Below are 63,157 nucleotides of genomic sequence, written 5' to 3' on the forward strand. Positions count from 1 at the left end.
AGGGGACTTGGCCAAGGACAATATATGTCTTACTTGCCTTAAAGGGGACTTGGCAAAGGATAATGTATGTCTTACTTGCCTTAAAGGGGACTTGGCCAAGGACAATTGATGTCTTACTTGCCTTAAAGGGGACTTGGCCAAGGACAATTTATGTCTTACTTGCTTTAAAGGGGACTTGGCCAAGGACAATTTATGTCTTACTTGCCTTAAAGGGGACGTGGCCATGGACAATCTACTGTATATCTTACTTGCCTTAAAGGGGACTTGGCAAAGGACAATTTATATCTTACTTGCCTTAAAGGGGACTTGGCCAAGGACAATCTATGTCTTACTTGCCTTAAATGGGACTTGGCCAAGGACAATCTATGTCTTACTTGCCTCAAAGGGGACTTGGCCAAGGACAATTTATGTCTTACTTGCCTTAAAGGGGACTTGGCAAAGGACAATCTATATCTTACTTGCCTTAAAGGGGACTTGGCCAAGGATAATGTATGTCTTACTTGCCTTAAAGGGGACTTGGCCAAGGACAATCTATATCTTACTTGCCTTAAAGGGGACTTGGCCAAGGACAATCTATATCTTACTTGCCTTAAAGGGGACTTGGCCAAGGACAATCTATGTCTTACTTGCCTTAAATGGGACTTGGCCAAGGACAATCTATGTCTTACTTGCCTTAAATGGGACTTGCCCAAGGACAATTGGGGAGAAAATGGGAGAAAAATCTGAAAAAAGAAAAGAAAACACCTTTATTTCTGCTCTCTCCACTCCAGCACAAAGACATGAGAGTTTTGCATTGCACCTAAGCTGTCATGACAGCTGTTTGAGGGGGAGAAGGTGGGTTGTCATGGTTTGCCCGTGGTTGGTGAGAAGTCCCGCTGCCCAATGGGGATCTGGCTTGCTGCGGACCCACACCAGAGTAGGTCCATCTCATGCGCACTCGCGTACAGCCTGGCCCCACACTGGAGCAGGCCCACCTCAGACGCGCTCGCGTACAGGAATAGATAATAGGAAAGGAAATCAGCGTGATGTGGCGCGGGACAGTCCGGGCAAAAGCGTCAATGGAAAAGAGCCATATGAACCACACAAAACACTTTTATCATAGCAAATGAAAGAATGATTTAAGAATTTTTAAAAGGTTTATTTGTGCAATAATTTAGGCTTCCAGTATTTAAAAAAACATTATGTCCATGACATCTAAACACATGTAAAATATACAGATTTATTTTCTTCTGTAGTCTGTAACAAAAAGGATTGCCTTTAAATTTCTGTGAACATATTGCTCCAATATCTGAAGAAGAAAAACTACACCATTACATTCCCTTTTACAGCAGAGCTATGCAAACAATGTACGGTATACATATTGTAAGATATTGTGGAACGTATCGTAATACATCAAGTAAAGTGATGAATGCTTTCATAATTAAATACTATTCTTCAAAACATTTCAGCTATTATCACAAAGTGAACAGTGATTCATCAGCAACAAGAGACTATTGAGAGAAACGTCACCCAACTACGGCAGTCAGCACTTTCCATAGAGTGATGTAATTCACATCTAGGGTTAATGTAAAAACTGTGCACAAAATACAGTAGCTACCATTAGTAGTATGGCACACATGAGCTAAATACTTAAGACAGCATTTAGGAATATCTGTCCAGATATGATGTGCAGAAGATACCGCGGGCTTCTGGACAGCGAGAGCTCGGAGCCAGAGGGTGAAGTTGAACAGTTCACCTAAACATGAAAATTCTGTTATTATCTACTCCAGCCATTTCCAACCTGTTGGCCACAAAGGTATGGCAAGTGGGCCGCCAGATAATTTGTAAAACATTACCATCTTTGTGTGTGTGTGTGTGGGGGGGGGGGAAGGGATGTAATTATTATTATGTATGAGAATGCATTTCTCTATTGATGAATGATACCGTTATTTAATTTGTAATCAATTATTCCTTAATCAGCATACTGCAGACAGCCCCTTCACCAGAGCATCATATGTATTTAAAAAGAAAAGAAAATAATTCTGTAAATTTAGAGAAAGCTGCTCACACCACTCTGGCTCCAAGCACCCATCCTCCTCTCCTCTCCTCTCCTCTCCTCTCCTCTCCTCTCCTCTCCTCTCCTCTCCTCTCCTCTCCTCTCCTCTCCTCTCCTCTCCTCTCCTCTCCTCTATCCAAGTGTGTTTCGTTTGGATTTGGGTCTGGACACACTCACAGTTACAGTGGACTTTGCAGGCGCTGTGTTTGTTCAGTTGGAGTCCTGCCCCTCCGCTCCTGAAGCCTATTGGCTACAGTCTTCGACCCCGAGGTCTGACTCCTCCTCGTCTGGAAGAACATGCAGGCTGAGTATCACACGTACACAGGGTTGGGGAGTAATGCAATACATCTTCTTAGTTACAATTGGCTAAGTGGTGTCTGTGGTGGCGGTGTCAGTCACGATTGTGATGTCATCAGTGATGTCACTTGAGCAATTGTGTTGTCATCAGTGATGTCATCAGTGATGTCACTCGAGCAACTGTGATGTCATCAGTAATGTCACTCGAGCAACTGTAATTGCCCAACAGTGATGTCACTCAGGCAGTTGTGATGTCATCAGTGATGTCACTCAAGCAACAGTGATGTCATCAGTAATGTCACTCAAGCAACTGTAATTGCCCAACAGTGATGTCACTCAGGCAGTTGTGATGTCATCAGTGATGTCACTCAAGCAACAGTGATGTCATCAGTAATGTCACTCAAGCAACTGTAATTGCCCAACTGTGATGTCACTTAGGCAGTTGTGATGTCATCAGTGATGTCACTCGAGCAACTGTGATAGTAGTATCATAGTTAGTATGAGCCGAGTTGCACGATGGCGCCTAGGTGGGTGGGCAGTGTTTGTCTTGTCTGTCAGTCATGATTTTGGGAGCCCGTGGAGCGTGCAATTTCCATAACTGCAGACATGGCGCATCATCTCCAGAGTTTCCACCGCAGGAATCGAGCGCACGTAGCATGCGTGATTCCTTGTGTATTTCAAATACAGTATTTCAAATACAAAACATGAGTAACCGTATTCCATTACAGTTACATTTTAAATCGGTGGTATCCCGAATACAGTTACTGTCCTATAGATTACTTTAAGGGATTGCTTTATTCATTTGTTTTGTTTTATTTGCCCTAAAATTCATATGCCTGCCACACACCACAAGATAATGGCAATGTTGGGGGAGACACACAGCCAGGAAACTCTCAGGAATGCGTTTTTGACATAGACATACTGTATAACACATTTTACTTAGAAACATGCTGAAGAAGGTCGCAACATCGCAAAATCAGTGCATCAGTATTCCAAAGTATTTAAAATACATTACTTAACTAGAGTAATCTAATGGAATACATTACAAATTACATTTTAGGGCATGTATTCAGTAATCTGTAGTGGAATACATTTGAAAAGTAACCCTCTCAAATCTGCACATATGGGTGAGAACATAATCCAAACCAAATAGAGGAAACAACCCCCAAAACACAAGGGATCATAGGCATAATGAGATGGATGTTGACATCTGATAGCCAGCAGTTCCTTGTTCTCGAAAAGCCTACAGTAGCAGTCTGGAGTGATGCTCTGCAGTTATTTCTGTGTTATGTGTTCTTAAATGTATGGACACTAGAGAAGAAGAGACAGACAAGGCACAAGGCCATTGTGTTTAGAGTTACAGGAACTGGAATCAGATTTCTTTTGTCTCTATCCCAACAAGGGGCAACCTCCGCCGCTGAAAAATGAAGCCAATGCGGAAGTGCCTAAAGCTGTATTCTTTCTAATGGCCAGCAGGGGCGACTCCATTGGCTGCAAAAAGAAGTTTAAATGTATGAAGGTCTATGGTAAAATGTCCCTACTTCTCACTTGATTTATTACCTCAGTAAATGCGTTCCTAATGAGTTTATGGTCTCAATCACTAGTTTCAAGTCTTCTTCAGTACAGCATTATGTTCATTTAGTAAATTACGGCCCAATTTAGTAGCCTGGTATCCAGCCCATATGAATCGCAGTTGTCAGCACTCGCTGCACTCCATATGGTTCTGGAGGCAACCCATCCACTGGCGTTTATTCAGGACAGATACTGTCCAGGATGCCTGATTGGCTGGTCGATGTAGGCGGCGGGACCGCTAAGACCACTACTGCTGCTGTAACCAGTTCACAGACACCGGGCTCAAAACGCCAGTGTGAGTGACCAAACATTTCACTTGGTAACCAGTTCGAGTCACGCTCTTTCCAGTAACCCATCAGCTTTGAAATCCATTGGCGGTTGTTGAGCTGCTTGTGGCTTGCAGCTAAATGGTAGCCGGATGTAGCAGACAAAGAGCATTGAAGGCAAGAGTCAAAGCTTGTGCTTTTTTTAACAGCGCTCCCGCTTTGAAGTTACAGTGGAACCTCTGAGTGGAACAACCTATTAGCCTTCAGTTCTTATCAATTTATGTTCTTTGGTGCAGAATCATCAAAGTTGTCCTACGATTGGTCAAAGAGTTCGATGATTATCAACAGACAGCAAACAATCAGTTGGGTCTGAAAAATACGTCACAGAATCAGTGGCGAATAGGCTTGAGACCAGACCCAAATGAAAGATTCATTGGGGCTGGTTACCAGGCTGCAATTTAGAATAAAATAGATGGTAAAGCAGACTATGCTTTGGGGCGTGATTGACAGGTTGCCTGTCCAGTGATCGCGCAGCTCGCCTATCACAGACCAATAGCAGGTGGCGCTGTGGCTCTGCGAGAAACCCCTGGCCTCACGCGAACTGCTTTTGGCAACAACAAAAAATGGCGACGGTCAAAATGCCAAACACAAACCAATGGGTGACATCATGGTGGCTACATCCATATTTTTTTATACAGTCTATGCTGTTTCCTGCAGGATGACAGGTCAGAAAAATGTCCAATAAAGAAGCAAATTGTGAGTCATGTGATTTGTTTATAAGCCCTGGTTTGCTTGTAATTGGTCAGTGTGTGAATCTAAAAGAACCAAATGCAAAAATGCGACAAAGTGCACTTTTCCACTTTACCGTACCTGCAGTTTGTTCCTGTGTGCTCCTTTTGTCAGTCTGGGCGTCGGTGCAGCTGGGCTCGTCGGGGAAGCTGGGCTCGTCGGGCGGCCAGCGAAGCTCTCCGCTCTCCACCTCGGCTCCGTCCGTCGGCTCCACCACGATGGAGGGAAGCCTCTTGGACAACTTTGGGAACCTTTCGTGGGAATCTGGGAAAATCTGTTGGAAGCTTATGTAAGGTTAATTGAAGGGGTCTCTGTTAGGCTAACCCATCATTCACACCTCATGTAAAAGAAACTGTAGTAAAAATAGGGATTAGGGAGATTGCAAATTGTGTGCATCAGATGACAATTCACTCATTTGTTTGTTCCCTTGTTGCTCTTTGCATTTAGGGCTGCAACTAAATATTATTTTCATTGTGGATTAATCTGTCGGTTATTTTCTCAATTAATCGATAGGTTGTTTGATCTATAAAATGTCAGAAAATGGTGATAATGTCGATCAGTGTTTCCAAAAGCCCAAGATGACGTACTCAAATCGATTATCAAAATAGTTCATTTTATAGTTGACAACTAATTGATTAATCAATTAATCTTTGCAGTGCTAGTAATACATTCACTTTCTCATGCATGTACTTGCAGTAAAATGACCATGACACATTCTTGGAGGAGCAACTCCATTACAAAAAGTAGTCAGTCCAGTTTGTGGACTCATTTCCTCACAAAAAGTCCCTTCCATTAGATATCAGATTGAGAAGTTGATAAGTTCAAAAATGACAAGCAGCATGGAGGGAAAATAATGAAATATACCAACACCAATAGAAAAAGGCTGACTGGGCTACAGAATACAGCATCATGATTTTTTTTAACCATCACTTGACAATGATACATGGCTCAGGTGGATATGTCACTGTTTACTTGTAACTCAAGAGACTGAGTCAAACTAATGACCTGAGTTGTGTCACCCCACTCATCCTGTGACTCACCGCTGCATGCCATCTACTCCAATACAGCCCAAATGCCTGAAACTAGGGCTGCAACTAAAGATCATTTTCATTGTTGATTAAGCTGTAGATTATTTTCTCGATAAATTGATTTGTTGTTTGGTCTATAAAATGTCAGAAAATGGTGAAAAATGTCGATCAGTGTTTCCCAAAGCTCAAATGTCATTTTGACCACAACCCAAAGATATTCAGTTTACTGTCACAGAGGAGTAAAGAAACCAGAAAATATTCACATTTAAGAAGCTGGAATAAGGGAGTTTTTCCCTCAAAAATGTACTCAAACGTTTAATTGGTTATCAAAATTGGCAATTAATTTCATAGTTGACAACTAATTGATTAATCATCGCAGCTCTTCCTGAAACCAATCAAGAACCACACACCTGGAAGGATACGGCAGCCTGGTTCCCCCCGGCTCCTCCCCCAGTGAAGTCCTCCTTCCCCGGTTCCAGAGAGTTCATCACCTCGGTCATCCTGGAGAGAGGAGTGGGCCAATCAGACTAAATATAATAATTATTTATTTAGTTATTTATAACTAATATAAATAAACTATCTATTAATAAACTATACTGTGGATCTCTGATTGCTGTGCTACATCTTATGGGAGCCAACTGTTCATGTGTTTGTTTAATTTAATTAGCCTACCTTTAACAGATTGTTTTATTCATTCATTATTCACTATTCATTCATTATTCACTGTTCATTGTCTTTTAATTAATTATTTTATTGTTCTGTTTATTGGAAAGTGTATTGAGACACCTTAGTGTGTCTTTTTTTATTTTGCACTCAAAATAAAACTTTTTTTTCATTGATCTAACTGTTTCTGGGCAGTTTACCTTGTATGAAATGAAATGTGCATTTCGCCTTGCCTGGGCTTTATGTCACCAGGCACTCGTATTGTCAGAACTTCACAGAAGTGTAATAATTATTTGCTCAAAGTATTATGAATACAAGTTTATTCATATTTGACAGTTGCCACTGAACTAGGCTGTTAAGCTAACATTAGCATGGTAGTTAGCGCCAGCAATCACCGTTTTTATACTTTATATTTCTAATATTTGAGACCAACAGTCAAATACAGCCTATATTTCTGGGCTCACACATAAGATGTTTTTATTACTCATAAATTCTGCATTTTCCAACTCTTTTGTTCACCTATTTAAAACAATGTTGCATGAATGTTAGCATAGATAGCACCAGCTTTGCCAGCAACAACTGTCTAATATTTTAGAAAAGTAAACTTTCTTTTGCAAATGATATATTTGTTTCCCAGTCCAACTGAAGTCTACTATTTTTCCTACAATAAATGCAGTGTAGAGAGTGGATTGTGACATGAACTATCTATGTATTGCCAAAAATGAGCTGTGATAAGTATGACGCAATCATATGTCACTTAATAACATCATTCATAAAGTCAGACTTGATGCATAACAGCCAGCAAAATTGACTACCGGCTGTAAAGTGAGAATAACCAACCAAGTTTGCCTAATCTTTGAGAGCTTTTAAATAAAATTATTAATTTATCAATTATCAATCAGTTACCAATTTAGGGAACTGTGCATCACGTCATGAATCGATAGCCTATCACAAAATCAATTATCGCCCGGCCCTACAGTATGTCAAACAAAAGTCGGAAATTTTCGAATAAAATTCCTACAAAATGTTCATACCTCTTAACAGAATTATACATCAAAATATCATAATATCTTTACTATAAGATATTCCACTAAAAGACAAGAAACAATAATATTGAATTATTGATCAGCCTACATAGGCCTACATTATAATTAGAGCTGTCCCCGAATACCCTTTTTGGGCTTCGAAGCCTCAGTGACATTAAGTATTAAATATATATATATATAAATAACTAATAATAATTTATGTTGATGCATAATGAATAATGTTGGATTACTATTTTAAAAAAAATGTAAGGGGGAAAAACGAAGCATTTGAATACTGATTTGGACAGGTCAGTCCTAATTATGATCATTTTGTGCTATCTGGGAGTTTAAAAAAAATACTAATTGCCCCTTTAAACCCAGTCAACAGGAGCATCCCTATCTCCCTACCATGCAAGGCTTACTTATGCCAAGTATAATACCACCTTCCATACAATCAGACTGGCAGAGGCTGTTGCCATGGGGACGGGCGTTTGAGATTTGATGCCTCTTGATTGTCTGAGTGGTGCACTTCCCCCGAGTGCGTGAGGTTAGAGCTGATTTAGGGGTATTCATGTGTAGCATTACGTTGCAATTACTGATGATATGAGCGGGGGGGGGGGAGGCGTGTTGTGAGACTCCTCTGTAAACCTGGGCTTGTTTCCACCCTTCATCACAGGGACAATAGTGCCTTTATTCCCCCCATCAGAGGCGTGCATTGTTACTCCAGGAGGGAATGTCTGTAGTCACTTTGGTGTTGCAGGCCTATCCCATGTCCGGGGAGAGGGGCTCCATCCATGCTATATGCAGGCCGAGCACTGGGGAAATCTGCACATGATTTTTAAATACATCGACTCTGGGCCGAGTTTCAATGCAACAGACACAGGAATTTAGATTTTGATGCGAGTTGTGACACTTCAGTCGTGCTTATTTTACATTGAAATGATTAACGTTGCAGTAAGTCAGCTGAGACTATATGCACTTTGTTTTCATCTCAGTTGTCAAATTTTGTGAAATTGACACCACAATGCAGTAAATAATACATAATTCTTGCTTTTTGCCTTTTTTTCTTCAGTTACACAGATGTGTAATGTATCCTGAATTGTCTTGCGATCTATCGAGTATCGCAGAATCGCTGTATCGTGATACCATCATTATCGTGGGCAACGTATTGTGTATCTTATCGTGAGTTACTCTGATTCCCACCACTAACTACTATAGGCCTAATAATAATGTTATTCATCATCATCATCATCATCAGTATTGTATGCATCTTTCAAAACTGCAGCTATAAACACTTTATAGACAGTTTTCACAAAATGGTCAGTCCTCCACTTTAATGTTTTTTTTTCTGTCCCTAGGAAACACTGCAACAGGAAGTGAGCTGGGGTTCAATTTAGAATGTTTTTGTTGTCAAGTTAAAACCGTCTATAGGAGTAAATAACACTAAAAAGTCTAAATCAACAGTAAATGCAAAACAATGTGAGCACTGCAGTCTAATATGTTGACTGCAGCATTACTCGGCTGATAATAAAGGCTGCTTGCATTTACACTAATTATTAATATCGGATTTCCAAGCAAAAATAAACATAAACCCCCAGAAAATTATCCTCCTTAACCATCCTTTCTGTGTGATTTCTTATGAATATGAACATCAGACTGAACCTGCTTGATTTGTGACTGCTGGCAGGGGACCTGCACGGGGTCATTGAAGAGGTGCAAGCCTGGAGGGTCTCAAAGCAAACTGAGGACTAGTTTAATTCCACTATTTCATTTTGGAGAGAGCATAGTGAGAGGACATTCTCCACAACTATAGTACACACAATTTTCCACTTATGCACTAAATTATATCCAGCATTATATCTTCTCAGTCCCTCAGATAAATCAAATTGGAGAGCTGGACATTAACATAATTTGGACTGGAGCATGTCATTATTTGAACAATGAAATGTTGTGAAAATTCATGAGGAAATGTAGCCTATAGTATTCGCCCTTTTACAGCACAGCGTAATGTTTACTGGGACATTGATTATTTTTATTTAATTTGTCATATTCCTTCTTCTAATTGATATTACCTGATGTGCTTTATATTAATTTTGATACTGTCATTTTTATGGCACAGAAACCGTTATTATAGGTTATTAAGCTATTTGGATCACATGCTTTACCTGGGTCACACACAACAGGTAGCCTGTTTACTGCAGGTGATAGCTAAAACAGTAGGATAAAACACAGCTCCACACAATTTTCATATCAAGGACCCCTAATTTAGTGCACATTAGGGCCACAGACCTCGATCGATTCAATTACATTTTGTCTCTCAAATACAATATTTTATAGGCTATATTTGAGATGTGATTTTGTCCAGAATTCTATGTATGTAGCCTAGCCCTAGACTAGAGAGATAATAGTGACACTAATTTATGATCAAAACAGTCATTCTTCTACCTTCTCTAATCGTGTTAAACTCTTGTAAATGAAATAATGTTCAAGTTTTACAATTCATCATTTTGCCGGAGACCCCCTGGAATGCCCTCAAAGACCCCTGGTGGTCCCGGGACCCCACGTTGAGAACCACTGCTGCTCACTACAGGCTAAAATGCTCTCAATCAATCCCACACACACTGAACACCAGCAGCACAGAAACAGCCCGTGGCAACACGTTTCATAAAACCTCCTAATCATATGAGAGTTTTAATTTGACCAATTAGTCATTCAGTTAATTTGAGGTGTATGAATAACAGCATTTTTTTTATAGCTTCATTAATCAGAAAAACACCTGTATTCTGTAGCTATAGTAGCTTCAAATGGCGGATAGATGCCTCTACCTGTTTGTAGTTGAAAGCTGGGAGGCAGGTCCAGTGTTTCAGTGCTGGCCGGTGACAGATGCTCGCTCGGCTGCTGGGGAGGCTCCCGTGAAGTTGTTGCCGCTCGCATCCAAGTGTTGGAGTCTGCGCAGTGAATGGGACCGGTGCTGCCTTCAAGCGGTGTCGGAACTATTGCCATTACATGAACCACCAAACCAAACCAAATGAAGAAAAGTGGGAAAGTCGAAATCTAGTAGATCCGAATTGATACGATTTGGTATTTAGGTGGCAGGGAAAATAAGCAGTGCCAGCAACACACACACACACACGCACGCACGCACGCACGCACGCACGCACGCACGCACGCACGCACGCACGCACACACACACACACACACACACACACACACACACACACACACACACACACACACACACACACACACACACACACACACACACACACACACACACAATGTTCTACAGTAGTGTGTTAATTGATGTGGTGACAATGATTTGTAGGTTAGAACTGTTGTTTGGACATGGTAGGCTCTCCCCCGATCACACCCCAGATGCATAAAGCTCTATGAATGAACAGAAAACAGTCCAAACAACAGTTCTTCTAACCTACAAATCATTGTCACCAAATCAATTAACACACTAGAAAACTGTGTGTGTGTGTGTGTGTGTGTGTGTGTGTGTGTGTGTGTGTGTGTGTGTGTGTGTGTGTGTGTGTGTGTGTGTGTGTGTGTGTGTGTGTTGCTGGCACTGCTTATTTTCCCTGCCACCTAATTACCAAATCTAATTGCTCTAGTCTGTATATTTTATTTGTCATGCATTTTAAATTAATTTATAAAGCATTAATTATTGTAGGCTAAATGCCTGATGTGCATCCCCTGTTGAAGCACAAAGTAGCTGTATGGGGTATGATTTGTAAAACAAAACGCAAGCCACCATAAAAACACTTGTTGCAGCGTCCAATAGCCCCTTCTCACGGGGGCCATTTTGTGTCGAAAAGGCAGGGTAAACACAGGTCCAAGCAAAACACTAATGAGGGTTTCAAACTTCCATGATTGGAATTTGGAAACCCTCATTAGTGTTTTGCTTGCACCTGTGTTTATTCTGCCTTTTAGACACAAAATGGCCCCAGTGAAAAGGGTCTATTTGGTTTTATCTCCAACCAAATGCACTTGCAACCATAAAGTTACCTACGATTTGGCAGGAAGCTTACGAGGAGTACCTGAAGGCAGCACAAACACACGTTCCTTTGAGCAGCCGAAGATGCTTGTTTTGCTAGCTAAACAGCTAAAATATCCTGATTTTGTAGTAAAATTTCTGGAGAGTTAGCACGTGCATTAATAATGCATCCTCCATATTTTTGATTAGTCTTCTGTCAAAGCTGGTGTAGACTTTCACCTCGCTACAAAACAGCCAATGAAACAATGAAACAGTCAAGCAAGCAAATCTACCGTGTATGTAGCGTTAAAGCTAGAACAGAAGGTGAGCCAGACGGATTGTTAACTTCGTCTCACTGTCCATTTAAGCTGGTTTATGGTCAAAGATGTGTAATGTATCTGTATGGTAAAAGAGGAGGACTGCTGGCGGTGGTTCAGGTACAGCTGAGCTCTGTCTCCCCTTAGTGGTGAACTGCACGTAGGCTACTACCACTGTAATGTTGCACAGTGCAGTGGTTCTCAACATGGGGGGCATAATTTAGAACAGGAAGAAGGAGAAAAACATATTTCTACTATCCAAAATCATTATTATCATATCTATTTTTCTGATTTTCTCCCTTTGTGAAATACTGAATAAGTCTCATCTGATACTATTACTAAATCAAATGAGACTACGTGGAAATATTTCCATGTTCACCACTCTGCATAATGCAGGCTGTGATAGGGGTCATGAGTTGTCATCTCTCTTTTAATAGGTCACCACGAGCCAAAAACGTTGAGAACCATTGGCCTAGCAGAGGTGAGGTTATCTAATTCTAAAACACAGCACATCAATGTCATCATCAGCTTAAGAAACAGTATTGCATTTAATAACATTTATTTAGTGTGTGTATAACTTTGCAAACACATTCATTGACTTAAGCTTACACCAGAATACAAATAGGAGCAATAACCAAAGAAACTCCAGAGGTCATTAAAAGCTATTTACACACAGCCAGTTCAATGTTCCCACTTTGTACACTGAAAGAGAATATTATACTGTTGATAGGTTTTTATTGTAGCAAATAAATTTCTAAGCAAAGTATTAATAAAAATATAGTTGCAGCAACACACTTTGCTGTATTTGATAAGCATTTCATTAGAGTATTGCATTGCTATTATTTCTCTGCATTTCAGCAACAAGAGAATCTTGATGGTACATATATGTATGCATTTTTGGTCATATACTGCACAGTATAAGTGTCTTCTGCTCTCATCTTTACAGTGAAATTATTGTAAAAAAAATTGGAATGTCAGTAACAGCAATAGAAGATTTTACATCAATATTTGTGATCAAAATGTGTAGCTGTGCGTGTGTAAAATTATCTCATGAAATGAAGAACACATAACTGATCAATGTTCTGCTTTGAAGAAAGTAAGCAAGGTTTTGTTATTATCGAGCGACATGGCTTACTTTAGCTCTGTACCATAAGCAAGGGTATTTCATGGAGCCCTGTCATGAATGCTATATAGCTATAAGGGCACTCGATTACACTGCATATTTACAACTTGATCACATTTTCAGTGTGCATTATCGATCTTTCCTCTCTTTACAGGTCATTCAACCAAAGATTGAAGTTAGCACTATCCAACATCCACACACCAACAAATGTTATCCTGTGGTTGGTAAGTCTGCTAATTCTGCTAGCCACTTTGTCAGGTTGCCAAACTGTTTTCAATTTCACTTTTCTATCCCCACCATTTAATTGGCAGGTGAAATTCTGAACCCACTAGCCACTGAGGCTGGTCGATGAGAAATTCAACTTGTGCAACAAGAGGTTTTCTTACTTCTTAGCGCCATCAAAAAACTTCATTTTGTCAGTGTGCACAGTGTCTCTCAGTCGTTGAACTGATGATGCTGTTTCACCTGAAATGGGTTCAGCGGAGTCTACGCCAAATACGTGTGTCATTTTTTTAGTTATGACAACTGTTTCTCTATTTTCACTCGACGTTTGCCTGACTACATGCCTCTCAACCACCGTTGTCTTGCCACTCTGTGTTTTGTATGTAGCTTCACTGGTCTCCAAATTTAGAGGCAGGCCTCCAGCGCATTGGACTTGGAAATCGGTTAGTAGCTTGGCATGCTGCGTTTCTGGGGTTGCTTGTATATTTGATGTAATGACATGAATTTTTCTAGATTCCAGTTTGAGTGTGTCTACTGATGAAGATGAACCTTCAGAGGACAGAATGGTGACTTTCTCAGGCAAGTTGGGCTCAACTGAGATTCGCTCAGTTCTTGTGGTGGAAGTAATGACATTACCATGCACCTCTCCGAGTCCCATAGCGGCATTAGGATCAGAGTATTTCACAGTGACCTTGGTTGGTGAGGATAGGGACAGGCCAGTGACCTTGGTTGGTGAGGATAGGGACAGGCCAGTTACCTTGGTTGGGGAGGATAGGGACAGGCCAAGTTGTTCACTTGTCACTGTAGAGCTGATATCGGCAAAGGCATCGGATGACTGGAGTGAGCAGGTTGTGCTAACATCCTCCGGGCTCTTTTCACTCTCGTGCTCCTCTTGTTCAGAAATCTTGGCAGGTTCTGATGGAGAAGACAATCCAAATTTGGGGAATCTCAACCAGCCTACCCTCTCAGGACTTTTGACAGGATCTTGCATGATATTTGTGTCCTTTTCCTTTGTCTCCAACTTCTTTAGACTTCCCGTCGTCTCTGCCACATTTGTGTTATATGCTATCTCAGTTTCCTCCGGTGACCGACTAAAACTCAGCATGGGAAATTTGAATTTCGGTTTGCTTTTTATTTTTGTCATGTCATCCTCTTTCTGTACATGCTGAGTTTCGGTAATGAGCTGAACATTTATTTCATCTGGTCTTTGGGCCTCTTTTGTCGGAGTAAGCTGTTCTTCCACATCCTCTATTCTTGGAATATCAAATTCAACATCAATGCTCTTGAGAATCTCCCCAAATGATGTTAATGTCTCTTTGGGTGATGTCCCCAGTCCTTTGGGTGCTGTCCCCAGTCTTTGTGGCTCAACTTCATTTTCCAACTGATTGTGTTTGTGTTCGCATTCAGTGTCAACAGGGACATATTCATCTTCAGGTTTGGGTTTGGAAAAACTGAGCCATGTTGGTAGTTTGAATTTACTTGGAGAGCCAAGGTCAGCCTCAGTCTTTGGTGCATCAGATTCTAATGTTGCTGTTTCTTGTTTAGCATAATCATTGTTGGAGACATCTGCTTTAATATCAACAGATGGAACTTTAATCTTGACTGCAACATCCTCTTTAGGAATGTTAAACTCAGATCCATCCATGTTGAAATCCTTGTTCACTTCAGGTACAGTGGTATCAGGAGAAGCCAGTCCGAATTTTGGCAGTTTGAATGTTGGAGTTTTAAATTTTGATGGAGATCCTTCCACAGCTTTCAGTTGAATTTTGATCTCAGGAGATTTAATTTCTACTTCAGGTTGTTTAACTACCACCATTCCTTCTGGTAGACTATCATTTACTTCTGGAAGACTGACATCAACTTCAGGTTCTTTAACACTTGGCTTTGAAAATGAAAACATTGGTAATGAAAACCTTGGCTTTTTCAACTTTGCATCAACCTCTGTTGTAGGTGCTTCTGGTACTGAAATGCTAGCAGAAGGCTCTCTTACTTCAACTTCAGGGAGTTCGACCATGGCTTTTGCTTCGGGTAGTGTAACATTTGCATCTTTCTTTGATAAGCTTAAATCAATTTCAGGTCCTTTTACTGTTGGCATGGAGATCCCAAAATTTGGCATTTTAAACTTGTCTCCTTTTCCCTCAAGTTCACTTCCTGTAGCTTTCACATCTATAGTTGGGCCTTCACTGCCAATGCCGGATGTTGTAATGTTGGCTCCATCAATATGAATATCTTTATCCAGTTCAGGTACTTCAGCAGTAACATCTTGAGTAGCAGCTCCAAATTTAGGCAGTTTAAATGTTGGCATTTTAAACTTTGATGGTGATCCTTCAACATCTTTTAAGTGGACTTCAGTCTCTGGTGTTTTAAATTCTACTTCAGGTTCTTTAACCTTTACTTTTCCTTCTGGAAGAGAACCATCCACCACTGGCAGGTTGATATCAATTTCAGACTCTTTAACACTTTGCTTTGAAAATGAAAATCTGGGCAATGAAAACCTAGGCTTTTTCAGTTTAGCCTCAAGCTCTACAACAGGTGGCTCGTCTATTGAAATGGCACCCGATTGCTCTTTGACTTCAACATCTGGGAGTTTGACTTCTGCTTTAGCTTCCGGTGATGTGATATCTACGTCTTTCTTTGATAAGCTTAAATCAATTTCAGGTCCTTTGACTTTTGGCAGAGTGATGCCTAGATTTGGCATTTTAACTGTACTTCCTTTTCCCTCAAATTCAACTCCTGAAGTTTTCACGTCTACAGATGGACCTTCAATGTCAAACCTTGGTGTTGTGATATCAATCGTAGCTTCATCTTTAGGAATTTTCATGTCAAGTCCTTGAGTTTTCCTATCTTTGTCGATATCGGGTACTTCTGCAGTCACATTTTGAGAACCAATTCCAAATTTGGGGAATTTGATTGTTGGCATTTTAAATTTTGATGGTGATCCTTCAACATCCTTCAGTTGAACTTCACTCTCTGGGGCTTTGATTTCAAATTTAGCAGAAGGTTCTTGTAGTTCAAAATCAGGAACTTGAACTTCTGCTTTAGCTTCTGGTAGTGTGATGTCTGCATCTTTCTTTGACAAGCTCAAATCAATTTCAGGTCCTTTCCCCTTTGGTATTGAAATGCCAAACCTTGGCATTTTAAACCTACTTCCTTGTCCATCAAGTGTAGCCTCTATCTCAGGAGCTTTACTTTCCACTTCAGGCTGTTTGACCTCCACCTTTCCTGCTGGAAGAGAAACATCCACCACTGGCAGATTGACTTCAGGTTCTTTACCACTTGGCTTTGAAAATGAAAATTTGGGTAATGAAAACTTTGGCTTTTTCAATTTGGCATCAATGTCTACCAGAGATGGCTCCTCTATGTAAATGGCAGCTGAAGGCTCTTTGACTTCTGGAAGATCTGGAAGATGAACTTCAGTTTTGGCCTCTGGTAATGTAACATCAACTTCTGGGACTTCAACATTGACCTCAACATCAGGGGCTTTAACACTTGGCTTTGAAAATGAAAATCTTGGCAATGACCAGCTTGGCGATTTCAATTTGGCGTCAACCTCTTTTGTAGGCGTATCTGGTGGTGAAATGGTTCCAGTGGTCCCTTTGACTTCATCAGGGAGTTTGACTTCAGCTTTAGTTTCTGGTATTGTGACACCTATGTTTTTCTTTGATAAGCTTACATCAATTTCTGGTCCTTTTACTTGGCCCTCCACATCAGGTACTTCAACAGCAGTAGTTAAGGTAGCAGCCCCAAATTTAGGCATTTTGAATGTTGGCATTTTAAATTTTGATGGTGATCCTTCAACATCTTTTAACTGAGCTTCAATCTCAGGGGCTTTTACTTCCACATTAGAAGATGATTTTTTGACTTCAACATTAGGGAGTTGGACTTCTGCTTTAACTTCTGGTAGTGTGATGTCTATGTCTTTCTTTGGTGAGCTTAAATCATATTCAGGCCCCTTTACTTTTGGTAAAGAGATGCCAAACTTTGGCATTTTAAACTTGCTTCCTTGGCCATCATGTTCAGCTTCAAATTCAGGAGCTTTCATTTCCATTTCAGGTTGTTTGACCTCCACTTTTCCCTCTGGAAGAGAAACATCAATGTGTGGAAGGCCAACATTAATTTCAGGCTCTTTAACACTTGGCTTTGAAAATGAAAATAATGAAAACTTTGGCTTTTTTAATTTGGCCTCAAGTTCTGCAGCAGGTGGCTCTTCCATTGAAATGACACCTGAAGGTTCTTTGACTTCAACATTTGGCAGACTGACATCTATTTTAGCCTCTGGTAATGGAGCATCAACTTCAGGGGCTTCAAGGTTGCCATCAATATCAGGGGCTTTAACACTTGTCTTTGAAAATGAAAAACTTGGAAATGACCAGCTTGGCTTTTTCAACTTGGCATCCACCTCTATTGTAGGTGCGTCTGGTATTGAAATGGCACCTGAAGGTTCTTTGATGTCAACATCAGGGAGTTTGACTTCAGCTTTGGCTTCGGGTAATGTGACATCTACATCTTTCTTTGATAAGCTTGAATCAATTTCAACTCCTTTAACTTTTGGCATAGATATGCCAAAAGTTGGCATTTTAAACTTGACTCCTTTTCCCTCCAGTTCAGTTCCTGTAGTTTTCACATCTAGAGATGGTGCTGTAATGTCAACTGCAACTCCCTCTTTAGGTATTTTCAGTTCAGGTACTGCAATGTTAACTTCTTTCTCCAGTTCAGGCACTTCCACACTGACATTTGGAGTAGCAGCTCCAAATTTAGGTAATTTGAATGTTGGCATTTTAAATTTTGATGGTGATCCTTCAACATCTTTTGCTTGAACCTCAATCTCAGGGGCTTTCATTTCCACTTTAGCAGAAGGTTCCTTTAGTTTAACATCAGCGAGTTGGACTCCTGCTTTAGCTTCTGGTAGTTTGACATCAACATCTTTCTTTGATGAACTTAAATCAGTTTCAGGTCCTGTTACTTTTGGCATAGAGATACCAAACATTGGCATTTTAAACTTCCTTGCTTTTCCCTCAAGTTCACTTCCTGTAGCTTTCACATCTAGAGATGGGCCCTCAATGGTAATGGGTGCTGTAGTATAAACTGCAACTCCGCCTTTAGGTTTTTTCAGCTCTGCTCCATCAATTTTAATTTCTTTGTCCATTTCAGGCACTTCCACACTGACATTTGGAGTAGCAGCTCCAAATTTAGGCAATTTGAATGTTGGCATTTTAAATTTTGATGGTGATCCTTCAACATCTTTTACTTGAACTTCAATCTCAGGGGCTTTAATTTCCACTTTAGCAGAAGGTTCTTTGAGTTTAACATCAGCAAGTTGGACTCCTGCTTTAGCTTCTGGTAGTTTGACGTCAACATCTTTCTTTGATAAGCTTAAATCAGTTTCAGGTCCTGTTACTTTTGGCAGTGAAATTCCAAACTTTGGCATTTTAAACTTGCCTCCTTTTCCTTCAAGTTCAGTTCCTGTAGTTTTCACATCTAGAGATGGTGCTTTAATGTCAACTGAAACTCCCTCCTTAGGTATCTTCAGTTCAGGTCCAGTGATGTTAACTTCTTTCTCCAGTTCAGGCACTTCTACAGTGACATTTAGAGTAGCAGCTCCAAATTTAGGCAATTTGAATGTTGGCATTTTAAATTTTGATGGTGATCCTTCAACATCTTTTACTTGAACCTCAATCTCAGGGGATTTCATTTCCACTTTAGAAGAAGATTTTTTGACTTGAACATTAGGGAGTTGGACTTCTGCTTTAACTTCTGGTAGTGTGATGTCTATGTCTTTCTTTGGTGAGCTTAAATCATATTCAGGCCCCTTTACTTTTGGTAAAGAGATGCCAAACTTTGGCATTTTAAACTTGCTTCCTTGGCCATCATGTTCAGCTTCAAATTCAGGAGCTTTCATTTCCATTTCAGGTTGTTTGACCTCCACTTTTCCCTCTGGAAGAGAAACATCAACGTGTGGAAGGTCAACATTAATTTCAGGCTCTTTAACACTTGGCTTTGAAAATGAAAATAATGAAAACTTTGGCTTTTTTAATTTGGCATCAAGTTCTGCAGCAGGTGGCTCTTCCATTGAAATGACACCTGAAGGTTCTTTGACTTCAACATTTGGCAGACAGACATCTATTTTAGCCTCTGGTAATGGAGCATCAACTTCAGGGGCTTCAAGGTTGCCATCAATATCAGCGGCTTTACCACTTGTCTTTGAAAATGAAAAACTTGGAAATGACCAGCTTGGCTTTTTCAACTTGGCATCCACCTCTATTGTAGGTGCGTCTGGTATTGAAATGGCACCTGAAGGTTCTTTGATGTCAACATCAGGGAGTTTGACTTCAGCTTTGGCTTCGGGTAATGTGACATCTACATCTTTCTTTGATAAGCTTGAATCAATTTCAACTCCTTTAACTTTTGGCATAGAGATGGCAAAAGTTGGCATTTTAAACTTGCTTCCTTTTCCCTCCAGTTCACTTCCTGTAGTTTTCACATCTAGAGATGGGCCTTCATTGTCAATGCTGGGTGCTGTAATATCAACTGCAACTCCACCTTTAGGTTTTTTCAACTCTGCTCCATCAATTTTCATTTCTTTGTCCATTTCAGGTACTTCAACACTGACATTTGAAGTAGTAGCTCCAAATTTCGGTAATTTGAATGTTGGCATTTTAAATTTTGATGCTGAGACTTCCATACCTGCTTGAGCTTCAATTTCAGCAGCTTTAATTTCCACTTTAGCAGAAGGTTCTTTTAGTTCAACATCAGGAAGTCGAACTGCAGCTTCAGGTAGTGTGATATCTACTTCTTTCTTTGGCAAGCTTAAGTCCATTTCAGGTCCTTTTACTTTTGGCAATGAGATTCCAAATTTTGGTATTTTAAACTTGCTTCCTTGTCCATCAGTTTCTATTACACCTTCTAGTGGCTTAATTTCCACTTCCGGTTCTTTCACGTCCACCTTTGCCTCTGGTAGAGAAACATTTACATCTGGAAGGTTGACATCAACTTCAGGAGCTTTAACATTTGTTTTTGAAAATGAAAATTTGGGCAATGAAAACCTTGGCTTTTTCAGTTTCGCATCAAACTCAACACCAGGCTGCTCCCCCATCAAAGGCTCTTTGACTTCATCCTCTGTTAGTTTGACCTCTGCTTTAGCTTCTGGTAGTGTGACATGTACATTTGTCTTTGGTAAGCTGAAATCTGTTTCAGGTCCTTTAACCGTTGGCATAGAAATGTCAAGATTTGGCTTTTCAAACTTCCATCCTTTACTCTTAAGGTCTGTTTCTGTTGTTGTCACATCTATAGCTGGACTCTGAATGCTTATTTGAGGTGCTGCAGGCCCCTCCTGAGAAATGTTTGTCTTAGCTCCATCAACTTTGATATCCTTGTTCATATCAGGTACTTCTGCAGTGACATGTGGAGTAGCAGCTCCAAATTTAGGTAGTTTGAATGTTGGCATTCTAAATTTTAATGGTGATGCCTCAATATTCTTTCCCGGAACTTTGATATCAGGACCTTCAATTTCAATTTTAGCGGAAGAGTCTTTGACTTCAACATTAGCGAGCTGGATTTCTGCTTTTGGTTCTGGTAGTGCGACATCTGCATCTTTGCCTAATGAGCTTCCATCAATTTTAGGGCCTTTTGCCTTTAATAATGAGATGCCTAAGGAGGGCATTTTAAACTTGCTTCCCTCTCCATCAAGTTCAATTTCAGTCCCAGGAGCTTTCATTTCCATCTCATTTGTTTTCACCTCCAGCTTTCCTTCTGGAACAGAAACATCTCCTTTTGGAAGACTGACATCAATTTCAGGGGCTTCTGGGAGTTTGACATCAATTTTAGCCTCTGGTAGTATGACATCTACATCCTTCTTTGATAAGCTTAAATCAATTTGAGGCCCTTTAACATTTGGCATAGATAAACCTAGATTTGGCATTTTAAACTTGCTTTCTCTTCCCTCAAGTTCAGTTCCTGTAGTTTTCAGATCTATAGCCCTGCCTTCAATGTCAGTGCTGGGAGCTTTACTATCAACTGTGACTCCCGCTTTTGTGATTTTCCTATCAGCTTCATCAATTTTGATGTCCTTGTCCATGTCAGGTACTTCTGCAGTGATATAGGGAGAGCCAACACCAAATTTAGGCAGTTTGAATGCTGGCATCTTAAATTTGGATGGTGATCCATCATCATCGTTTAAATGAGCTTCAATCTCAGGAGCTTTCATTTCCACTTTAGAAGAATGTTGTTTAACTTCAACATCAGGGGGTTGGACCTCAGCTTCAGCTTCTGGTAGTGTGATATCTACATTTTTCTTGGTCAAGCTTAAATCAAATTCAGGCCCTTTTACTTCTGGTAACGAGATGCCAAACTTTGACTTGCTTCCTTGCCCATCAAATTCAACTTCCACCTCAGTAGCCTTCATTTCCACTTCAGGTTTTTCCACTTCCACCTTCACCTGTGGAAGCGAAACATCCACTTCTGATAGACTGGCCTCAGCTTCAGGCTCTTTAACTCTTGGTTTTCCAAAGGAAAATTTGGGCATTGTAAACCATGGCTTTTTGGTGGGTGTCTCTGGGACTGCAATGGCAGCTGAAGTTTCTTTTACTTCAAAATCAGGGGCTTTGATCTCTGTTGGAACCTCAACATCAATGCTTGGTTCTGTTATGTCCATTGTCTCCCCCTTGTTGGAAATTTGGATGTCAGCTCTATCAATCTTTATGTCCTTCTCTACATCAGGTACATCTGCAGTGATGTTTGGAGTAGTTGCTCCAAATTTGGGCAGTTTGAATGTTGGCAATTTAAATCTTGATGGTGAGCCAGAAGCATCTTTCAGTTCAACATCTTTCCTTTGATCTTCATTCCCTGGGACTTCCATCTCCATGTCCTTTTTCAGTAATATATCCTGATTTTCAGAGCCGGCAGATTTCACCTTTTCAAATGGCAGTGATACATTAACACTTATTGAAGCATCTGTCTTTAAGGATAAAGAGTCTTCATTGAATCCTGGTTCAGTTTTTGACTTTTTAATTTCTTGTTGTAATTTATCATCTTTTTGTTCAGAGAGATTTTGCTTAGGCAAGTTAATACCAATGTCAGGGAATCTTACATCTGGCTTTGCAATCCCAAAGCTAGGTATTATCTTCTTCTTTGTTTTTTTGGTTCCTACTTTTTGTTCTGTGATATTTGCAGAGTCATATGTAGATTGGATGCCCTCTATTTCCTTTGATTTCTCAATTACTTGTGCCTGAAGATCGGTTGCTTCTTGTCTACTTTCCTTTCCAGCTTTTAGAATATCCTCGAATTTGTATTCCTTTTTATCTTTAACTTCTACTTTGGTCTCACTTATAGGTTCTTGGCAACTTAAATCAGTCCCAGGTTTGATCTTTGGCAGTTTGACTGAGGTCCTGGAGATTTCTGGAGAGGCATTTATGTCAAACGTAGGGAAATGTGCCTCTTGTTTTGTTTTGATATCTAGGACTTTAGTAGGGGTCCCTTGTGTTTTCACTGATATTCTCTGTGCATTTGCATCTATAACAGTAATTTCTTCTGGAATAAGTACTCCTGACATGTCAACTTTAGGCAGCTTATATCCAGGCAATTTTGAGACTGCCTCTTTGACACTGTCAACATCAATTGACATTTGTGCAGTTTCAGCTTGAATTTCTTCAACATGTCCGGTTAAAACAGCTTTAGGTTCTTTAATTATTTTGGTTGTGTTCCTCTTCGATATTAAATCCTCCATACCTGGTATCTCAATATCCTCACGTTTGGGAAGTTGTGTTTTGGAAAGACTGGTTTCTGACAGGAAAGGATCTTCCTTTGTTCCTTTAACCTCAGTCGTAAGATGCTTTATTTTTGTTTTGCATTCTTCAACATTTACATCAATTTCTTGTATAGTGTCTTCCATGGCAATGTCAGTGAAGCCTATTTTAGGCAATTTGAATGTCAGGCCTGGTTTTGGCTCTGTTTTTTCTTTGCCTTTCTCTGAAGATTTTCTTATAAGTCCTACGTCAGACATGTCAAGGGAAAGATCAACCTTAGGAACACTTATTTCCATCTGTGTTGGCACAGATTCGGCAGAGATTACTCCGGCACTGTCATTGTTAGTTACTTGGGTGTTAGCATCCATGGATGACACAACACTTGGGATGGCAGCTGATTTTTCATTTTCCATTGTATCTTTTATTTCAATACTTGCCCCCATTGTTTGCAGTCTTTTTGGTGAGGATTTTGGTTTGGATTTATCTTTCCCCATAATTCTCAGTTTTAATTCAGATTTTTCTTTCTTCTTCTTCTTCTTCCCACCAGAGGGACTTCCTTGATCTGCCAGAGCCACTGTTAGATCTGTTGTTTTCAGAGTGCTATCTAGACTGATAAGTTCTACCTTGTGTTGAATGCTTCCAGGTTCAGTCTCTTTCAGATCCTCTGTCACATAGACTTGGGGTGTTTCTCCTGACGGGCTTTCAAGGCACTCAGAAACTCCATTGACAGGTCCAGCTGTTGGTGAGTCTTCAGATGAGCTTATGCGGCCCCTCTTCCTCAGAACAGAAAGCTTTACCTTATGCCTTTTCTTGCCCTTGAGAGCATCTTGAGATTTGATTGGCGACTCTGTGTCACTTGTGGGGGGACTCAGCTCCAGCTTCCTCTGCTCATCAGCCTCTGAGGAACTGTGAGACCTTGTAAAGTGGGACTTCCGTCCTTTGCCGAATGAGGGAAACTTTGGCCATGAAATGCGAGCTTCACCACGCCTTTTGGTTTTTCCTTTCTCCCTCATCTGCGGAGAGGAGACCTCTTCCTCCTGTTCAGCAACAAAAAAGTGGAATGTCAGTTTTAGCCCTAACTACTTATCACAGGGTCAGAGAGAACTTAAAAAATAAGATCACCCAAAAATGAAAATTCAGTCATTATCTTAGTATCTACTCACCCCCATGCTGAATCCGATTGAACGACAGGTGACGTTTTTTTGTCTAGTGTACAAAACATTCATGGCCTTCATTGAAGTGAATGGAATTCATTCACAGCAAAACACTGTTGCAGCATTCTCCTAAATACTGAAGTGAATGATGAACAACTTTCAAACCTAAAAAAAAAAAAATTGCTCCGTCTGGCGTAATCCAAGTCTTAAAAAGCCCTGAGATGCCAAGTTGACTTGAAAAGACGTCATTTACACATTGAAAATTTCAGCGAAAAACAGGGTGTAAATTACGTCTTTTCAAGTGAACTTGGCATCTTGGGGCTTCTGGAGACTTGGATTATACAAGAAGAGCAGTATGGAGAGATTTTATGTTTTGTTTTGTTTTGTTCTGTGTTTTTTTTTTATGTTTGAAAGTTAGTCACCATTCACTTCAATTGTTTTTTTTCCTTTTTTGGGGGGGGATTTTGTCTTTATTTGATAGGACAGTAGGCAGACAGGAAGGGCTGGGAGAGAGAGAGGGGATGACATGCGGCATGGGACCACAAAGGACCCAGATTCTAACCCGGGACGGCCATGTGAAGGAGTAAGCCTTTGTGGTACACGCTCTACCAGGTGAGCCACCGGGACACCACCACTTCAATTGTTTAGGACAGGGGTTCCCAAACTTTTCCATCCAAGTACCACTACATACCAAAACAAATTTCCCAGGGACCACTTCCACTGCGTATACCAACCCCCCCCCCCCCCCATAAAATAAAATTTGCTGATTTAACCATGCAATAGCAGCAGAAAGGCTAAATGACAATATAAGGCTACTAGCTGGTTCAAAACACACACACACACACACACACACAGGCGCGGACTGCATAATCGGGCACGTCGGGCAAATGCCCGTTGGCCTAGCCTGGCCTGGTCTGCAAAAAAAAAAAATAATAATAATAATTTGGTGCCCGCAGTCAGGCCACTCACTGAACAGCAGGCCAGGCGCCGCCTACTGGTTTACTAGTGGTTTTATTACTTTATTCAGGGTTAAAGTGGGTGCATCTCATTGTAAAATTGGACTCGGCCCAAATTGGGCTTCAAACGGCCCAAATCTGGCTTCAAACGACCCAAATTGGGCTTCAAACGGCCCAAATCTGGCTTCAAACGGCCCAAATTGGGCTTCAAATGGCCCAAATCTGGCTTCAAACGGCCCAAATTGGGCTTCAAACGGCCCAAATCTGGCTTCAAACGACCCAAATTGGGCTTCAAACGGCCCAAATCTGGCTTCAAACGGCCCAAATTGGGCTTCAAACGGCCCAAATTTTTCGCGCGTCGGCCCGTATCGGACTGACCTGCTTGGTATATAATGCCTGGCCTGAATTATGATCCCAGTCCGCCCCTGCACACACACACACACACACACACACACACACACACACACACACACACACACACACCTGCCAACATTTAGGAGAATGCTGTAACTGTTTCCCTGGAAAACTCCACGATTGCTTTGTGGACTAAAAAACTGTACCTGTCCTTCCATTGGCATGGGACTGAGTAGATATTGACTGAATTTTCATTTTTGGGTGAACTTATCCTTTAAGAATAGTTACCGGGATGATTTCAGGTAGGAAGGCTGGTTCACTCTCAGTGATGTCTGGCTGGCGCTTCAGACAGAGCTTCACTTTGTAAGCCTGAGCATGTTCCAGAATCTGAATGGCATCGTCGTATGTCACATTGTCAAAATACACAGTGGCACTCAGAATCTGGTCGCCTGTGTAAACAAGAGAAAATGTTCTATACATATGACATTCATCAGAGCAGATGACATACAAGCTTGTCTCATGAGATGTCCCAATGGCCCTAAGGGGGCAATGCATCATTTCTACCATAGTATTGTTTGATCTATCAGTTGCCCCATATTTCCCACTTAGAATGGTTACAGTAGGTTTAGTTTACACTGTCATTGAAAACATTTGTCACTATCACCGTTTTTCTAGCATTAGCTTACCTTCTTTCACACTGAAGTTTTTTGAGGCAGGTGACTCTGGCACCACCTCCTTGATGAAGAATCCGTCTTTTCCCCCTCCACTGAAAACAAGACCCTCTGAACATCCATCTTGTGCTGTTTTCTCTATCAGCCCTGACTCTGACTCTGGGCTGTGAACCTCCTGCCAAGATGTCAAAAGAGAAAGCACAATCAAAGCCTTGAGCCATGCTATTCCCTGCTGCAACACAACGACAGTATTGAGAAGAAAAAGGTGTGAATGGCGCACCTTCAGTTTACTCATCTTTGGAGTAGAGCGCTTGTCAAACAACGACCCAAGCCCGGACTTTTTACCTTTCTTTCTACGCCCACCTTTGGGGAGTGGGTCATGCTCCACTTCACCCTAAAAGAAACACCATCACACTTTGAATTCTACCCAAACGCAATACTCGTAAAAAAAAACTGCAGTTAGAGATGAACCCTTATTTAAAAAGATAGACAAGTTGACGAAGACATTTATTTCTAGCAACAGTCTCAGGGATTAGTTGCATGAAGAGGGGAGGGTTATATGCATACACGTCACTATCCATACAGTACATGGGGACTGCCCAGTAAAACACCAGTCTTATACTGTTTGTATAGCAATTGGGAATAGAGGGCGTGTCAACACCAAGCATGTTTGAAGTGGTTTATTTAAACTCGAACATTTTTACTGTGGTTTATTCGGAGTGAGAACGTAATTCGAGCCGACTACAGGAAATGATCCCAAAACACAAGAGACAGATTTGGACATTCGATAGCCAGCGGTTCACCATGCTTGGAAACCCTAACAAAATGAAGCAAGTCTGGCCTGCTGCTCATATTCAGCCATTTCTTCTTGTTTTCTTAATTATATGAACACCAGCGATTGTAAATAACAGCAAAGATTGTAAACAAACAAGTATAGTACAGGATCTGGTATCAGATTTGTTTTGACAACCCCCTCTTGTGCCAAAATTCCATGAGATAAGGTCAGTAACCTTTTGGTCACAAGCTTACTTCTCTAACTGTATTATTCTTCTGCCTCTCCAAATGAGACAGATGAATCATTGATGAGGTGGTGCTCTGTACCTCCTGATCACTGTCTGTGTATTTTTCAGTTTCGGGATACTCCTCGACAGGGGACGATCCTTGAGGACGCGGTCTCTCTCCCTCTATGAACTGAGATGGTTCGTCACATGTCTGGAGTGTAGATACATGGTTACTAAACAGTTACCCTGCCTCTTGTTTATTTCCAAAACATATGTTGTCTTGTTGAGGTTTTCTCAAAGAGATACAGTATCTGAATGAAAATGTGGACAATCTTTCCAGACTGGAAAGATTTCCAGAATTGTGCTCATTACATCAGATCAACTCAATGAAGCCTTTACAGCTTGAAAACCTGCCTTAAATTCATCAATCGATATTGCAAATACAGGTACTAACAACTGCTTGTTAAGATAAGACAAAATGATAAAAGGTAAGATAAGATTAATTAAGGTAAGATGAGGTGAAACTTAATGGATCCCTCTGGGGAAATTAGGTTGTTGCAGCAGCAAAATAAGAGGACTCAGCGTGTGTGTGTGTGTGTGTGTGTGTGTGTGTGTGTGTGTGTGTGTGTGTGTGAGTGTGTGTGTGTGTGTGGGGGGGGGGGGGGGCGGGGGCTTTAGAACATAAGCGCAAAAATAGAATCTAAAAATAAGCACTAAAACATTAAATTAAATTAAATAGTAAAGGCAACAAAACAGAATAAATGAATGTACAGCTAAACATGCATGCAATGTCATCACATTAGAATGTAAAAGTCTGTGGGAGAGTGGGAATTCTCTGGATTTACTTACAATTGTTATTGACAGATGTTATGAACAGTGTCATTTTCTTGCTTGAATATGGATTAATGAATTATGAAATGTTTGTTATATAATATAGTGTATAGACAAATATAAGCAGTGTTGTAACATTTTCTTTATGTATAACTATAAACAAAAGTAGGCCTATACTGTAAACACTTAAGGAGCTAACTTATGATTAGCAGTATTGATTGGTTAAAATAAGCATACCATTTTCAGTTAACTGAACTGCCAATACAGAAACATGTTCCAAACATTAGTGGCTGGTGAATAAAACCAACTAAAATACTTAAATTCAAAAGTTCAAGTCACTCACTGAATCGGCCTCTGCACCAGCCTCTGCTCCCCTCAGCCTCCGCCCACCTCCTGTTCAGCAATAACAGAGAAAACACAGCTTCTTAACATGAATGCATTTAATGACATTTGAGTAAATACTGCTTTATTTCAAACGGCTTCTGCAGGCACAAGTAAATAACATTTTACCAATGTGTTGCATGCTGATGCTTAGCTAAATGGAAGATTGCATTAGTGTTTGTTTTTTTGCAGCACCCGCCCCAGATCAGCAAATTCAATTTGTTTGCAACTATTTGTTGCAAGCAACACATAGTGCTACATGTAGCTTTTTTTCATGTAAGCATTTAGCAAAAAACAACAACAAAAACAAAAATCAAAACAAAGCAAATGTATTAAGCTTGATGTATTTGTGTGTCTGTATACACACACGTATCTGTGTGTGTGTGTGTGTGTGTGTGTGTGCGTGCGTGCGTGCGTGCGTGCGTGCGTGTGTGTGTGTGTGTGTGTGTGTGTGTAGTATTTTAATAAATTACAGTAGCATCTGAAGTACCTTCTGTAAACATAGTCAGTTTATCAGACAGATTAATGGAATATAGAAAACGGACAAATGTAAATGCACACAAACAGACATGAAGCACCGGTGTTTATCTACAGTACATCTATATTCTGCACAGTAAGCGGAAAGATCCTCCCTGTCTCCCTGGCTGCTGTTTTGAGGCTCTGAGAGACACTGGAGCCGATGGAAAGACACTATTTAGAGTTCTTCCTGGCAATAATTCCCCAAGAGAGCCACTTCGACCGTCGTCTGTTAAGTGATCCAGTGCATCGATCTGGAGATAAAAACATCCTTCTGTATCAGGGTGTGCTGTTGCCTCAGCAAATCGGTGGGTTCAGGAGAGCTCAGGAACTATTCAAATCACTTGAACCCTAACCTTCTCCTTATACTGACACTGAGAACTCCCCAAAACACAGGCTGCACTCTCATAACTAAAACACATTCAGAATGTGAATGAATTAGAAATACAATTAGAGAACACAGAATACAGAATTCACACTGTCAAGTCTGATGATGACTCTCTGGCAAGCCACAGTCTAGACACGTTGTGAAACCGAATAATCATTTCAGCTGCCTACGCCGTCAAGTCAAGTGTTGTACAGAAGCCTCACTGCAATCATAGCCTTGGTTCTCCTCGTATTGAGAGCAGCACACCAACACTCAGAGAGCAGGTATGACTAACACCAACACTCACAATTCCCTTTTAGAGGCCGTTCTTTGAAAAATACACAAGCAACTCTCCTACCTGATGTTGTTTTCTATCCCTGGGAAATAAAGCTAGGTGGTGTCACGTCGTATCCAAACTCCACTTCAAACTCTACAGGCTGGAGGGCTGCTGCCAAAGTGGCTAAGGTGATTTGTTCAGCCTCTAATGGACAAAGAAGGCGGGACACTTTCAGCCTGCATTCAAGTCACTGGTTCCTTGCTTGAAGTTGCGTGGCCATGTGCATGACTCACTAACTGAATGAAATATTCCTGATTGGAATGAAATTGAATATAGAGCAATTTAGCTCATTTTTGGATCTTCTTGCTATCACTGTTGTGTCTCGTGGACTATGATATGCATGCACTCTCTTAAAAATGATAACACATTTCCAACTCATGGATGTATTAGGTTACTTTTTAAACATATTATGGATTGTGGTCAGAATTCAAGATCATATAGGCTAATGTAGTTGCACGTCAGCCTGGTCTTGAAATGCAAAAAGATGAACATTCTCTGTGCAGGAAAAGTGAGAGAATCGCGTTTCCTCACCATGAAAGCATTACGTGGAGGAGACACGACTAAAACCAGGAAATAGTTTGACAGTGGGAAGTAAGGGGGTGGGGGGCAGAGCGGGGCAGAGGCATTTACCTTCAACTTAGACAACTTGGGTTTGATTACCAGATCATAAGACATTTTGTCCTGGGAGGGAAGTTAACATTTTCTATGGAAGTTTTTATTTCACAATGGCCAAAACCTTACTTTACTCCAACCCTAAACCAATTGTTTTAGATGCCTAAACATAACCCTATCCTTAACAAGAGTTGTTTCTGTTGTCTGAACTTAACCACTAGCTAACTTTTTCACGTGACAAACAATGGAGTGTCCAGTTTGTGCTATTGTCAAAATAATCCTTTTGTGGCGGAGAAACATATGATCTTCACATAATGTGAGATAAGATATAAGATGTAAAACATAATCTGCGTTTCAAAGCTTGCGTTTGTTTCACAAAATTGTATGATCCTGTGTATGTAGCCTACTGTACATAATACAGGCTATATTCAGCATTCTGTAGCCATGTGTGTTCAAACTGCATGGTTTCAGCTGTTTCGTGAACTGGAGTGAGTGACGGTCCAGTGTGCCCTCGGGAAGTTATTTTTAACAGAATGAGATGTATTGATTAAATGAGGGTGACTGGAGTGAAAAGTGTCATCTGTCATGTCTGCAGCACAGACACTGTAATAGAGATAGTAGGTGTAGTGAGTTTGTACAGTTAGCTTGATGGTAAAAGGATTCAGTGAGTTCCTGCTTGACACGAGTGAATGATGTGTTTCATGTTAAACAGCACTTTGTTCACGTGGACGGACGTCCAGTACCCCCAACACCTGGCACTGTGCCAGCCTGCAGATACTCCTTTCTCAAATATTTGCCATGCGGGCGCTGCAGAGGCTCGATAACAACTCTCACTGGTCACTGGTCACCAGAACTGTCCAAATAAAATCACATACACAGTAAAAACATCATTTCCTTGTTTTATTTGTTATCATACATTAGATATCATAGCCTAAATATTCACATTCATTGCCTCCTAGCCTTCTATGTAATATTGTGAAGCCATTTAAATGCAATATTACCCAAAATGTATTAATGCTGAAAGCAAAACCTTTTGTGTGTGTGTGTCTGTGTGTGTGTGTGTGTGTGTGTGTGCACGCGCGTGTGCGTGCGTGCGTGTGTGTGTGTGCGTGTGTGTGTATATATATATATATATATATACTGTATATATATATATATATATACAGTATATGTATATATATATATATATATATATATATATATATATATATATATATATATATATACTTATTTATAACTTATTTTTATAATTGTATTTGTGCTTGTTTTGTTTTAGGATAGTGTATTATTTAACCTGTAAACTATGCAGATCCCCCCCCCCAAATATCTTGTCATCGTCAAGGTACCTACATCCCTCACATAATAAAAATATACAAAAAAGAAGAAGGACCCCCCCCCAAAAAAACAAACAAACAAACAAACAAAACATGTTTTAAGCATTTAATTTTTGAGATAAAGATGACAGTCTATTTTGATTTCTGCTGTAAGAGCTCAAACCACAGTAGCAATGGATCCTGATCCTGAAGTCTTTTGTGGTGCAAATCCTTTATGAATCATATTTGGGTGCCACTGCAGCATTGTATCAGGGTGTGGCTCAGGCCTCTGTGCTAACGTGACCAGGCATCAGGCCAACAAACTGCTCGCTCTGTCTGTGACTTACTGCTTTACAACGACACAGTCAGCTGGACAGTCAACTCATCATGTGCTTATATCATGCTGTGAGATTTAACCTCATGTAATTCGTTTTGTTGTCATTCATTAAAATCATTACTGTAGATCTGTCAGAAATTAAAATATATTTCTAATGGCAGAAGCCTAGATCATTTTATACATTTGACCGAAAATCCTTGCTGTGTATAGAGCTGAACAGTCACGTGACATTTCTTGCCCCGGAAGAGAGTTCCCCATTAATTTTCTCCATAGACATTTTGAAAAACCCTTATATAACTTGTTTTAAGGCTGGAACCATGTTAACCCATGACCTACTGAATCGTGAGTGACCATAAAACATTTCAGTTGGAGCAAAAACAAAAGATAACGGAGGGGAAATTGAATTTTCAATCCAACCCCACCCCCCATCCCCCCCACCCACCCCCCTTTATTTTTTGTTTTTGCTCCAACTGAAATGTTTTATGGTCACTCATGATTCAGTAGGTCACGGGTTAGCTTGGTTCCAGCCTTAAACTCTGGAGAAAATGTATGGAGAACTCGCTTCCGGGGGCTGGAAATGTCACTGAAAGCCACGTGACTGTTGAGCTCTATTTGATACCAAAGCAATCTGGACAACCAGAGTTGATCTGTTTGTCTGATGACTGATCAAACTTTGGGACAGACGGCTGATATTTCAGGGTTTCCGGTGTGGAGTGGATATGTTCGCACCAAGACTTCGGCTTCCGTGCGCCGCGGTCATTGTTTACAGTCCGATTAACGCAAGAATGGAGTTGGAGTTGATCGATTGATACTTTAGGTGTTTGTACATTTCTGCTCATCTCTATAAACAGATAACTGCATATGAGATGTCATCTCTATAAACAGATAACTGCATATGAGATGTCATCGGACTGTAAACAATGACAGAATGGGAAGTGTTGGCGTGGATGGATGTCCGCTCTGCACCAGAAACCCCCCAAATATCGTCCGTTTGTCGCAGAGCCTCAGTAGATGTCAGCCTCATAGACTTTGATACCAAAGTGACTTTACCTCAGTTCTCTTCTTACGTAATGAGCTGTGCCCATGTTTCTCTGTTTAGCAGAACCTGGAAGACTCCCTGCAGCTCGCCTGTTGGCTAAACTAATATACTGTACATGTACCGTAATACAGTTGATTACTTCTGCTCCGTTTACAGCCAGCCAGGATTTGGATTCTTCTCATTTTGTGTGTGTGACAGACACAGGCTCCTTTCACTGGAGGCCAGTTTGTTTCTATCCAAATTATAATCAGATTTGAGCAAAGGGAAAAACCAGAATTAGATTTTCTGCATGGATTATGTGAACATGGGACTGCGAAGGCGCATGCTTTCAATCTGTTAATCTGGAACAAATGTACGAGGAGTTTCAGAGTAGTTGTGGAATTTGAATCTTAATCTGCCCTTATTCCCACGACATACCCTTACACCAAAATTACACTGAAACATTATTATTAGACCACGTTCTCAGTCTCTAGCCACTAGGCAGAGATCTCCAGTTGTCTGGGAGCCGAGACGACATTATTATGTGAGGTCAACAAGCCACACCTACAGTACGTCAAATTGCATTTGCAAATCCTTGTTCATGTTTGTTTTATGCTGCTTGGAGCAGATGACTGAGATAACACCGCAGCATTAATTCAGATTGGATTGGGTTAGTGGTCAGTAGGCTTAAACCAATATATCAGACTGATACTGTATATACTGTAGGTCTATTGGCCTGCCAATCAATGTTGTCCTCTACTGGTATGATAACCACATTACAACAGTCTGGAAAACCAGAAATAAAATTATATTTTCTTATTTATTCATGTAAATGTTCAATTATGCTCTTAGTTTGTAGCCTATATTCTTAATTTAAAGGCAGTAATATATCCCAGAGTTTATCTACCATTGAATAGTTGGTGTGGGTCACTCTGCTGACAAGAATAACATTCCAGGGAAATACTGAAAACTAGATTTAGATTTTTATGTTTTATTTATTTTATTTTATTATTTTTGGGGGGGTGCATAACAATTCTACAAATATTGAACATTGGCACTAAATGACAGCTATCAGTATCATTATCGGCCTTCAAAAACCCATATTGGGCAAACCCTACTTTCAATTACCCAAAAGTATTCTAAATTGACACATACTTTGATGTGATCATCTAACTTGCTGGTACTTGTTGTTTTATCCTATATGGCAAAATCCATCCATCTGGTACTCCAAGCAGGTTAAAACAAATGCTCACATTTGCTAGCAAGCTTTTTGATGCAGGTCTGCACTGAACGAGAGCAGCTACACAAACATGTTGAAGTGGCATGATATTGATTTTAGAGCAGGATTCTTCAGACTGATACTGATACGCTTTATAGTGGATCACTTCCCAGCACTAAGCTCTCTGTCTCCCTCTCTCTGTCACTCTCTCTCTCGCTCTCTGTCTCCCATCTCTCTCTCGCTCTCTCTGTCTCCCGGCTCTCTCTCTCTGCCCCCTTCTCTCTATCGCTCTCCCTGTCCCCTCTCTGTCTCTGCCCTCTCTCTCTCTCTCGCTCTCTCTGTCCCCCCTCTCTCTGCTCCCCCCTCTCTCTCTGCCCTCTCTCTCTCGCTCTCTCTGTCCCCCCTCTCTCTCGCTCTCTGCCCCCTCTCTCTCTCTGTCCCCCTCTCTCTCGCTCTCGCTCTCTGCCCCCTCTCTCGCTCTCTCTGTCCCCCTCTCTCTCGCTCCCCCCTCTCGCTCTCTGCCCCCCCTCTTTCTCTCTCTATCATCTGACCTTGAGCTTTGAGACGTTCAGTCTCTCAGAAAAACACAGACCTCTCTACATCTTAAAGCAGATTTAATTAAAGACACACACTTAGTGAATGTGCAGAATTATGGGAAATTGGAAAAACATCATCTTGTACTTCAACATGGGACAACATCATATTACAGAGTTATTGTGAACCAAAAATGTGGCTTCTGCTGGCAACAGAGGATGTTAGAGTACTGGATGCTCCTTATAGAGTAAACATGCTGCCCTGAAACTGTGATGTATACTAATAATGTAAGCCTACAATATACACAATATTTCAAGATGTTTTTCTCACCAGAACAAGGTAGTAGTTCAGGGAAACAAATGTGGCATTTATGTCAGCATCTCTGCCACTTTCTCCGTATACTGTATAATATTGTCTACAAGCCATGTGGATGACACAGCAATTTAGAGCTCATTCTACTGTTTGACTTATGGTGAGTCACTACTATGGATAAGAGCATCTGCTAAGCGCCGAACATTTTAGGATCTCCAACAGAAAAACAATCAAAAATGTTCAGGTGCAGGGAAATATCCATAGAAATCAATTGTAGCAGTGCGCAATGTCCACAAGCAGCAACTGTGAATGTAACTGAAATGAAAGCGACAATACAAACATGGAAGCAAAATGTAGCCTTGTTGAAGCCACAATTATTTCTTAGTTCAAACAAAAAGGGTTGACTTTACATTAATTTCCAGGAAATAAAACGGAACTTAACTTAATATACTTAATTTGTAATCTTTTTATCCACTTTAACAAATCTCACAAGTGCTAACACTTATATTCCTACTGGAATCAGTGGAATTTGAGGAATTTTGCACCAAAGCTAATGAAATTTACACAAACAGACATGCTTCTATAACTATTGTATATTTGAGTGTTGATAATACTGAAGTATAAAGACACATTTCAACCTCATTTTCCCACTAATTATCTGTGACTATACAGAAAGCTATCTAAAATGAAACCTCCTCCTCATTATACATGTACCTAATTCCCAATCAGGTGGCTACATCTGATTCCCCTAAAATAGCCGACTGCATTTATAAATCTGAAAATTAATACAAGTTCTGTATCATGAAGTGGGGGACTCCACATGACAGTGTTTCTGATCTGCAGGAAATCAGACAATAAGATTTAATTTCAGTGACATTTTACAGTTTTCTAGTATCCAGAACTTTTTCTTTTTTTTCTTTTTCTTTTTCCTAATTGTTGGCCTCCCTCCTTCACACAATGGGGATAGTTCTAATTAGGATAAAAGCAGAGCTGAGGTTTAAGTTATTTCCGACACTTTTGCTATTACCATTAGAAGTCGACACATTATTTTGGCATCGCTGAACCGCTGATCTAACTGTGTCTGTACGTCTTTTAGCATCGATATCCTCCTGCTTCAAATTCGGAGGAAAACAAACAAGCGCAGAGCGACCTAGGATGACATCTTCTCCTCATACACCCTCCACACACTGCAGACACACCCTGCCAGCACTCGCTCACTGCAGGTCAGTAACACAGCATCAGCATCTCTCTCTCTCTCTCTCTCACACACACTCAATCTCTCCCACCGCGCTACTGAACCCTGCTGCTGAATCAGTGAAATGTTCAGGGGGAAAATGGCAGAGGCAGAGAGAGGCCGACAGGAGGAAAGAGTAGATATACAGAGATAGTGAAGGAGAGCGAGAGCAATGCCCACCCGTCCCTGGAGAGGCGTGCCAGTTGGGGAAGGCCAGGTGGAAACAGTCACACATGGTGGCGGTGGTGCTGGCGGCAGCGGCTTAGCAGAAAGCGGTGATGAGGTCCTGGGTGCCGGGCAGGCAGCCTCCTAAAGGGGGTGGATGGGTGGGGATCTCTGCCTGCTGCTTCCCCCTGTCCTGGATCAGCCTCTGTGTCTGCTCAGCAGGGATGAGTTGCAGAAATAACCCCAAGGCAGGGAGAGAGCGTGACAGCGGCGGGGGGCGAGAGGAGAGACGATGGCTGCTGCTTCCTCGGCGCTCAGAGCAGTCCACCGAGTGAAGGAAACTCCCTCATCTGTCCTGTAAACACCGACCTCCAGTGCAGTACGCTAACCTAATTATGGGAGGGACTGCCCCCCCCACACATACACCACCCACCCTGCTCCTCCTCTTCCTCGTCTCTCGTCTCTCCTGTCTCATCGATCTGTCTCATCGGACAAGGACAATCACGATGTCAGGTTCAGGCTCCAGCTGCAATTGCTACGGGACAGGAAGAGTGAAACAGCTTATTGACATGGGGGCTTAATTCAGTTTGATGCGGCGCGGCGCACTTAGTTTAAATCTCTTCATAGTGGACAGGAAGGAAGATGCTCCCTGTGCCAATTTCAGATGGGAAAACATGGGAAGAGGAAAAATAGACTTGGGAAAGTGAGGAGAGTGGAGAGGGGTGTTGTTAGGGCTGGGCGATACTTAGTCTCATACATGTATATCAATATCATAATACAGTGCCTAGCCCTAGGTGTTGTTGTCCTGCTGAAGGATTTTACCAATAAGATAAGATTCAGTGGCCCATATCTAGTGAATTTAGGCGCAGCGGTGGCGCTGGGCAATTAGCGCCTGGCGTTAGTGCACTTAGAGGCATGTCCAAGTCGTTGTGCATCTGCCCATTTGCGGGGACGCAAGAGTGAAATGGGCTGGATTAAGTAGTATAATTATTCACAGGCCTGGTCAGGGCATTAGATCTACACAACCAATCAGATTCCCCTCTCTCATCCCCTTGAATACATTTTGCGCAATGCCATAATATGATAGCGTGCTGTTATTGGGCATCTCCAAAACGCAGCGCTCATTATAAATAGGCCTATCTAGCAATAATACTTTTAAGAACATTTAGAAAGTGTCATAAGCGCTCAGTCTCAGTCAGTATACCAATTACATTCTACACAGCACACCATTTCCTACTCAGCTGTTTGCATGACATGAAATGAATATTCCCCTATTCTCATTTACATGCAGCCGTCCCCATCCATGAGTAAACTATTGAAGCTGAATTTATGAAGTTATAAATATAACAGAATGTTTAAGGCATTTTTGAGTCTATTAATTATTATATTTTTTCTTTGATGACGAGGGGAGCGCCGAGAGTGATAGCGAGAGAGAGTGAACGAGATGGCAAACTACCGCTGCGCGGGTGTAAATTGCGGTAAGACGTGGGTCAAAGCTCGTCTAAACGCAATTGTTTGCGCCCCTCCGCACGATGGCAGTGCGCGAGGATTTTCCTTGGGCACACATATGTTTCAGAGCAGCACACCCATGGGTACAGGTGGGAGCGCAAAGCCGATTGCTATCTTCCCGGCACCGTGCCACGGCCTGAAATTGCGAGATAGGATGATAGCAAAGAGAGCCGATGCAAATGCAAATGCCTTCTGTGCCAGTGTACACTAGGGCCCACTATCACTTTATTAGTCCCCTTGGGGTATTACGTCATGGTCAGGGTGATCAGGGAACACATCAGGGGAAACCTAAGGCACCCATACACACTGAGCAATTACGAGACAGTTTACCAATACATGATCAATACAGTCTGTTACAGTACATCCTGTTGCACCCTGGGCTCTGGGAATACTCACTCCACTCATGCTTGTAATACTGTTACAAGAGAGGAATGTGTGGCAGTCTCTTTCACACAGGCTAGTAGCGTAGCATATACATTACAAGGTATATAATAATAACATAAGTCCATGTTCAAATGTTGATAACTATATAGAGTACCGCAGGAATGAGTCCGGAAGACCTGGATGTTAGCACTTCCTACGTGTAAAAGTCAATAGGGTTTTTGTATGGGGATTTTGGTTAAATGCTTGAAATAAGGTCTCTGTGGTTACCAAAAGTTTATGAAACGGTGAACTTTGTGTTCAGCAAGATAATCTTCACAAATCAGGACCAGTTTTATGATTTTATGATGCGTTTTCTTTACGTGATTTTCAGAAAATGCTTCAAAAGTCATAAAAGTGGTCCTCATTTGTGAAGATCATCTTTCTGAACACAAAGTTCGCTGTTTCATAAACTTTTGTTAACCACAGACCGTATTTCATGCATTTAACAGAAATTCCCACACAAAAATCTCATCGACTTTTACACGTAGGAACCAGGAAGTGCAGGGAGGGACTTGTGAAGAAAAGAAGAGTGGTAGCTGGTGAAAACAGCGCACCATGAATTATAAATGCTGATGGGAACAGCCTCAACCTGGGAGCAATACATTGTGAAAAACCTCTTCAAGTTCAAGGAAGTATCCACCTGGATACTCTTGCACCAATTTATAGCCTATATTAAAAATATGTGATGTTCAATACATTCCAGGGGTTATTTTGTGATGTTGTTACTCCGTTTCCCAGAATGCTTTTCAACAACCACCAAAGAAGGGACATGAACTTGTTGCATTCAATCAAAAGTGAACATATGGTCATGAATACATAAATAAATAGTGGTGCGTAGCGATGATCACAGCCACGTCCCCTTAGTCAAAACTACCTTGTGGCTGCCTGCAGTGGATTCTGGTCTCTCCTGCTGCTGTGGGTGGAGAAGTTGCTCTCTCTCCTGCTCCTGTGGGTGGAGAAGTTGCTCTCTCTCTCCTGCTCCTGTGGGTGGAGAAGTTGCTCTCTCTCTCCTGCTCCTGTGAGTGGAGAAGTTGCTCTCTCTCTCTCTCTCCTGCTGCTGTGGGTGGAGAAGTTGCTCTCTCTCCTGCTGCTGTGGGTGGAGAAGTTGCTCTCTCTCTCCTGCTGCTGTGGGTGGAGAAGTTGCTCTCTCTCTCCTGCTGCTGTGGGTGGAGAAGTTGCTCTCTCTCTCCTGCTGCTGTGGGTGGAGAAGTTGCTCTCTCTCTCCTGCTGCTGTGGGTGGAGAAGTTGCTCTCTCTCTCCTGCTGCTGTGGGTGGAGAAGTTGCTCTCTCTCTTCTATGATGGATTTCTCCCTGTGTGTTTGTTGAACATCTCTTGGTGCAAAATGGCGGCTCTAGAAAGAAGCCCTCGCTCTTTGATTCTGAGGGACTGACACCAAAACCTGATGTTTACCAAAGATGTTTGACATCAAACAGATTAAACTTCTTTTTTTAATATCAAACTCCATTATAGCTGTGCTGGAATTATCTAGATATGACATAACACCGCCTACTTAGCCAATTATGAACTTCTAACAGTGTTAGAACAGTGTACATGGACTACTCTTGAAATCATGACACAGATTCCCACAAAACGACAGACACTTTAGGAATGCCGGCTCTTTCCCTGATTTAGACTGAGCATGTGTTCTCAGGTGATTTAGATTGAGCAGGTGTTCTCAGGTGATTTAGACTGAGCAGGTGTTCTCAGGTGATTTGGACTGAGCATGTGTTCTCAGGTGATTTAGACTGAGCAGCTGTCCTCAGGTGATTTAGACTGAGCAGGTGTTCTCAGGTGATTTAGACTGAGCAGGTGTTCTCAGGTGATTTAGACTGAGCGGGTATTCTCAGGTGATTTAGACTGAGCAGCTGTCCTCAGGTGATTTAGACTGAGCAGGTGTTCTCAGGGGATTTAGACTGAGCAGGTGTTCTCAGGTGATTTAGACTGAGCAGGTGTTCTCAGGTGATTTAGACTGAGCAGGTGTTCTCAGGTGATTTAGACTGAGCAGGTGTTCTCAGGTGATTTAGACTGAGCAGGTATTCTCAGGGGATTTAGACTGAGCAGGTGTTCTCAGGTGATTTAGACTGAGCAGGTATTCTCAGGTGATTTAGACTGAGCAGGTGTTCTCCAAAAGCCGAAAAGCCAATTGGACTTGGTCAATTCCCCCTGCTGTCCTGCTCGTTGCTCCACCTCTCTGCCAATCTGTGGAGAGTTGTAGACTAGCAAATGCTTCCTCCGATACATGTACAGTCACCAGCCGCTTCTTTTCACCTGACAGCGAGTAGTTTCACCGGCAGGACATAGCGCGTGGGGGAGGTCACGCTATTCCCCCCAGTTCCCCTCCCCCCGAACAGGCCACATACACAACCAGGACACATACACTAAATCCGGCTTCCCAAACGCAGTCATGGCCAATTGTGCCTGTATGGACGGCCGCCTGACCAAGCCAGAGATAACATGGAGGCTCGAACTGTGACTCTCATGTTGGTAGGCAGGGAATGTACTGCTGCACTACCCGGACGCCCGCTGTCATTCCTTATTGATTTCACCAAGAAGGGCAGATGCAGACGAAAGTGAGGACACATGTTAAAAGAACATTTTAAAACTCGGCAATGAAGACACCGCCTTAAATGTATCCAGGAGTTGGTTTGAGAGAGGATAAAGGGGAATGCAGCATGCTTCCTCTGTCAGCAGCAGGTTTTAGTAGAAATTAGAATCCATCTGGATATTTTACCTGCGTGCAATTACCCTTCTGTTACATTTGAACAGATGGCCCTGCTGCATCCTCCATCCCGAGCTAAGTGAACTTTCTGCTACATCCTCCATTCCGAGCTAAGTGAAGTTTCCACCCCAGAGTGAAACTAGCAGTGCATTAGCCGTGTGGGACCGAGCTATCAGATCAATACTGCAGAAATGCAAGGCAGCATTATTATGTGAAAGACAGCGCTGCTCCTCAGGAGGTATCAGGTAGCTTCTCTTATCCTGGCCTTTTCTGCAGTCAAATATTTGTTTGCTATCTCATGCCTTCTGGTTCTGCCCTTCACTAACGGGGTTCCTTGGCCAAAATACTTGACTGAATAAAGCCTACAAAGTAACCCTTCAGCCGGAGGCAGAACTTCCCCACGGCTGTGCAACAGTCTCTGACACAGGGGACAATTGTAGCAAAAAAAGCTAATTTTGAAGGAATGGAAGTCACCTTCTTTCCAACTGTGGTTGACGGACATGACCTCTGTTATACGGATGGAGAGACTTGGGTTCCTGAGGACCAACTCACTTTAAAAAAATTCCACCATTTGGGACCCGTTTCTAGCCTACCTCGACGAGGTTAGGGACCTCTTGCGTGGGATCCCAAGCACAATGTCTCTCACAAGAACTTAAGCACCATAATGCGGCTGGTAATCACGTTGTAATATTGAATGTTGATGAGGTATGTTTTTTGTTTCTTTTCCTGTGTCTGAGTGTGTTTGTTTGTCTTATCTGTGCATTGTTCAGAAAGATTCAAAATAATATATATATAGATACATACATACATACATACATACATACATACATACATACATACATACATACATACATACTGTATATATATATATATATATATATATATATATATATATATATATATATATATATATATATATATATATATATATATATATATATATATATATTGCTGTCTTTCTTCCTATATTCAGATATAAGGTACAGGCTCAAAGTCTGCCAAATTTACATTTAAATAATTTCCACTGATTGATTTTCAGTGATCTATGTGGAAAAAATCCTCCCAGTAATCCAATCTGCTAAAACAATACTGACAGTTTTCAGATGTAAGTGCTATTTGATCCATGTCTGTTTGCTTGTTATAATAACTCTACATTCGTGATTCCAGAACTGCTGTTTTTCTGAATTTACAGTCAAGTCAGGGCAAATACAGACAGATGCGATCATGTGTTTATGTGTTTTATTTATTTGTTTATTTATTTATTTATTGGTTGGTTCGTCCATGAGCAGCGAAATGACACAGCATTTAGTTTTGGCACAAGTTCAAAGAATCCGACTGGGTTTCTGGCTGGAGAAAAAAAAGAAAAAGATTCTCTGCTGCTTCACATGACAAACAACCGCCCTCTTCTGTATCATCCTCGTGAAAACAACAGGAAGACGTGCTCGCCATATTCAAGATTCAAGATTTTTATTGTCACTCCGTATCACGTGTGAAATTCTTGTGCTGTGGACTCCGTTTACAACATAGTACAAAAAATAACAGGGCATATGAGTGCAGGAAAACAACAAGAGATACAACAAGCAATAAGGCAGTAGAGTGATAAGACAAGTGAGAGACAGTGGCATATTCACTGCACATAGGTGCACATGGCATGTGCATACTTTAGACATACTTAAACATAGTTGACGTTCTGTTTGCACAGGTGCAAATAGCATACCTAATTAAACATACAATTAAACATTAGACATATGTAATGGTAGCAGCTACAGTACGGTACAGTACAGCTACTACACTATTTGTGTATGTTATGAGTCTCGTGGCCTGCTGGAAGAAACTGGGATCAAGCGATTTGTGCGTGATTTTGGGACCCTGTATCTCCTCCCTGAGGGTAACAGGGAGAACAGGCTGTTGTGGGGGTGGTTTGTGTCTTTGATGATCTTCAGGGACCTCCTGAGGCACCGCTGATTATACAGTTCCTGCAGTTCTGGCAGCTCACATCCTGTTACGTGCTGGGCCGCGCGCCTCACTCTTCTTAGCGCCCTGCGCCCCCAGCCCCCCAGCTTTGTGGGGAATTTTCTGAGCAAATATATGTAATCAATAGGCTTTTTAGCGTTCAAGGGCTGTATTACATGAGAAGGCAAAACACAAGAATCAGGAAAGGTGGCTTGTGCTGTCTTGTCTTTAGTCTTTACTCTTTTTGTTCAGTCTTTTCATGTAACGTGCTTAGTTACCCATCCCTAGTGATTACTACAGCAGAATAACATGGAGCTAATAACACAAATATTTTATTTTCATTTTAATATATATTGCCTACATCAGGTAAACTGCCTCATGTATTAGAAACTAAATCGGCTCCTGCCATTTGGGTTGTCACGGTTTCAAAGTTGGCTTGCTTATGAGCGATGCGGACAGATGTGTCGGGGAAGCGGTTGACTGGCTGTAAGAATGACAGGAATGATCTGTGATACGCTGAGCGCTTTGGATGCATTTGGGTTCCAAGAGAAGTCAGGACAGATCAGCGTCTGCTAACACGCCTTCCGTTCCACTAAACACAGTGTGAAGCCCCAACCTGATGTTCCCAGAGACAAGCCAGCATCACATGACACATGGCACATGACACGGAGGGCTGGATAACACACACATACACACATCACACACACACACACACACACACACACACACACACACACACACACACACACACACACACACACACACACACACACACACACTTCACAGACTCCATTCTAGACAGGTGATGACACACACATACACACATCACACACACACTTCACAGACTCCATTCTAGACAGATGTTTATCCTCGACTGCACTGTTGGAATCTGCATGGCTGACAACATCAGACGATAACACATCCATACGCTCTGCTAGAAAGTTTAGAAACACACCGAGCTGAATTCAGACTCCATCACAGGGTTGCTACCTAGGTCTGGAAGGTCTGGAAAAAATATTAAAAATGAATTTTATCATTTCCAGGTCTTGAATAGTTTGGGAATTTGAAAAAAAAAATCTTGAAAAGTATGGAAGTTCTGGTTCAGGTCCGATACACACATAATCCTAGCTTTTATGTTGTTGTAATGTAGATCCATTTTGAGTCCACAGTTTTTGTTGATGTGAAGAATAGTCAGATAGAGAGATGCTCTTATTACCCAACCGCAGTCAGCAATACCCACCGGAATCAAATCCAGTCAAGACGGTCTGCCTGAAAAAATATGGAATTTTAAAATGGAAACTGGCTAGCAGCCCTGCCAATCATTCAACTCACTGATATTTTTTCACCCAAGAAAAAATCTTCATCTATACAGCGATATGACCTACTGTAGTTAGCAGGGCCATGATGCCTATCTGCGTAAGTCATATTGAACACCAGACAAAACATCTTCAAAACAAATCAAAGTCTGGAAAAGTATGGGGGCAATCTGAGCATTTTCTTGTTTAGTTACTTAAATAATTTAATGTAAATCAATCATTATGGTCCAAACAAGCCCTGGAAAACCAAGCAAGTAGCCCCTTCATCACCAATTACAAATGCAATTTACTTCAGCTGACTAATCCACCAAGCTGGCCTGAAGCAACTTTATTACGATTATGATTACGAAAACTTTATTATCCACAAGTGGAAATTTGTCTTTGGTTCCACCATAGATATGTCTTAAAAGCATGAAACACAACAAAACATGATATGAAACAATGCAATGTGATAAGAAATAGGACTACACGTTTACAATACAGTCGACACACATTCAAAAACATACCGATGCATAAAAGTACAACAATCTCACAATACAGGTCAAATTTACAAATCATAGGTCTACGACCTGTCCAATTCAAAAACAATCAAGAAAAACCTGCTGTGCAAAAAACCTCAGCAAATTAAAAGGTAAAAGAGCACCACCCTATGCAGTATCTATCGCATCCTACTAGTTTTATTTATTGCCATGACAGCATCTGGGACAAAGGACTTCTTATAGATGTTTCTCTTTAGGCCAGAAAATCTGTGGAAAAAAAATGCCCAACCGAGAACAAATTGATACAAGAAGTTTTTCAATGGATTCTGTTACCATTGGGTAGGTACGATATCATACTAAAAGTCTACCAACGGGGAAATTCAGGAAAGGGGTCATTTTCAAGATGGCGTCCGAAATGGCTGCCGTGAGCTTAAAATGGCTATATCTCAATTACTATTCATCATAGAAAGGTGGTTTTGGTGTCTACCCCTAGGTTTTAGGGCTCAAAGAATATGATTGTGTGAGTGAAATTACCATCAGTTAATTATTTATTGACAAATCCAAGATGGCCACCGATTCCAGTGAATAGGGTAATCCAGTGAATGGGGTCAACATATAGAATATAGTTAATCTAGATATGTTTTGTGTTTACCTTTATGCATAAACAATTACTCTATTAACTTATTTTTTTATTGAAAGTGAACTCACCAGAAAACTCACATTTGATGTAATCGATATTAAGTATTATCCACAAAAATGGTATACAATAAATATCTTTGGAAGCATTTTCTTTTGCAAAATAGGCAAAAATTATATGATTCATCCAGTACACCTTTTAACCAAAAATACGACATATTAGTGTCATAAATAGAAATTCTAATCTTTTTTTAATAATAAATAAAATGTATCAACAAATTCATGTAGCTTATCAGTAGGTTTAAGGCACCCAGGAAATAATTTAAATTACCACATTATAACTACAAAGTAATCAAGTAATCCAATAAGCCAGGTTTACCAGCTGTTGTCTATGTCTATGACATCATCAGTGATATCATTATTGACCAAAATATCTTATGACAGATGTCATAGGCATTGTGACATCAGTGATGTCATAGGCATGATGACATCATCAGTGATGCGAGGTTGGGCAATTGTGCGCTGCACATGCCAATAGGGCAGGCGATTGTGTGCTGAGCAGCGGCTGAGCTGCATGAGGCTTCTTTCAAGTTTCCGGTGTTTCTCACACCTCCTCAATCTTGGTGGCACATTGCTGCCTCTCACAGTTGGATGGTCTCACACTCTAGACCTGGTTCTTCTTCTTCCTCCAAGTTTCCGGTGTTTCTCACACCTCAATCTTGGCTGCTGCGCCTGGGGTCCTCCGTTAATAGAGATTTCAGCCCAAGGGCGGAACCCAAAGGGGCCGATACCCTAGTCTTCTACAAGAGAGTGTCTTGCAGGCAGTGGAACAGTTACAATGAATGACCTTCAAGAGAATTTCTGGAACAGCATTAATTCTTGTCATAAGTGGGACTAACTGATTATCCTGCAGGTCCCACCCCCAGTTGATTATCCTGCAGGTCCCACCCCCAGTTCATGGCATGATCCATACCCTCTTCTTTTCCCATCCAGACCATGATCTGCTATTATGCTCTACGGCAGTGAAGTTTGGTAGCAGATTCAGTTGGGGTGTTACAAGCGAGGAAGCAGAGACTACCTCATATGCCCTGTTATATTTGTACTATGTTGTAAACGGAGTCCACAGCACAAGAATTTCACACGTGATACTTGTACTACGGAGTGACAATAAAAATCTTGAATCTTGAATCTTCTTGCTGGAATCTGTGCACTTGCCACCAAAGAAAACTTGGCACTTAAAGTTATCGATCACCTCTTTTGTCTGGTTTGGGATGGTGAATGCGTTGGCACAAGACCGAAGTACAGGGTCTCCTTTTACAAGCTTCCGGAAAGCAGCCAACACCGAAAATCTGAGAAGTCATATCACAACCAGTTAGGGCATGGATGAATATCAACTGAGAACACAGGTCATGTCCGAGGATTTTTTTTAGACGGTTGATGTCATACACTTTTTACACTGCCATCAGCTTTGGACTTGTCTGAACTGACAAAGGCCCTTACCATCTCCCTGTGCATAGTAAAGGAGTAAGACAAGGAAATCAGTAACTTCTCCAATCAGCATAGTGTGTAGAAGGGATGTCTCCACTGCAGCCTTTACTGTCTACATCAGCATCCCCAGATGCATTGACCACAGTGCAATCGCTTTCTTTCAGTTCATCGATTGTCATCCGGATCAGTCTCTGTTTATTGATATCTCTTGTCAGGAACTCCTCCTTCTTACCTGAGAACTCTGTCTCAGCAGTGAAGCTGGGATGTGTCCTCTTCTCTGATGAGTGTTGTCTTTAATGGATGTCCCTTCCTTATAGTCAGCAAAGACAACTGTCGTAGATGAACCATAATGCCGGATGGTGAAGTCAGCATACGACTGCGACTGGTTGATGTCAAGCTGACTCATTTCTTGGACATAGAAGTATGCTGATTTCAAGTACTTGTAATGCCCAGCTGCGGCAAATATCGGCAAGCAGTCAGACACGGCACGTAGGTGCATCAGCCAAAAGAACCTGTTCGATCTGAACCTGTTCAATCTGCATTTATCAGTGATCTAGCAACTTTTACCATGCTTTGGTAACACAACCACAACTGACTTGTCTTGGACCTAGCACGCAGTTCCATCTTCCTTTTTTCCAGCTCTTCATTTATTCGACTGAGGGGAACACACACACACACACACACACACACACACACACACACACACACACACACACACACACACACACACACACACATTGTAATTCAACCTCTAAGAATAAACAACCGAATAAGTTGTTAGGTATCGTAAATCATGCTACCTAGCTAGCTAGCTTCTATACTAATCAGAAAACAACTATGATTATGTTTCTGAAACACATGGAAAGTATGCAGGCTACTTATAGTCTTCACTCAGGGCAGTGTTTAGGGAAATTCAGTCCAATAGTATTTAGTCTGCCATTGCCTTATCTGCGCTCTCCCAAAATCTCTGGCTTTGAACTAGAACAAGAGCAACTTTGGCCCAGGACCACATGTGTCATGTAGAAACCATGCAACTTCGAGGAAACTACATCTTTCAACAGCACAAGTTTGGCATTGATGACATCACTGATGACATCATCACTGATGACATCATCACCTTTTCAGCAGCCCAAGTTTGGCACTAATGACATCACTGACACGCTGCACAGGCTGTGCACGTGGTAAAAAGTTGGCAGTTCCAAGAGCTCTGGCTACTGAATTTCCCCCCAACAAATAAACACATAACGATTTCTTAAAACAGCTCAGTCACGACTCATCTGGCGCCACAATAGTGGAATGAGGTCCCCTCTTCTGTCAGAATGGCCGAATCACTGGCTATCTTCAGGCGGAGACTAAAAGCACACCTCTTCAGGCTATTCCTGGACGCTTGAACTAAAACCCCTTCTATTAAAAATAAAATGAAAAATATAAGTTGCTTTGGATAAAAGTCGCTTTGGATAAAAGCATCTGCTAAATGCTGTAATGCAATTTTGATATCAGTATCACTGTATAGCCGTTTCAGTGAATTGGCAGCCCTCTTGGGACACCATCTTGGATTTGTCAATAAATAATGAACTGATACAATCATATTCCTTGATCCCTAAAACCTAGTTTGAGAAACCAAAGCCACCTTTCTAGGATGAATAGTAATTGAGAAATAGCTATTTTAAGCTCCCGGCAGCCATCTCGGACGCCATCTTGAAAATGACTCCTTTTCCTAATTTTCCCGTTGGTAGACTTTTAGTATGTTATCATACCTACCCAATGGTAACAGAATCCATTGAAAAACTTCTTGTATCAATTTGTTCTCGGTTGGGCATTTTTTCCACAGATTTACTGGCCTACTTTGCCATCGGTAGTCTGTAACGCTTCCCTGATGGTCAAAGTTCAAATTCACTGAACAGTGGATGAGAGGAGTCGTTAATGATCCTCTCAGCTTTACTTCTAAATTATTTCATCGTACAGGCTACTTAGCCACTTCTGTGGCTTCCCTAGGATCTTCGCATAGATATTATATTACTATACTGTAGATGGTTCACCGCAGGCTCTGCCAATTTTAACAACTGGTGGCAGCAAGTCTCTTAAATGCAAATGGTGACGTAGTCACCTCTCCCCAAGTCTTGTTACCCCCCGCCCCCACTTGTTTTCTTCTTCAAGCAGGCTTTAAGCGGGGTTAGTGCCGACCTAGCAAGCTAACTTGAAATAGAGATCGTGAGTTCCCAAACTCCACACAAACCACACATATAAACACAAAGTATACAGTTAAGCTGTATGTCCAGTTGAAACTGTAAGATATTCCATTAAAGAAAAATAAATTCTAGCCACAGATTTAGCTACTACATCAACGAACTTCACATGTAGCTTTAGCTAATCGCTTCCTAGCCGCTACCACAAGTTCCTGTTGACAAATCTCATGACAGTGTGTTGCTGAGATAGAGACAGGTCTTGAACAAGTTTAATTTTCTCCTGATCTGTCTGTCTGAAAAATGCCATTTTAGTGTCAGAATATTCTGAAGATATGTGGCTTCGGAGAATGAGCCGCATATTTACTTTAATGAATATGGGGGCGAAGGGATCTGTCATAATTGAGATCAGGTTGACTTTTCCCATTGACGCCAATAGACTCAGACCTGCCGAAAATCTCTTAGTGGCCGTGGCTGTGGAAAGCCATGAGCAAAACCCACGTGCCAAAATGACAGGAAGTGAGTTGAAGTTGGTTCATCTTGCTTCCCATCGTCTTTGATCTTGGAGGCCATATTCACTATTCTCTGCAGCTTGTTCCTCCATTTAATGTTCAGATTGCCTTAGCACATAATCATATTAAAAGATAAAATACTTTACACTAGGCTCTTATATACTGTTTCTAGAATGTTTTGGCTTACTCCAAAATTATTGAGCTTGCGTAACAAGTGGAGGCGTTGTGAACATAAAAAGAATTGATCGGTATTTGCTTTAAAGGTACATGTAAGACTGCTGTCAATGTATGTTCCCAGATATTTAAAATCGTCAACCATCTCAACCGTTTGTCCGTTTATGATTATTGGCTCAGGCTGCATTGAATCTTTGTTGTTTTGTAAGATTAGCTCCTTGGTCTTTGAGGCATTTATTTCTAAGGAACTTGTTGAACACCAATTTTGAAGCCTCAATACAAATTCTCTCTCTCTCTGTCCCCTTCCTGCAGGAGAGCAGCCAACACCATATCATCTGCGTACTTGAAAAAATGAAAATGTACATGATCAATAATTATTTTTATTATTAGTGGCCGGGCCAGCGAAGCGGCAGGGCCACTTATTGTATTTAAAAAGAAATAGAGTCCGCACACTGCTCGACTTACTCCCAGTTGATTTATTCTTAACGTTTCGGTCAACAAGGACCTTCTTCAGAAATGAAACACTTATTGTATTTGCCTGTATTATTATTCTTCTCCCGGGAAGTTCAACTTCCCATGCATGAAAACTAACCAAACTTTGCACAAAGGTCCAGTCCCATGCCAAACGTCTTTGACGCAAATTTGGCGCCAATAGTCCTAACAGCGGCACTACAGCGACCGTCTAAAGTTTCAAACTTTGAAAATTCATAAAAGATCTGGCATACGTGCTACAGCTTTGCAACTTTCACAGAAATGTGGGCCCAAATGAGGAGAAACTTTTGTACAAAGCAACCTATGGCCAATTATGAAGTCTAAAGACCGCAAAACTGCAAAAACTGTAAAACTAATTAAACCCTACTCCTCCCACATTTTTTCTTCAAACGACACCAAACTTCAGCATCTGCATCGTTAGACTGTCCTACACAAAAGTCTCAAACAGATTTTCGATTGGTCAAAAATTGAGCCCACAGTGCATCAAAACGTTGAATTCTGCCCCCATGTATAGCCTAATTGCCTTAATTACCTAGGGCAATTAGGTTGTATTTGTGATGTCATCAGTCACTCAAGCAATTGTGATGCCATCACTGATGTCACTCGAGCTATTTTGATGTCATAATAGCTCAAAGCCTTGAGACTTGCCCGGCCACGACTCATTGCTGCGCAGCAGCTATAATTAGTATTATTATTGGAGTGTTCTCTGGACTTTTGTGTTGTTTTCAATGATATATTCTTTGCTATTTAATTTACTTTGCTATTTAATAGACACAACTATTAAATAAGCAGTAAAATAAACCAGAGAACACAAAAAGAAGAAACCCCCTTGCCTTGTTGGCCTGACTTACTGATGACCATACCCTCAGGGAAGCACCATGTGGGCTCATGTGGTGTCATGTGGTCCCATTGTGCGTTCATGTGCTATCAGATCAGAACAACAAATTTCCTACTTGGAAATTTTGTTATGATGCAATGGTGATATTTATCCTATCCAACAATGCGGAAAAACCAAACCAAGGAGTTGTTTCAATCAACAGTAAGAAAACACACAGCCATGCAGATTTACTGCAAGGTTAAAGTTAGACAGACTAACATACATTACATTACATAATTTAGCAGATGCATTTGTCCAAAGCGACTTACAATAAGTACATTCTGTCAACACTAGTGACCCAACTGTCTATCACAGTCTTCAGCTGAGCCTTTCATAGGAATACGTAGCATTTGTAGTTACAGTTTTGTTTGAATGAGGTTTGGGAAATTTAGCTTGTTAATAGGGATGCACAGATATAAAAATAAATTGGCCGATACATTGCTGTTATTATGGCCGATAACCGATATTTACCGATGTCAATATCTGTATAAAAATGATAACATTTTGCACATACTGAAAAACACATGTAAACACTGAATTTGAAGGAAGCAATGTCTTTCTTTATTTCGAAAACATTTGGAGAAGTCCATAATCATGTTTCCTCTCAATATGAAAGTTTTGGCAGATACAGATATTAACATTGCTGTTATTTTGCTCATCGGACGATACGATATATGAAAAAATTACTAACATTGGCCGATACCGATATGATTGCCGATACATCGTGCATCCCTACTTAGCATTGTCTTCTGGGTTTGATTTTCTGACAAAACAGCATATAGAGACAGTCGGCATGTGTGGGAACGCCCACAAAATGTTATACGGCTGGCGTGCGAGTGGGGTAAAACCGCTGATATATCTCAATGGGCTGACTCACCAAAGGAAGGTGCTGCGGCTCTAACTACAGTTTTGGGGGTTCTAGAGCAGAACACAAGACGTCTGCTCAGATGTGCGTTTACTGCGGTGGTTGAATCCCTGATCGTGTCTGCCTGGGCTGGGCTAGCAGCTAAATTCTAACTTTGCTGAATGGATAGAACGGGGGTTTTACCCCACCCTGACCACGCCCCCAGCCAGACTGAGCCAGCTAACCCAGCGTCTATGACAAGACATCGCCTCAACCTATATGAGATGGAGGTGACCAATCATCTCCACCCTCGCTTTATTGGTTATTATACCATGTAGGTAGCACAAGTCATTTGACAGTGACACACATCTTCCCTTCATGACTGAATCCTAGATTTCATCTGGATTCACCTGGTCAGTGTGTTTCAGCTCTGAAGTTAGTGCAGTGTGTAACGGAAAGATGAGTCCAATTCTATGCTAAATATTTCAACTGGTGATTTTGATCCACTGCACACTTTCCACTTTGAAAAAATGTGTTGGAAATGAATTATGTGTTTTCAGGCACACGGCATAATTTAATTTTCCGGTGTGTCTATCCATGGACATGAGAATTTAAAGGTGGATAGGAGAAGTATGTTCAAATGTAACGATGACCAACTTCATCTTGACATCAATAAAAATTGATTAAATTGATACCGGACTCCAGCACGGAATCGACTATTTTTCCCATGGCTCGTTCCATACAAAGGATTTATTGTTGCTCCAAAGAAACTTCAGGGTTTATCGTTACTCTATAGGAGAGATTTAACGTTACTCTAGAGGTTACTCTGGCTGGTTCAAATCCCTGGACAGGCTGAGAAAATATGGAGAGTGAATGAGTAACGCTCTCCACTTCTTAAACAACTGCTGTTGATGGACGTGTGCTTATGAAACAGGGCGTTGCTTTAAAAAAGTATCCAGTCTGGATTTGTTTTTAAATTAAGAAATCTTTTATCGTGTGGCTTCCTCTCCTACCCTGGTTTGTGTAAGACATTAGAGAGCTAGATTACCCGAAACATTTTAACACTGTAATGGAGACTGAATTACTGTTAATTCTGTACCATGTAAGTGTCATTATGTCCATGTTAGCTGAAGAGTGGAAGCTTGTGTTGCATCAGACCTGGAGAGACTCTTTCTGTTCCCACTGACATTTCCAAACCCGACAATTAGTGATGAGCAAAGTGGAGTAATTAACTGTGTCAAAACATGTTATGTTGTCCCCCAACCCCACCCCCACCTAATTGTACTCGGCCAACTCGCCCTGCTGTCACGGTCGTTGCTCCACCCCCTCTGCCGATCTGGGGAGAGCTGTAGAGTACCACATGTTTCCTCTGATACATGTGCAGTTGCCATCCGCTCCTTTTCATCTGACAGCGAGGAGTTTCACCGACAGGACGTAGTGCGTGGTAGGATCACGCTATTCCCCCCCAGTTCCCCTCCCCCCGAACAGGCGCCTCGGCCGACCAGAGGAGGCACTAGTGCAGCGACCAGGACACATAACCTTAATCCGGCTTCCCACCCGCAGACACGGCCAATTGTGCCTGTATGGACGCCCGACCAAACCGGAGGTAACAGGGGGCTTGAACCTGCGACCCTCGTGTTGGTAGGCAGGGAATCTACTGCTGCACTAACCCCGACACTCAATGATCTGATAATATGCGTGAGTGAGACCAGTGCAGACTTCACTAATAGCTTATCCTCTGTCGTTAATTATCCGCATTTATAATTCATTGGGAGAAAATTAGATTCAACTGCGTTGGCAGCACAGCCATGTGGCATAGTGGAGGAGTGGAGCTGCTTTCAGGCCAAGGCTCCTATCAGCATCATCCAACATCCATTTGGAGTGATTTTCATCTTTTTGCTTCAGCTCAATGGAGTGAGGATATGACAGTCCTTGGGCTCATCAACCCCTTTGCAAACATGCTGGATACATGCAGAACATCCATGATTGTCAAGCTAAAACCAAAGCTGCTGAAAAGTTTGACATTTTGGAGCTAAAATGTTTTCACCACGCAGCAGTGTTATGGAATGGATCAGAGGTCTGCAATCTGTATCAAGGGGGCTGGTTTGTCTTGACCTCATAAGTAGCTTCCCCGTATTTCCCTTTTCAATGAGTGAGTCCATGTGGTTTTAGCGGTAGGGTCACAACCTGTCGAAGAATGCTGAATCGTAGCAGTCAGTCGGTTGTTTTGTGGTAAAGGATGGATCAAATCCATTTCTGCTTTAACGCTGGAGTTCAGGAGGCATTCAGAGCCGGTGCTGAATCACTGAGCTGTCTGGAGCGTAAAGTTCTAGATAATCAGATAGATGAGGGGAGTTTTTGCAGATATATGATTTTCTTGATGTGACTACATGTCCCTGGGTGTTTGTAATTCCTCTCTATCTTCGTCTGGAAAGAAGTCAAGGTGTGTTTACTCACAGAGCTTTCAGTCCTTTCTCTATTCATCTGATATGAAGTTACTTACACACATATAATAATGTCGTTGGCAGATTGGCCCTCTGCCCTGAATGCCTTGCATCTTTTCCCCGCTTTTGGACATTCTATGAATATGTGTTTTCTTTATCCAATGTGTAACCGACGTTGTGTACCGTCAGTCCCCCGCAGCTGGGAATCGAACTCGGAACCTCCAGCATGAGAGGCGGACGCTCTAAGTTCTAGCATCTGACACTAGAGCGTCTCTTGACATCTCGGGAGTGAGGTTGACTCACTGCACAGCATTACCTGCTGGTCACATTACATATTACATAGGCTATACATCATATTCATTCAGTCCTTAATTGTTCCTCCCTTTTATGAGTCATCTCGTTAGCTCAGGTTGTTTGAATTCCTCTGGTAGTCTTGGGTGTGTTTGTGTGCGTGTGTTTGTGTGTGTGTGTGTGTGTGTGTGTGTGTGTGTGTGCTGAGTCAGCGTGGTAGACGGAGGCTTCCAGAGCCAAAGCCCTGCTCTAAGCCTCCGCAGCGGGTTGATCTCTGCCACCAGAGAAACACTGACACCTTCAACAAATGTGCTTTATCAGTTTAGATAGATAAATGGATGGATGGATGGATAGATAGATAGATAGATAGATAGATAGATAGATAGATAGATAGATAGATAGATAGATAGATAGATAGCATTTTTTCAAATAGTAGAATTAGGAGTGTTCTCCTCTCTCATTTAGCTCTTGCTCCACCCACTGAGGTTTAACTCAACCAATGAGAATATTTCTGCCTCTCAGAATTGTTTACTTACTTGGGGTTCTCAAACATTGCCCCATGTTGCTGGGGGACCTTGTGGAACCCCCTGAAGGACCCCTGAGGGTCTGCAGACCACACTTTGAGAAACACAATACCTTTTTACCAGATTAGAGGGAGAAGTTGGCTTTGACGAAGGATCAGCTTCCTAAAATCAACCATGAGTGATGACGTTGCAAAAACCCCACACAACAGCATCACCAAACATGAGTCATGCAGGCAGTATCTATCTGCTGTTCTGCTAAATCTCCAGCAGGGGGCACTGCAGGCTGAGCTTGTCTTTCACTCTCTAGCCATGTTTAAAAAAACAGTACATTTCCAAATCACATGTAGTCAGTCAAGTATAGATTAATACATAATGTGTGCTTCTTCATGTATGATGTATTTTGATAACTTTATTTAAATGTATACTTCTATAATCTGAACGTGTTTTTAAAATCTGGATGGATTTATGTTCCTTTGATGCAAACAAATACAAACAGGCCTATATGGTATTGCATAATACGGACTGCTTTACTGTTAGAAAAAGAACGAGACTCAGACAAGCCACCGAGCGTTTTTCATTGTATATTTGAATAAAATCTATAAAATATTCCACAAAAATACAAGAAGTCATCAATCATCATCTTATTATCCAACAAACTCATCATTCAGTTCATAATCAGCATCATCAACAATAGCTTGTGCTTTTACAGACACTGGTAGACACTAGCTCTCTTTTCCAACAATGATAAATAAATAATGCTGCAGTTTCTGCTTCTGAGTGTTTTCTCACCAGCTGAGGTCCAGCTGCTGCAGAGCAAAAACAAGTGAGGAGCAGTGCGCTCCTCTTACATCTCACATGATTGGTTGGTGGTGTGAGACTGGGCAAAACAAGACCTTTCTCTCTCTCTCTCTCTCTCTCTCTTTTTTTTTTTTTTTTTACCTCTGAGGCCCTCCTACTTAACAAGTGACGCACACCGGCCCTCCCCACCCCCACCCCTGTTTTTTTCCGCCCTGCCATCTCCTCTCTCAGCTAGTTCACTGTCAGCATGTCAGAATAGATTAAGCTCAGACCAGACCAGAGAGAGGCAGAGGGAGAAGATGGTGGCGATGATCTTTGAATTGAAATGAAATCATTCTTCTAGATTTTGCAATTGTGTTAACTTCATGGAAATGAAATAAATTAAATAATGGTGAAGTTTAACAATTCATCAATTTGCTGGGGACCCCCTGGAACTCCCTCAAGGACCCCTGGTGGTCCCTAGACCCCAAGCTGAGAACCACTGCTTTATACAACGCTCCGCACTACGCTTGTCCCTCAGCCGCAATTCTTCGGGTTTTATTGGTGAAGCTCGAGCTCAAACCACCACAAAAACCTAAACGCTAATGTGAATCAGGTTCAGTAGGTAAGGCACATTGTTAACATGAGATGAGAGAGGGGGATGACCAAAGAGGGCTAGATTTTCAACCGTGATCAGATCAAATGATTCATATATCAGCTAATCATATTATATTTAAATATGAGTGCGAACACCGACGGCAATAATATGGATCAAGAGGTAGAGCAGGAGTAAAACATAACGAAAGTGAAAGTCGAGCATACTTCACTGTGATGATCTGTCACTTTCACTGCATCACATCTACTGGACAGAAGATTTGAGTTTCAGTCTGACACGCATATAAAACTTTTGTAAAAGAAAAAACACTTCCAACTGCGATAAAAATACATACAATCAAGGCAGGTAAAAATACATAGGCTTACGTTGTCATTTACAATTCCGAGACATGGAAGAGTTGTCCTGATGTTGACTTGAGGCAATCAACTCCTCAGTCAGGATCAGACTGGGATTACATTACTAAATGTTTTATGATGCATTCACGTCATGTTGGATTTAGCGTAAATACAAGCTGCTGATGAGGGGAAAACGTTCACATCAGCCCACTAGTGCTAATTTCAACTAAGACGTGGGGGATAATAAAAGTTCAGTTAAATTACATTCACACTAATGGCCTATGTCCACCGCCTGTGTTACGGCTCCGTGCAGCTGCCTGAACAGACCCACACCCATGTACTGTCAGACACCATCTGACAAAAATAGAACAGGTGCGTATTTTTTCCATACCGCACGTATTGCCCATCTATTAACATGGGGCGGGAGTCTGTTCCGGCAGTTTTACCAGATCCGCACCGCATCTGGTGTACATTGAGTTTAATAATACAATCAACTGTACTTACAGTGTGTAATAGCTGCTGCAATTCTTTTACAGTTGATTTTAATTAAATTCATAAATAGAAATTATTTTGGATGAGGGCCTTCCAACGACTTCAACCCATTAACGCTTCCAAATTGTAACGAGTTGTCATTTCATTCTTTCACTTTTTCCAATATGATGTGAACGCAGTATTAATCTTGGGGGTTTGAAAGCAGGATGTCTACAGGCCACATTTGCTGGTAAATTCCAAAATCCAATTGCCACATTCACTGTTTTTCACTGAGGATAAACGCTCGGATGGGTGGATACCTGTGTGAGTGGCTAGTAGAGTGGTCAAACTTAGTAGCCACAGCCAAAGATTTAGCAGCGTTTGACTTCTGTGTGGTGTGGTCCCACTCTAGTTTAAAGATCCTACCTGGTGCAACAGGAAGCAGTCAGTCAGTGTAAGGAAACGCAGCCCGTTGCTGCCCAGGCCAACTAAAGCAAAGCCTCTAAGTAATTGAAAGGATTTCAATGAATAAGCAAGTCGGGTCTGATACAGGCAGCACAAACCTTGACTGCTCAAGTTCCTCCCCCCATTTGTTCAAACTTAAGAGGAGTGCCAGGGATACACAGCTTTGCTTTCACTCAAACTTCTCCTGAAATAGGAGAGAAACATGGCAGAACCACTGTGAGCCTGGAAACTCATTTTGTTTGGCCGTACACTCTGCTGCAGTACTGCCACGCTGCGGTACTGCCACTCTGCTGCAGTACTGCTGCGCTACTGCCACTCTGCTGCAGTATGGCCACTCTGTACTGCCACTTTACTGCAGTACGGCCACTCTGCTGCGGTACGGCCACTCTGCTGCAGTACGGCCATTCTGCTGCAGTACGGCCACTCTGCTGCAGTACGGCCACTCTGCTGCGGTACGGCCACTCTGCTGCGGTACGGCCACTCTGCTGCAGTACGGCCACTCTGCTGCAGTACGGCCATTCTGCTGCAGTACGGCCACTCTGCTGCAGTACGGCCACTCTGCTGCGGTACTGCCACTCTGCTGCAGTACTGCCACTCAGCTGCATCTCTGCTGCAGTACGGCCACTCTGCTGGGGTACTGCCACTCTGCTGCAGTACGGCCTCTCTGCTGCGGTACCGCCACTCTGCTGCAGTACGGCCACTCTGTGCGGTACTGCTACTGCCACACTGCTGCAGTACGGCCACTCTGCTGCAGTACGGCCACTCTGCTGCAGTACGGCCACTCCGCTGCAGTACGGCCACTCCGCTGCAGTACGGCCACTCTGCTGCGGTACTGCCACTCTGCTGCAGTACAGCCACTCTGCTGCGGTACTGCCACTCTGCTGCGGTACTGCCACTCTGCTGCGGTACTTCCACTCTGCTGCAGTACTGCCACTCTGCTGCGGTACTTCCACTCTGCTGCAGTACTGCCACTCTGCTGCGGTACTGCCACTCTGCTGCAGTACTGCCACTCTGCTGCGGTACTGCCACTCTGCTGCAGTACTGCCTCTCTGCTGCAGTACGGCCACTCTGCTGCGGTACTGCCACTCTGCTGCAGTACGGCCACTCTGCTGATTTACTGCCACTCTGCTGGGGTACTGCCACTCTGCTGCGGTATGGCCGCAGTGGGAAAAGTTGGGTCTTTTGTTATTTAAATGTTTTCTTTGTTCTTTACAACACCCCCCCCCCCTCCCCCACACACACACACACACACACAGACTGCTGCCATGGCAGCGCAGCAGTACCGCAGCAAAGTGGCCAAACGAGTAAACGAGTACGCTAAATGAGTAACAACTGTTTGAATCCATCTACATTTAGAGTTTTACTGGAAATTAAAGGAGAAATCCACCCTCAGATCATCAACCTGTGACGTTCAATTATTTTGTGATGAAATGTAATTTACTTTTTTGGGTGAACCCACTTTCTCTCAACTTGCCTCGTCTGCTTCTACTTCAGTTAGTGATTTCCTACATTTCCCAGAATGCCTTGCCTAGTAAGAGCAACAGAGCAAGTTGATCTGTCTCAAGAAATCGTCTCTCTCGTCTATGGATTTCTGCCTGTATAATTGTTGAACGTCAACTTAAAATGGCAGCAGGGGGCGAATTTTTCTCTTTTGTTTTCACATCTCATAGAGCATAAAACAAAGCTTATGAGACATGTAAGCTGCATATTTTTTATCCACATAAATATAAATATCTAAACATTTCATATCTAAATGCAGGCACAGGTAAATGCCTAATTGTAAAGCAAGCTCATGACATTTACATAACTTGTGATGTTAAGTTCAGGAGTTTGTCTTGATGATCAGGACTTCACCAGGATCTCCATGATGTGGTCGAGCTCGTTCAGGTCCATCAGACAGGACTGCAGTGTCCCAGCAGAGGCGTGGCCGGAGGGGCACATCTTTACCTCCTCGTCCCCCCAGAAGGACACGCTGAGCGCCCAGGCCGCCGTCAGCTCCGACGTCTCATACATCGATGTGTCAATGTCCTCGAAGATGTCGTCCAGGGCGAGGTCACTGAGGTAGCCCATAGAGTTTACTGCATCACTGAAAGTGTTGTGTGGCACGGTGGTCAGGGATTTCGGCTGGCTGTTTGCCACAGGCGAAGGGTAAACAGGCGATGGAGAGGAATTTGGTGGCAGAGGCGAAGAGGGACCTTCCCTGTCACCCTCTGCACACCCGGGACACGTAACCGCCATGCCGTGTCTGAGAAGGCGGGGGTCGGGGTTGACACCGTTGAAGGGCGTGTCGAGCCGCAGGATGGCCCCGTCGGGCGTGCAGCTTCCCGGGCTGTCGCTCCGCATGTCATCCTGGATCTGACGCAGCGTGTTGATGAGCAGCACCGAGCGCTGCAGGCTCAGCTCCACACCGGCCTGCAGCTTCTCCAGGCAGAGGCCCAGCACCAACTGCCGCTGCTGCAGCCGGCTCACAGCAGACCTGGACCCAGGAGATGTGGACCCAGCAGACCTGGATCCAGCACCCAGGAGGAACCTGCCCTCCTCCTTCTCCTCTTGCTCCACATCCTCCTGGTCCTCGGTCACAGCTGCAGGGACTGTCTCCGCCTCCAGCTCCTCCAAGCAGCTCCACTTCCGCTTCTCGCCACGACCCAACATGGACCTAGACAGATAGACAGACAGACAGACAGGCAGGCAGACAGACAAGACAAGCAGGCAGACAGACAGGCAGACAGACAGACGGGCAGGCAGGCAGACAGACAGACAGGCAGACAGACAGACAGACAGACAGACAGGCAGACAGACAGACAGATAGACAGACAGACAGACAGACAGACAAGACTCAGAATCAAAATCTCTTCAATCACTGACAAGAGTACTGACTAATGCCTGGGGCCTGCATAATAGGATTTGACCAATACAAGTTTTTGGAAGGCCAATGCTGACACATATTTTTGTTCTAAAGCTGCTTGTAGCAATTATGTAATGACACTGCATTATGTAATAACATGACAAATTTACACTTGATTATGTAATAACACCCGCATTTTGTAATAATCTGACACATTTTGTAATAAACAGCCAGAACACAATATGCAATACATTTCCCTGCATTTTGTATTAAATTGTTACATATTGCGGTGGTTATTACAAAATAATCATAATAATCAAGTTTGTTTCATGCCAAAATAGCACAAGTATTCAGTGTTTTCCATAGAATTGTATTCCTGTCAAGGTGGTAAAAGACTCGGACCATCATGGGACACTACTATTCTTCAATGGTAGAGAAACTATCGGATACATTCCTACTTTTAAATTAAGAATTAATTTATGAAAAAATATTTTAAATGTTAGAAGAAAATCAATTTGATTTCAGTGTTTCCAGACTGTTCTGTAGCTATGGTGAGGCAGAAACAGCCATGCTATCAGATGTGGATGACATGACTGGCTGATAGGTTATAATTAATTTTAAAATGTAAATATCAACAAACAAATATACAGTGTATCAGTGTAACCCTAGAACCTGATACAGACATATTTACAGTTTGTAGCATTAAACAGTACATACTGTACAGACACATGCTGTACAAAGGCAACAGTGCAACAGATACTGTGGACAATTACACTACGCATAGTCGCATACATATTACTGTATCCCAATATTATACAGCTATGATGGCAGGAGGAAATCTAAAATCTATCAATCAGAATTCATTTGTGTCTGTATCTGTGAACATGAACACAACTCTCAAAGTTAGAGACACTTGTGCCTGTTGTGTAAAACATGGATGAGTCAAGATGAGTCACTGTCTATGGACAGTGAATGGGAGACAGCAACTTCAGGAACTTCCAGAAAAGCTGAGATAAGAGTCTAAAGTTCTCTCGTTTCTAGGTATGTTAGAGTTGTGGACAAATGCAGTATAAGACTCCAAGCACTATGTGACAATAATGTGAGTTGTGTTTTGTAGGTTTTTCTATTCAAGATAGGCAGCTGTAAACTAAAGAAATGTCACCGTTATGACATAGTGTTAGACCTAAATAGGTTGTTCCTCTTATTCCTCCTACATATAGCCTAGCCTAAATAGTTGTTCCAAAACATTTTCCCCCAAAATAGATGGGCATGAACACATGAACATATGAACCATGAACCCCCATTTGGTAAGATTTGGTCTCACAGTCACAGTCCCCCCATCTGAGGAGACTACGGCTTTAGACCTGCTTTACAATTACTACAGACCTCGAATGACTGAAAGAGTGACCTTCTCACTGTCCGAAGTTCACATAATGAAAACAGTGGAATTATGAAACCTAACATCCTCATTTTGCTGATGACCCCCATTCCCCGGAACAGCCTCCCGGACCCTTAATCGTCCCCGGACCCCACTTTGTAAACCCACTGCTACAGATATTCATTGAGAGTTGTAGAAAACTTGAGTAAATAAAAACCTTAAAAAAACAAGCTTACTTACTATTGTAAGCTGTCATGTGGCGTGAATCCGTCGAGTTCCCTGCTCTTCCCTCTGCTATCAAATCGTGAAATGTGAGGAATGTACGGTTCCGTCCACAGGCAGTACCAGATCTCGCGAGAGAAACAAGCAACAAGGGAGAAACGAGTCTGGTTGCTTGTTCCTCTCGCGAGATCTGGCAATACTGTCTTGCGAATGGGCGGGGCCACGGCAGCCGACGGCGGGGCGCGATTGGTCGGCCGAGCCGTCGATCAAGTCTCCACCCCCGCCCCTCACGGGGCAGCGAATGTGCACAGTTTGTTCAGAGAGCTAACTTTTGATGCCTTCACGTGCTGTCGTAAATACGGTGATTTTGGATCAGAGCGCACATGAATCGCCCGACAAAGTGTTAGGCTAAATACAATTTTGGAAAGGAAGGTCGTGATTTTAAAATAAAAACAAGTTTTGTCCCATATCCCATATAGGACTTTTTTCTGATTTACTACCACTACTACTACTAGTAGTAGGAAGTGATTCGCAGAGGCAAATTAAGTCAATAGAGATGATAATAATGGGGGGGGGGGGGGGGGGGGGTGTCTAAGCTGAAAACTGAAATCTGATGTGTGTGTGTGTGTGTGTGTGTGTGATCACTGAGAATTGTCTCACTCTTGAGTTATAATTGACATACATTCCTCTATTTATTTATAAATTCAAACTTCAATCACATGCCTGACCATATATGACCATAGCCTGACACAAATATTCTCCTCGTGTAGGCCTAACGGTGACCTCAAGAGATGCTCTAGCGACAGACGCTAGAG

The 63,157-nt window shown here is 41.9% G+C and overlaps 3 protein-coding genes across 3 annotated transcripts; all 3 read right to left on the reverse strand.

Moving 5' to 3' along the window:
- Positions 1 to 12,563: 12,563 nt before the first annotated feature.
- Positions 12,564 to 18,945, reverse strand: LOC310773076 (uncharacterized protein; the record flags this gene model as incomplete). Its single annotated transcript, XM_083632996.1, has 1 exon — positions 12,564 to 18,945. The coding sequence occupies one exon, from the start codon at positions 18,943 to 18,945 to the stop codon at positions 13,477 to 13,479; it is 5,469 nt and encodes a 1,822-aa protein (XP_083489122.1). The 3' UTR covers positions 12,564 to 13,476.
- A 4,387-nt stretch (positions 18,946 to 23,332) lies between these two features.
- On the reverse strand, positions 23,333 to 36,438 carry LOC310773077 (protein AHNAK2-like; the record flags this gene model as incomplete). The annotated part of the gene is made up of 8 exons (XM_083632997.1): positions 23,333 to 23,352; positions 23,490 to 24,093; positions 25,809 to 25,969; positions 26,207 to 26,366; positions 26,472 to 26,585; positions 27,293 to 27,403; positions 28,367 to 28,416; positions 36,384 to 36,438. 8 exons carry the CDS (start codon positions 36,436 to 36,438, stop codon positions 23,333 to 23,335), a joined length of 1,275 nt encoding a protein of 424 aa, XP_083489123.1.
- A 23,301-nt stretch (positions 36,439 to 59,739) lies between these two features.
- Positions 59,740 to 60,549, reverse strand: LOC310773078 (cell division cycle-associated protein 4-like; the record flags this gene model as incomplete). The annotated part of the gene is made up of 1 exon (XM_083632998.1): positions 59,740 to 60,549. One exon carries the CDS (start codon positions 60,547 to 60,549, stop codon positions 59,740 to 59,742), a length of 810 nt encoding a protein of 269 aa, XP_083489124.1.
- Between the last annotated feature and the right edge of the window lie 2,608 nt (positions 60,550 to 63,157).

The sequence above is a fragment of the Poromitra crassiceps genome (assembly GCF_964638095.1).
Source record: "Poromitra crassiceps genome assembly, chromosome: 3".
Classification (NCBI taxonomy): Eukaryota; Metazoa; Chordata; class Actinopteri; order Beryciformes; family Melamphaidae; genus Poromitra; species Poromitra crassiceps.